We start from the raw sequence: 72,089 nt of genomic DNA, 5'->3' as shown, positions 1-72,089 counted from the left end.
CTCCAGGAAGACCACTAGGCCAGACAGCAACTGTTGCTGCGAGCGGGGTGTTTCTACCGGGAGTGCTGACAGCCTGTTTTCATCAGCTCCAAATGGAAAAAATTGTTTGGAAAAAGGCCTGAAATGTTTATCAAAGAACCATGGCATTTAGTGTAAATGATGAAATGACGGCAAATTAATCTAAAACCCACCATCGCTGCTATCAGGAATCATGGATTGTAATAGCTGTGTGATGGTCAGTAGGAATTTCACCCTTGAGGGCTGATATTTTACCTTTCAATTGAAATTCAACAGCTTCTGGGGTGGATCACAGTCTGTGCAGTGCACCGGCGCCCCTGGAGAGTGGGGAGTTAAAAGGTGATCATTGCATTGTAGTTTTCATGGCTGCTTCATGCTGCTGCATCTGCCCATGATCTTTAGGACCGTTTTGTCTTACACTGTGAAGTTTTTCACTACAGAGACCAGCTTGTTGTTCTGTGCTGTGATGAGAATTAATAATCCCCATCATGGTTGATGATACAAACATAAGACTATCTGGGATGGAAGGATTAAAGACCACAAGGAGAACAACTGCTTGAATGTCTTGTGGTAACCCCAGAGAGATCTTTCCTTTCCTTCAGCAATCAGGAGTTAAGGCTGTTCAAGCTGTTTCTCTAACAAATAATACCCTTCAGGCCTTCCTGACTCATTTGCAGAGCAATAATTAGGACAGAAGAGTTTCCTCTACTCAATCAGCATTACCATCTCTTGTGGTGCCCTGCTGGTGATGTGTGTAACTTTTATGCCTAGAGAAAAGGTTTTAAACATACATGAGCTGCAACAATCACATGTAAATCATGTAAATAATAATAAAAAAAAACTTGCATTTTTTAAAGTTGTACTTCTAGCTGTCATGGGCCAAGGCCTAACTTCTAAACTAGGAACTGAGTGTAAAGTTGTGGTGGGATTTTTACAGCAGTTTGCAGACACCCCTCAGGTATCATTGCATTCATCTTTGGATGTCAGTCTGGTGGCAGGTCTACACAGCCTGTAGGCAACACCATTTTCAAGGACAGAGAGGATGGAGATGAAAACCTCCTCTGCTCAGCCCACTACCCTACACACATCTCTTCAGACCTATCTACCCTGGTGCTCAGTAGGCTTCCCCTCTGCTTTTCTCTTGCTGTAAAGCACTTGGCCAGCAAGAATATCCTGCGAGGTGCTGGGCCTGAGGTCGAAGGGAGGGTGGAGAGAAAGCTATTTTTGCTCTTATCGCACTGTGAGATTTGTTGCATTCCGAGGAAATCATTTGGTACTTGGCTTTCCCTGCTGCCCTGGCCACCGTGAGGATTTAGGACAATCCCTAATCTGTTCCCTTGTGAACACTGGGGGCCTTTCTTGTGGGAAACAAGTTCGCAAATTCAGTTGTTTCTATCAAAGATGAGGGAACATCCAAGCAGCGCCAGACAGTACAAGCTTCCCCCACAGGCACTCCGTCTCTGGCATCCCACACTGCTCTATCACCACCGAGCCCCACAGCACAAGCCAGCATCCCTGTCCCGGGCAGCCACCTCCTCCGCCTCCCCCTGTGCTCATAGCCTGCGTTCCTGGCTGCCTACCTCTCCTCCTCCCCGCACAGCTCCCGGCGGGGAGAGGCACAGTGCAAAGCCTGGGAAAAGCTGGCACCAACCTTCCCCTCCCCTTGCTGCTGCTCTGCACAAAGGAGCGCGTGCAGGCGCTCAGCCCCGTGGGCCTGAACCTGTGACTCAGGCCCGTGTCCCAGCCCACGCGGAGGGCTAGAGAGCAGCGGTGGCAAGCACCGAGCCCTGAGGGACTATGGTGGGAGCAGGAGCCAGAAGGGGAAGGAAGCCGGCCCTTGGCGAGCCGCACGAAACGAGGGGGTGGTGGGGATAGGATCCTGATCTCCTCCTGCGGCCCTCCTCGCCCTTTTCTCCTGTCCCCCACCTGACCCTTGCTCTCCCGCCCGATTGCGCAGCACTTCGCACTCCCTTTCTGCCCCGGGGGAAATGGCCACCCAAGAAGCGAGGCAGTGGGGAAGCAGGAGGAGCATCTCACTCGCTCTCGCTGCCAAAATCGCACCCACGTTGCTTCAGAAGCCTTGGCATTGGGTGCTGGCGAGCAGTGATTGCTGGCATTGCCTCCTCAGGGACCACTTCTGCCACCATCTGGACCCTCACTTCTTCTTGCAGGAGCTGCTGATGACAAAGCAGAAATCCAAGGATTTGGGACAATTCCCATGGCCTTCCTATCTCCCCCCTCACACCTCAGTTGCTGCCTCGCTTTTAAGCCCACTGCCAGAGGGCATGGGGGGAGTCTGCTCCCACCGGCCTTCAGGATATGTCCTGTCCTTTCCTCCTTCACCTCCCACTTGCTGAGCAAACCTGGCCATCTCATTCAGCCTGCCTTGAAGGCAAAGATCAAAGGGTCCCCATTAACTCTCTCCCCAAGGTCCCGCTGCAACACCACAAGCACATCTGGTTGTGGTTTCCCTTGGGAAGGCTCCAGAGAGTTGCTGCATTATCACTCCACCTTCCTCGCCCAGCCTTGGGCTGCTCCCCTCCTCCCTACCTGTGGCCACAGCACCATTAACTCTGCTCCTCTGTAACCTCCACATGCTGCAGTGGTAGCTTGTGGCCAAGGAGCGGGCAGGGGAGGTGGTATGACTGCACACGAAGGGGGAAAACCTCCCCATAAACTGTGCAGCAAACAACCCAAAAGTCACCTCACTCCTACATAAAAATGTTGGGGCAAAAGGATCCAGTAAATGCCTGGATCCCCAAGGTGGGTTGTATTTATCCTAAAGGTAAATGTGTTGCCTGCAGTGAATTTGGCAGGTGAAGGAGACTTGGGTGGGTTGAAATACCATGGGGTCAAGAGGTAAGGGGAACAGTTTGTGTTTTACCTCCCACCTGAGGCTCTTGTTGGAGGGGCTGAAGTCTTGGGGCACAGCCCCAAGCTGAATCAATCCTTAAAGATCCCTGTCAGACCATAGGATAGAAATGGCTGGGTAGAGGGAAGTGCTCCTTCTCACATCCCCCACTTCTTCTCTTCAGTCTGGATAAATGGAAGCTTTTCTCCATAAGCATCAACAAGACTTTGTTAAGCTGTGCGGGAGAGAGAAAGTGCATGCAGAATCCCAAGCTGTGCAGTGCTGGAAAGGGGAAGGAAAGCAAACTATCAGGAGTGCACGAGGATCAGGAGAGTGGGTAGGAGCTGAATGTTTGCTGGTAAATCACAACAGGTTGGATTTCGTGATGAAGCACCTAGGGCAGCCTTAAAACCCACCCATTAGTTCAGCAGGATTTAATGTTTTCCATTGGGTAAATACCACCTCATTTTGTTAGCACAAAGTGGTCCTCATCAAAGTATTGGCACAATTGCTACGTTTTTCATAAATCTAGCAAATTGCAGTCTGCCTACAGCCATCCATTGGAGTCTTCCTTGTCTCACTTTAATTGAACTTCGTTGTAGGGGAGGGTTAGGGCATTACACTTTTTACTGCTGGGTGTGTTTTACGGGATATCTGTCAGCTGGAATTGACAATGCCAATTAAGGCTGCATGTTTTCATGTGAGTTGCAGAGTCTTAGAAAGCATACAAAAGAAGAGGAGGAGGAAGCAAGCCAAGTTATTTACAGTGATGGATCTGGGGAAGAGCGAGACGGGAAATATCTCCCTATCTTCGTTGCTACCTGCAGCTGCGAGACTTGCCCTTCATCCTCCTTCACCCCTGCCAAAACACATACACACACACATGCACGTTCTCTGAGATGTGCTTGCAGAAGATCAGAGGCTTATTTCCCATTGCCCTAATCACACCTTTCCTCATCTGCCTGTGCGTGGCCCATGACTGCAGACAAGTTATTGTGTGGTCTTCTCCTGCATGCTCTCACAGGCATGTAGCAAATGTCTCCTGAAGGGAGCTCCTTAGGACTGGTCTGCCTCGGGTTGCTGTCTGTAGTGGAAGCAATTTGAAAATACAGTGTTTTTGGAAAGAAAGACACTAAAGCCAGAAGCAGTCCAGGCTCCCTGATGGTGTCTCATAATGAAATTCACCTGGCAAAGGACAAAGAGTGTGATGGGAGTTTGGTTTGGGACATCTTTATTTTAATCAGCAAAGGGGCAGGGAAGAGGTCTGTATTCCCAGGCAATCTTACTCCCAAGGACTTATTCTCAGGAGCGTGGTGTCTGATGGCAAAAGCAGCAGCAACTTCTTACAATTCAGAGGTAAGGTTTTACTTTTTGAGCTGTGAGCCTTCTGGGTGCTCATCAAGACCACCAACAGACCCTTTCCTCTTCCCTGCCATGTCTCTTTAGTTAGCACCTCTGCCTCTCTCCACAGGCACCCTCCAGACCCCTTGCACGAGGGTCCTCAGCCAGCCTTGTGGGCTGGACAGCAAATCCAGCCAGCTCCAGCACAGGGGCAGGTGGGATGGAGAGGGATGGTGTGCTTTGAGAGCCAGGCTGCTCCCTTTTGGGGGAGGGATGAGTGTTTGGGATTTATGCTGCTGTATGTGAAAAATAAACACTTGGTCTCCATGTGCTTTGCTAGTCGGCGTGTGCTACCCAGCTAATTCAAACATCCATCCATCAAAGTTGCCTTGACTCATCACAACATCGATGTGCACGGGGGAGTGAGCACTCCCACATGGGGATAAGAGAAGGTCCAGTCTGCCATGAGATGTCGAAATACCTCTCTGAGCCAGCTGCTAATGAAAAGCGGTTAGGTACAGCACAGCCCTGCTGTTGTGAACCATCACTTCCAGCTTTGAGTTATATGTTGATTTTTTATGGATTTCTCTGTGACACAGCCTATCTCCCTTGGCAGGCTTAGCTTGCCATGGGCCAGTGCAGGGGTTTGCCTTTACCAGGCAGATGGGACATTCCCCTCGTCTCCTTGTCCACTGGCCATCTCAAGTCGTGGAGGGGGAGTCCCTGTTGGCAAAAAGGGGGTGATGCCAGATCACCCATCACCTCTGGCTTGGCTGCCTCTCTGCATTTCCACTGGAGCACTCTATTAATAGCCGTGTTTCTAAACAACACTGGCATTAATAATGATTTATTGGGACTTAAATGACACATCTGACAATGACACTGACTTCTGGTATTTGAGCACCGGTGAGGAATTTTAAAAAGGAAAGGAACAGAATGAATAACGTGTTAAAAGGGAGATGGGTTTCACTAGCCTTGTGTTTAAACAAGATGATGAAGAGTCTGACGAAAGCTTATCTACATGGTAAAACAAATGAATTAGCTGAACCTCTTGAAAGCCAGGTGGCCCAGGGTATTCACTCTTGCTTCTTGGGACGGGACTGCTCTGAGCCTCTGCCTGTGGGAAAGTACTGGAATATGAAATGGGAAGGTGGTCTCCATCCAACAGCCCATATCTTTAGGTGGTTGTAGGTCCTCTGATCCAGTGGCTGTATTTTTACTCAGATGTCCGTAAGCCCAACCCTGCCTTAATCCTGTCTCCTCAAGGCTGCTGTGTGAACAGATGTGTGGGGAGCCAGCTTGCCAATGGACTTGGGATGCAGCAGATTTGAGGTCTAGAGGATGGTTCTGGGACCACAGAGATTGCACACAACACAGACACTCTCAGTGGCACTGCTTGGTGACAGAAGATGTTCACAGACTCTTCTAGATACAGAAGGTCGATGGGCAAATGGCAAAACACCTGAAAGGCCAGGGAATGATGGGGACATCAGCCTGGGAGGACTTTTGTTTTTCATGAAGCTGTGTTTCTGGTAGAGAAAACACTACATTTATGATGTGCGTGGGACTAAGATTAGTGTGGGATTTTCAGAACTGGTGGAGTGCCCCACCTGACCTCTGTTGGACATGCAGAATGAGGTGGGTGGAGATTGTTTCTCATAGGTCCTGACCCATATCTGAAAGGTCCCTGAGGATGCTAACGATACCCTAGGAAGTCTAAACTGGGTTATGCTTAAGCATTTGGCTCCTGCCTGTGTTTTAAGACAGTGTCTCCGTGACTATCTTGTTTCAGGTCCTGCTGGATAATAGAGACAGATCAATAGCTAGAGAAGAAATCTTTGGCCAGAAACCTAAAATACTCTTGTGACAGGAGTATTAAAGAGGGCAGACAAGAACATGCCAGGGCTCAGCTCAATCAGTATCTTGTCTCTGATGATAACAGATGATTCAGAAAAGCGTGACCCTTCCCTTGCCCTTAATCTTCTGCTTGGATTTTTTTTTTCCAAAACTTTTTTCCACTCCACAAAGGCTGTTCTATGTAAATACATTGAAACAGATTCCCCAGAAAATGAGCTTATTTTTTCCCTACCTTCTGTTATTCCCCACCCTCCATATCTATTCCCATCCAAATAAACATAACCTTAAAAAATAAAGATTACCCAGATTTAGCAAATAAGTGAACCCAAGCAAATGACTCTGGAACTGATCTTACACCAACTTCTTTGCGTTTCATGGTGCAGCTTCACAAATGAATTTCTTTTGCCCTCAGAATAACGGCATGTGCACACAGATTCCAAAACAAACATGGAACATCTCCTTCAAAACTGCCTCTGGTAAGATTTTTCTGGAAACATTCCAGGGGCAAAATGCTTGCCTTGTGTTTCATGTCCCATGCAACATGCACGATGGAATTATTTATTTGTTGCTGCTTTGCCTTTGTTTGTGCAAACTGACGCCGCAGGGACTTCTTTTGAGGGCATTTTTCAGCCAAGAAGATTATCCCATATAAATACAGTGAAATAAATAGATTTATCACTAAAATGACTTCAGGCTGTTCTATCTATCTATCTGTCTATCTATCTAATATCTGCCTGCCTTTGTAGATAGCAGAATAACAGAGTTAAGTTCCTATCACTGACTATTGGGTTTATCTTATTTTGGGTCTACACTGAAACTGTGAGCAAGCTCTGAGCTAATTAAGCCAAGCATATTTACCAGCCTCATTTACACCTTGGAGTTACTGCCTGTAGCCCATTAGCCTGCTCCTTTGCCAAAGGTCATTACTACTTTAGCTGAGGAACAGAGGCAGATGGAACCCATACACCTTTCTGGAACAACCTCAGTCTGAAGAGGAACATGATTTGGAGACAGAATCAAAGCTAGCTCAAAGGAGAATATCCTATCAGCTCTGAGACTCTGTGAATTTTTGTCACAATTCCTAACCTGTTCACAAAAGTTAGGTGGGTTCCCTTTATTTTTATGTTTTTAGTTGTTATCACAAATAATTTCCAAGGTGCGCCACAGTTTCAGCTGTGGGAATAACCAGCATAAATGTCATGAGAGCAATGTTGGGAAAGATGTTTCAGTCCTGAAGATGTTAGTATAGCCCCTATCCAAAACTGATGAAGGAGTAGGTACTGCTGGCATGTGACCCCAGATAAGTCATTTAGAAGAATGTTTGAAAATGGATCCATCAGAAAGTAACCTCAAAATGACTGAGAATTAAAACCAAGATGAATACACTGTTCCCCAGCTGAAATGTGCATTCCCATACATGCAAAAGAGGAAGAAAAACCTGAGAAAATAAAGGTGATAAACAAACATGAAGTCTTGTCTTATTTCTAATGGGCTGGGATGAAAACAAGCAGTAAAACTACATGAACAGGCCTATGGATATATATATATATATTATTCCTGAACAATTACATGTTCCTTACACTTAAAAAGTTCATAAACTTTAACATGAGAATGCAGCTACATGTGCTGAGGGAGTGATTTCATTGCTCATCAGTTGGTGCACTTGTGAATATTTGACCAGGACCTGACCATGAAGTTAAAGGGGTTGCCTTAAACCTCAGAGGAAGAGGTGGTAACTTGCTAAGCTGCCATAATTAAGTGGCTGTATCTGTGGCCTCCCAGTGTACTTGACAGCTTTACTTTCATTTGAAATGAGTGGGAGTTTTCCACTTGAACAAGTGTCAGGTACCTAAGAAAAATCTGGGCTTAGGGAGAGCCTTAATCTGTCTGATTCCTAACAGAGTTTTCCCAGAAATGCTGGGAAAATAAATACAGGGAAGACTATGAGACACTCAGACAATTTGGCAATAAGTCTATAGGAGTATCACAGACGAAAGACAATCCTTAGTTCTGTCTGGAAACATGGACTATAGGAAGTTTCATGAGCATTTTGGGACCAATCATGGTTGAGACTGCAGTATCCTAGCTTAAGAGAGCTAGGAAATAAAGGACAATCCAGGTCTCTGGCTCCAAAAACAATAAAATCATCTCCATGCCTCTTTGCTACAGTAACTGCAAGTGTAGAAAGAAGCTAATCAGGGACTTACATTAGAGAATGAGCAGCTGGATTCCACCTCATAAGAGATGAAAGGTATAAGGGATATAAATGGTGGTGGCTGGTAAAAGTGCATGAATAAAATTAAAGATTAAGTTATTACAGGTATCAATCATGCCCTTTTAAAGAAAAATAAATTGCCTGAAAATGAGACAGAGACAAAATGAATGACTTAGAAGTTACAGTGTTACTGTAGTCTATTTTTCCATTACTGTCACTGCACTTATGAGGTAAAGTCAAAACAGTTCGTTTGCCTTTGATAGACAAGTACAGGTTGATGACAGAAACTTTTCCTTTATGTTTGTTTTGTTTTGTTTTGTTTTGTTTTGTTTTTAGATCTTTGAACATTTTTTTCATTTTTCTTCTCTTGGATTGTTGAGAAAGATGTGAAACATGAACAATCTCTTTAGATTGACAAACTGTAACAAATCACATTTTTGAAATGCTTTGCTTAGATTTTAATATTTAAATAAAATTGTTCTACAGTTTACAGTTTAAAATGGAATTTTAATTTTGAATTAAAAAAATAGAACATATGCTTCTCCAATTATGGCTTTTAAAGCAAAATTAAATAGCTCTAACTCTTTCTTTTTAACTGTTTAAGTTGTGATGAACTTCATTTTTCTACATTAAAAAAAAATCCAACCTGCTTTGCTATACTGTTCTTGTACCAGAATCTTCAGTGATCTGTATGCAAACCTCCATGAAAATTGTGATGTGAAAAGAAAGAAGGATCAGAAGGTCCTTAGTTTCTTGAGCTGACTACCAGGCTGGTTGTCTAGACCATTCCCACAAAGGTCACCTTAATCCTGTTTTTCTTTGACAAGGCTGTGCTACCCCCTTCCCATGGATTCCAGGAGGATATCTGGACATGAAGAGATGATGGCTCTTGTTACAATATCCGCCCCCATGGATCCCCTGCAGGTAGAGTTTGGTTGGTGATCCCAGAGATTAGCTGTTGCTGATGACGCTGAAGTACAGGAGATGCACATGGCTTATCTCGGTCATTCAGTTTGTGTCTGAGATGAGGCACCAGATAAGGATGCAGAATTTTTGCAGGCAGAGCCAAGCAACTGTATCATTAATAACCAGAGAGGAGGAGCTGACATTTATTTGCTCAAATATCCATAAACAAAGACTCTCAGAAAATGGTTGTTTTCAAATGAGTCATTGAATGGGCATGGTGGCTAGGTCTGCAGCAAATCCTCTGTGAGACGCCAGGGTTCTCAGTTAAGAACCTCTTTTTCTAGGGGGAAAGAGAGACTCCAGATTCAACACAGTGCTCTCCCATGCTGTCAGGGATTTTATTTCTCCTAGCCATAACCAGTAGAGCACTATGGGTCAGGGCTAGGGTGACTTCTCTGCTCCTAGATTCATGGTCTCTATAAATTTTTTCAACTTAAGAAATGAAACATTTAATAATGGAAATGTTGGGCAGTGTTATCTCCCGACACATTTCCTGTGGTGTTTACATAGCTGCATCAGTGGACGTTTGTCATTTAGTCTATCCCAGGATTCTATGTAGACTCTGTCATCCCACTGGCAAGATGGACACAATCTATAAAACAATCCCCTCCATTCATTCTTGATACGATTTCATTGCAGTTTGGCAGCAGTCTCCAAAGAAGGATAGCAAGTTTTGGGGCTCAGTTTCATGACAGGTATGTTAGGAGGGATTAGCTCTTGCTGTCTGTGTGATCTTTCCTCACATTGTCACTGTGTTAGGAACCCAACCACCAAATCAATTGAACCACCACAAACTCTGCAAGCATAACCCTATGGCTTTGCATGGCTGTCCAGAGAACAGGGAAACAGCTACTCAAGAGTCTGGGTTGGACCAAAGAGGGCTGGCAAGCTTAAAAAAATAAAAAAAATATAAATAAATGACTTTGATTTACTCATACTTTCTGTGTTCTGTTTCCCTCTGAAAACAAAGACAGGTATATACAGGCTCTTGGCTTCATGCAAAATAGAAAAGCATTTTCAATTCTGCAGAGAATTGAAATGTATCTTGCAGAGACATGCAAGATATAAGTGACCAGAGAATTCCAACCTAAACAAATGTTTATTGCTACCAATTTCAGGGAACCAGTGTTCAAATAGTACATAAACAGACAAAATAGTAAAGTAAAGGTAGTTTGGAAATCTCCCAAGGAAAACATCTTTTCTGTCATAAAATAACAATGCACGGACAGAAAAAAACTCCACAAACACACATGGATTTTGATGATTGTCTATTTCAAGATAAGTTTTTAAAAAGGTTAACTTTTTCTGGTTAGAAAGTAAATTTTTAGGTGTTGCATTTATGAAAAATGTGACATTTTTATAAGAGATTTTATGATAGGAATATCAAAAGTACAAAGAATAAGACCAATTTTATTTCCCAGAGCTGAAGTACTTCAACTGCTCTGAAAAGATAAAAAACTGCCCTAAAGATAAAAATGCCCTTTCTTAACAGCCTGGGTACCCTGTTATTTTGTACTCAAAGAGCAACTGCTGATTTCCCTATTGCAGCAGAAGGATGACACTTCCATTGGCCTAGAAGCTTATGGTTGGATGGAGCAGGAACTGGCTTGTGAAATATTTGACTCACATAATTTAAGAAAAACCTGAAATACAGGAAAAGGTGTTGGTGATGCCAAGCAGGGCTTCTATTTACATCTCAAATACTAGCAGTGCATACAGTTTTTCTTTAAGGAAATATGGAGAGGAAGGATATGGATGCAAACACTGCGAGAGAGGAAAGAGTTACACGGTGACACGGAATTGGACTGGGTCCAATAGGATTACCAGCAAGAAAAAGGGACTCTGGTTTAGTACTGCTATCTTTGTTCCAACTTTTCTTCTCAAAACAAAAAGAGAAAATATACAGGCTCATGGCTGTGTGCAACATATAAAAGCATTTTCACATCTGCAAAGCCCTCACTGCAGACTTAAATAATGAAGGCTTTGTGAGCAATCGGTTGGTACATGTTCTTAAAAATAGCTGCATCCCAGACAAATCAGCTTTTGTTCAGAAATTGGTCAGGCCACATGAGCAAGGCAGCCGGGGCAGGTGATGATAAGGACAGTGAGTCGTTATTGTGTTGTGAAACTTCTTGCAGTTTTACCATTCTGTGTTTTGGGACCTGAGCAAGTCTTCAGCTAAAGAAAATCAGGTACATTGGGTCAGGTCAGGTACATTACGTACATTTTTTCCCAGCACAGGAAAAGGGAGGACCAAGTCATGGCCGAATGCAGCACAGGTCCTTCCATAATAAGAATGTTTAGAGACTAAAGCACTCTTCACTCCCTATACTTCAGCATTGCACCATCCCTCCTGGTTGTATGACAATCCATTGAAACAGTCTCATTAATAAAAGATAGTAAAATGAATCTCAAATGCCATGTCCTGCTCAGGTAGCTAATGTGCTAGCAATGATCTTAAAATCCACAGAACTACAGCTTAGATCAGAGAGGAGGGATACTGCTAGCCCACATGCTCTTAGGAAGCAGAATTTCAAAGAGTATTTAGCCACCATAATACTACACAAGTGGGGGTGATTGAATGAACATTTGTCTTCTGACCATAGGAGTCTGTTCCCCATTTGATTTTCTGATGGGTAAGGTATGTTCTGGCATCGATTTGATATTTACTGAGCAGAAGAGATGATGCCTAGCCAAATATCTGTTTTATAGAAATGCCCAGAAAGGGTTAAATAAGAGTGAGCACAAGTAGCAAGGTTGACACAAGGAGCCTCCCTTTGATATTTTTTATTTTTATTATTATTTTTATTTATTTATTTATTTATTTATTTATTATGATGAGAGTGTAGCTTCTGCTGTTAGTCAGTTCTTACTGTTTGGCTTCAGTGAAGCCCATGGCCACTAACCTGTTTGTTACACAAACAAGGATTTATGATTTCCACTGTTGTCTCTTCCTCTTAGGAGTATGATTTATTCTGAGGAAATAATTGGATCCTGACAGGGGATTTGTGCAGTAGTCCTAGGTTAAGATTCAGCTTCTCATTCAGAGTAGGCTACATTCTATAAATACCTTACTCTCCTTTTCCACTGCTACTCCTTTGCTGCAGGCTCTAACAGAGCTAAAACTGATAGCACGGATGGGTGTATTATATATGTGTGTATTAATGTTGGTCATTGTGGCTGTTATCAAGGTTGCAAATAGTAATTTAAGAATGGTTGACCTAATATTTTTTGGGGGGTTTTGCTTCTTTCTGCGAGAGTGTTAGCAATTTTATATTGAATTTATTATAATTTAATTTATTAAAATTAGAAAATTCACCTTTTGCCTGACAGTAGCAATGATCTGGTCGAACATGACCCCAAAGCAATTCCTGGATAAACTATGAATGTAGATGATGTGAAATGGGGTTTCTTTGCCCAGTAACTTCTGGCTGAGGTTCTTCATTGTTTTGTCTTGTAATGGGCGTTGTGAGAAGGTCAGGCTGTTTCATCAGTTTTGGTTTCCTGGATCCTGGCTCCTGTTCCACAACATGCTCTTGAGAAACTGCGCAGGATGACGCTCCAGCTTATACGTCATCTGCGTACTGGGCTATGTAGGGTGGCAGGTCAGCTTGTCTGAAGAACTCCTTACCCAAAAGGCAGCTGGGCCTTTGCTCTGGGTGCCCGCTTTGCTTGACAGGAAGATGAATGAGAACATTTGTAAATTTTTGTCTCGTACAATGTATTCCCGGCTTCCTTCCAGCCCTGATTTTGAAACTGGCATATGACTGGTTCAGTTGAGTCTTCCCATGTCTTTCTAACATTCCTTTTCAATTTGGGCATATTGTTCTGCTTGGTGATAGAGGCTCTGATAATTGCATAAGTCAGCCATTTTGCGTAGTTTGGCAATATACTGGTCTATTGTTTTTTTCAGCTCCTTGGACAACGTTCCTGTTTCTGTGGGTTGAAAAGCACTTCTAGGATTTTAGAGTGTCTTTCTTCTCCTCTCTTGTCCCTACCAAACACTATAAATGCATATGGTGGACTAATCTTGGAGAGCTAAAAATGTCTGCTTGCATTTTATTTTCTTCCTATCAGCTGTTTTCAGTTCTATCTTGCAGCAAAAAGGGCACTCAACTACATACCAACCCCTTTCACATTTATCTGTCAGACCTGGGACAGTTATGCCCTTGCCTTTGCCATTTTTTTTCCCCCTTCCACTTTTTTTTAATTTATTTTAAATTTAATTTTATTTCTTCCTATGACATTATTAGCTTCTTCTTCTTGCAAGTCCCATTTTCTCATTCCACTACTCTCTATGTTCTGGCACAAAAGAAGATTGCCTACAGAGGATTGAAAGAGTTCCTCATGATTCTTTAAGAGTGTCCATCATTACTACAGAAGTGTTCCTTTGAACTAAGCAATTTGCAGTTATTAATTAATCCTATCAATCTAGCCATGAAGAGGGGATGGATGGTTCACGGTTATTTTGCATTCATTTGACTGGCACCTTATTTGAATGTATGTTTTATCAAGTTTTATCTCAAGCTGAGTGACACAGATAATTATATCTGTTTTCCCAGGCTTCAAGTTCCAGTTTGAAGGAGAATGAGCATAAAAGCATGAGTGCCTTCATTCCTAGAGATAAACGTTTGGTTTTACAAAATGTTTGAGCACATGGGCTTGAAATGTGACTTCTGCTAGTAAAACTGAAATTACTGGAAGATTCTGTGGGCAGTCAACAGGGGAAACATTTATAGGTATGGCAGGATAACTGTGGAAAGGAATTCAGTCTCAGTGGGGAGTATACCAGCTGCATGGAGCCTTTGTCTTTTGTCATGCTCAGCCCCTCCAGGTGCAAAGGGAAGGACCAGGCTAAGAGTGGTGGCATCCCAGCTTGCCTAGTGAACCTCTATAAAATATATCCTGCTTAAATAAAAGTTTTATTATTCATTTATTTATTTGGTGCCCATTATGCTTAGTAATCCAGAGACAAGTGAACAGATCTACATCTACAGAGGGAACTCCTGATTGATCGTGGATGTTTTGCAGGAGACACTCAGTTCTTTCTCTTCCTCCATGGAGCTTGGAGATCCCAGGCATTGCTGTTGGAGATCTGAGGGGTGCAGGTGAAAAGTATCCACAGATAATAAAATAACAGTAGTGATGAACCTAACTTCTTATACAGCTCGGTCAGGAGTTACCAAGGAATCTGGGGTAGGGAGTTGCTTCTTACAGGATGACCGAAGCAAATATGTCATCCCTCTGAGACTAGTCCTAAAATAATATGTAAATCTCCAAACAGAGCAAAAAAGACAGGTGGTGGAAGTGTTGTTTTTTTTTTTTTTTTTTTTTTTTTCCTGTGCCTGCATGCCTGGTTGTCTAAGACAGGTGTTAGGTAATAAGAAGCAATCCTTTTCAGTCAGTGAATAGATGACTCATCAGCACAGCAGGTCAGAGAGCTAAAGGCTGTAGATGGGCTTTTAGAAGAGTTGAAATAATTTTATGACCAATGAAAGTACTTGCCTTGTTGTTCCTGTATAATCAGTAAGAGAAGGATAATCAAAGCCAGTTCCCTGGGGCACCAGCTAATGATACTAATTAGCAAACAGACAGGGATTTGCTGAAAGCATTACACCCAGGCATGTGCTAATTAATTAGCTGATTGTAGGGAGGTGATCCTCCTGCTTTCTCTCTCACCTGCAGGATTGTGCAATGGGGAAGGAAGGAGGGTGTTATGCTTTCTCATAAAGTAGATGACATTGTGGGGTAGCCCAGTAGGGTGAGTTTGGGCAGCTTCTGCAGGAATGTGGCTTGTCTAAGGTTTAAAGAGGTCCCTCAAACTACTGCTCCAATCTGCATCCAAGTGCATTGGGGACAAAGATAGTGTTATTCGGATTTTGGCCCGTTTGTCCTTCAGAAAAAAGTTGGTTCCAAATCCAGCTTTGTCCTGCGCCCTCTGTCTATTCAGGCTATAGCAACAATACTCAAGTGAAGTCACAGTCCTGAGTTTCTGGCAAAAGAAGTTTAAATGGAAAACAATTCCTGTGAGTTTCTACGTTGTTAGAGCATTGCCGCTCATAGCCAAAATCATGCAGTGGCACAGGCTCTCAATACCACTGCAGGCTCTCAGGAAGCTTTGAAGATCAAAGATCACCCCCTCTGATCGTCTGTGGGGCTGGCTGCCTTTCCCAAGCAGGGCTCCTTGCAACGAACACAGCTTTGATGAGAGCCAATGTCCTGACATTACAGTGACCGCTCTGGCTCCAAGGAGCTCAGCTCAGACAGAGGCACTGGAGTCTGGCAGTGACCAAGTGTTTTTTCTTGTTGGCTTTCTATTTCTAGGAGACTGTTGGATAAGATCCCAAGTGATATATCTGGCTTCTTTTCCAGGCTGGTTTGTATGAGTGTGTGTGTGCGAATGTGACTAGGCAGAAAATATTTCTTCCATTGTTATATAGGAAAGAAGCAAAGAAAGACCAGTTTAAGAGAGAAATGTAAGGCGGAGTACATTTTTCTTTTAACTCCACACAAATCCCTGCCTGGCCAGACCTCTATAGTGCACAACATTCTGCCCAACAAAGTCAAAGCCAAGTTTTGCAGCTGCATTCAGGGATTCTCAGTCCTTTCCTCTTCCCTACACTTGCAGAGAAATAAGAACCTCTGTTGTGTCTGGAAACATGTGACACATGGGTTAGCTGGACCTAAAGCAGCAGAGGGAAGACTGCAAGATATTCCTTGTAATTTCATAGGTCCTGTGTAAAGGCTGCTATGTGGGAAGGAAAGAAAGAGATCTTTCTATGCACCATGTTCTCCGTCATCTGAATGACCTCCTGGTCAGGTCTTGAGGAGCTATTAGGTTGCCACCTTTTCTGAACAGGGTAGGTGTTGGGTAAAGGGAGGCTCCTACAAAGCAACACTGGTAATTTGCAACTCTGGCCTAGGTCCTTTCAAGCCAGCTAAAACCAGTGTTTTGTCAGCAGATTCAGAAGAAAGAGGGATGCAATTTTGTGCTATCAGTTCCTCAAAAAGGATGATTTTCCTGTTTTATGGGATATGAAGCAGCCCTTCCTTTCTTTGCATAAGGTCTCTATGTGCTGCACTTTCAATGTTGTTTTGCTGCTTTTGGATTTGACTTGGTACCTGAACTTACCATCCCCGTGTCTTGGTTTAGCCCATACAGCACGTAGAAGGACTGCTGCGAGCACATCCAACATTCTCCCCAGGTGGCCCACCAAGACAAAGCCTAGCAGCCAGATGCCCAGGGTTTGCACCACAAATGGAAGCTGTTCTTCCCCTCACGTGAGTGTGTGTAACCATACCCACCAAAAACAGTCATAAACACTGTCCACTCTGGTTTTGTGATTCAGTAAGTGCCCGTGGGGCTGATTTTTATAGACCTTAAATTACCACACGAGGGGATAGTTGTTCTCAAGGCCTGAGTCACTTGTTTAATGGGACCTATTTTTAAATTAAGGAGGAAGAAGTGGCAGCACTACTAGGAAGGGTGGTAACTACCATCTTCATTGTGCACTGTGGCGTGAAGTCCTGTCTCCCTAAGGTGGTACTCCATCCTCAAATAAAAGCAGAGTCCACATGGCTTCTGCAAGTTGGAGGATAGAGAAAGGCACGTGCAATGTGGAAAAGTCAAACAAAGCATTACATTTTTAGTTTTGCAGGACCTGTTCAGAAGTTGGGATTGTGCTGAAAGCTGGAACACAAACCTTCTTGGATGTCTAGCAGCCGTGACTTCCCAAAGTGCTGAGTAACATATTTCAGAGTTGTGTATTTGGGCATGTGCAAGTTACTGTGTGTGGCAGAAATAAAGTGTCTTCCCTTTTCTTATTCGTGTTGCATACAGATACAACCGCGTCATTCACATAAATCAGGCACAATTAGCCAGAGGGCTCAAATTTACAGCATTTCTGATAAACCAGACGCCTAAGAAATTCTGTGATGGGAAAAGGCTGCACTCTGCAAGAACACAGCAGGTAACAGTAGCCTTGTGAATGATAGCTCAAAGCCTCAGCTTTCGCCCCAGTACCTGAACATCTCACTGTCCTGAGGGAAACATCTGCGGAGCAATTATTATCTTGGAAAGAGCCATGGGAAAATAAAGCAGTCGGTAACACTTGAAAAGCGTCCCAGATTCCCACTGAAAGGCTTTGTCAGAACTGTGAACCTTCACTTTATTTAGCTGTATGCATTTTTTTTTTTTTTTTTTTGGGTGGGTAGTAAACCAAAAAAGTATCCTGTATGTTGCTGTGGTGGGAAATCTCAGCCGTGATAACATTCAGCTCAAGGTTGTTATCTAGTGGGTTGTAACCTGGGAAATATGGGAATATTTCTCAAAGGAAAAGACGGGCTTGTCACTTTGTGCTCTTTAGGAGCTTAACTGTTTGTGTCTCAGTAGGTTGCAGCTAGATGAGCTATATACCACACAGAGGGACAAACACTACTTTGTGCTGACCATCTCCAAGGGACACAATTTTTTATGTCATAATGACTGTTTGTTTTTCTTTTATTTTCTTTTATTTTTTAAATTTAATTTTATTTATTTATTTTTTTTTCTCCCAGAGATTTTATGTAAGAAGGGAGACTGGGAGGTTCAATTTGTGCAGAACTCTCTGCCAACACAAAGAGGCAAACTGGTATGTCAGGCCATGAAATACGTCTGTCACAGCTGGTGAAGTGACAGGGCTGCCACTGAACATGGTGCTTCCTAGGAGGATACACTAGATGGCACAGTCCCCAGATCCTGCTCCATGATCTGCCTTCCCTTCTGGTTTTGGGTCTCATACAGCAGGCATAGGATCACAGCTCTGGCTATGTTGGGCACGGCCAGTTGTGGAGGCAGAGGAAAAATGTGCAGGAGCCTCACAGAGCCCGCAGAGGTGCACCTACATGTGAGGAACCTGTGTGTGCATGGGGAGAAAAGGCGTGGAGCGCACTGCCTGCTGTCATGCAAGCCCAAGTGAAGATGGTATGTGAAGCTGAGCACAGCACTTGGCACTTGTCTTCAGAAGATGTCGAGGGCCTTTGGGCATGAGGTAGCATCACTGCCCTTCATGTTCACAGATGGCAAAGTGGAAAGATGGAACAGTGAAAAAAACTTAGTTAAGGTCACCCAAGGAGGCAGTGGAGGAGCTGGGAATAAAATCCAGGTTTCATGAATCACTAAACCACACTGCTTCCCCTTGGGGCTATGGATGTATTATAATAGAGCAAGATCCAGATGTGGTTTTTAACTGTCATTCAATACTCTGTGTGATATTACTCTGCCTATGAAAATATACAAATTTGGACTCCCCAGAGATCTGACTGTTTCAGGGGAGCTTGATTAAGCCAGTTTGGCATGACGTTGTTAGGCAGAACAGCACCCAAGGGGATGGGGAGCAATTCTCAATTGCACTGACAAGGAGTTGCTGAGCCATTTCTGTACCCAGGAGGATGTGTAAGGGTTGGAGAAACGCAATCGCCAAAATGAGAGGGAGCAGAGTCAGAGCAAAGAAGCTGGACCACATCAGGAGGCAGGAGGAAAACAGATGCTTGGCAGTAAAGCTGCGATCAGATGTGCTGTTCCAGTGGCAGCTGATCCCCTTAGAAAGTTATTACTCTCCAGCTGTTCATCTCTATTCCCTTCCCAACCCACCAGCTCAACTGCTGGTGAAGTGCTCCAAAAAGCGACCCAGGCCAATCTGAGGAGGCTGTGTTTGAAGGTGATTGCAGAGCTACCAGCCCTGGTGATTCAGGGGAGGTGGTCAGTGATGGTGGTGAAGAAGAGCCACGGATGTCCATCTCTCCACCCAGCTCTGCCACATCTCTGTAGCTCTCTAGCTACAGTCAGAGAAAGGAGTGTTAGCTTGGTAAAAAAAAAATAAATATTGCTCCACAGGTAGAACTCTTCATGCTTTGATATTAACAGTAAGCACTGAGAGGGCCAAAACCCCATAGCCTGAAGCTATGATTTAAATTGATCTGCATTCGCATTTTCACCTCCAGGTTTGGGCTGGGGGGAGGAGGAGAATGGAAGAATTGAATCCTTTCATCAAATTTCTTCATTAAAATTGCCCCCCAGCCCACCCTGACAAATTACAGGTGTTTTTCCTCAGAGCACTGCTCTTGGAGTCAGATGGCTGCATATCATCTCAGAGTTTGCTGAGAATAAGAAAGGGCTCTTTAACTTCTGGAATTGGCCTATACAGTTAGAAACTTACATTTAAAGGTCTGAAAGACTTGAAATCAAAATGTATCCCTTTCATACTTCTTCATGTTAAATAAGCCTTTATGATGTAAAGTTTAGTTCCTGATTTCTGCAGAAGAACTCGTGCTTTTGAATACTTGGTCTCAGAAATGTGGATTTAATACTGGCCTAAACTGGAAGCAATATTCTTCCTTTCCCTCCCTTTAGAGTTATGTGTTCCTGAAAGCTGTTAAAAAGACATGATTCCACCAGCACGCAAAGAGGGCAATGAAGACGCAGTGGTGCCTGGCTGAACAGAACCATCCTTCACTGATCCTTCGGCCACACAGTAAATCTCTGCCAGCAACAAGAGTCTCATCCTGTTGTGGAGTATTTGTAATCAAGTCCTAGGTGAAGTGATTCCCATGGATTCTATGCTTTAAAAGCATTCAAGAGGTGTTGGCAATGAGAATTGCCAGTCTAACCCACTGGTGAGACCTTGCACAAGGCTCCTGGTTGTATTGAGGGTCCCAGGTGGTAGAGAGAAGATGATGTGGGGAAGAAGCACTGAAAATTCATGGTTTTCACTATGAAAGCTTCCCGTCCAGCTCCTGTAGACTAAGAAAGACAGCAGCTGTCACAACTGGAGGTGGCAGCTCACCCCCATGTTGTATGTATGAACTGTTTTAGGGATGAACCAAACAACAGTTTGATGTGAACTAAAAGTGGAAAGAACTACTTCGTATCAACATTAATCCTTCCTAATAGTCTAGTCGTATCAACCTCTTTGTTCTTCAAAAGGAAAAACCCCTAAAGCGTTCCATATGTTTATGTTTATTTAAAAAGGCCACCAGGAAGCTACAAGAGAAAGTTTCCCTTTTATTTCTCTGAAAATAGAGGCAGGAGTCATCTCACTATATTCTGGCTACCTAAAAAGCGGGTGACATATAAATAAGACTTGCTCTACATCTGCTAGAGAGATACTGGAAACTCCCGGAAAGGATTTCTGCCAGCCCAACCAAAAACAAATCAAAAAGAGCAGGGAAGATTTGTTTTACGGAGTGTCTCCTTCTTCATCAGCCAAGGGAGTTTAGATTTAGGACAATTTAGGGCAGACACCTAAAATTTGGGTTCAGTGATGTGAAACCACAACTATGTCACAGAGAGGGAAAATGTTGACCAGGAGAAGAAAAATAAGGGCTGAAAAGGGAAGCAGAGAGCAGCTCCAGCGAAGGTAAAAAGAGACAGAAAGTTGAAGAGTTACAGACAAAAGACAGCATTTTTAAAACAAAGCTGTTCCAGAGGCTATAATGCAATGTGTCCTTCAATATCAGGTTAGCTGCTCAGCGGCTGGCACTCTGCACCGTGTGAAAAGATCTCAGCTGAAGATCTTTGATAATCCAGCCAGCCGCGGACTACTCTGGGGCACTATTCCCCAAAGCTCATCGGGCAAGTGCAGGAAGAGGGAGGCAAGGCTTTCCCACTGCTGACAGACACCCTGGCTGTCCCCTGCTCCCACCCACTGTGAGTCACGACTCAGGAGACACCGCCCCAGGCACTGGAGAAATCCCCAAGCCACTGAAACATGAAATTATTGACAGGACGGATGTGATGCTCTCCTTCTCGAGCCTGCTGAAGCCAAATCCTGCCAGGTCTACAGCATGGGGAGATGTCAGGATGTGTGGTCAGGACAGAGCCCTGAGGATGGGACACAAAGGGATGTGTCCACAAATCAGTGACGGGGTCAGCATGCTCTGGGAGCCAGGTCTTCATAGAGATACTGAAACTGGAAACTTTCTGTATTTTACCTGCCACAGCCAGCATCTGGTTGCACATCTCTTTCTGAATAAAATGTTATATAGCAATAAATGCACCACAGCTGGCCAGGTGTTCACTTGCTCCTCAGCTGCTGATATCTGGGGCCGTTACTGCAATATCGTAGTGCTGAATGCTTCTGCTCAACATCCATGCTTCGCTGCAGTGCCCTGCAAAATCAGTCTGGGCTCTGTTCCTCTGCTGGTGGCGGTTAGACCAAGTGCCCAGGGGACAGGTGGGGGGATGCCGCATATTTACAGAGGGACGGAAATATTAAACCTTCCCCCTGCTTGTAAATTAAATGCTCTGTTAAAGCTCCAGGTCAGATGCTCGCCCGACCACCCTGCCATCTCCTCTGATTTATCTCAGCAGCAGATGCAGGCCCACACTTGGTTGGTGAGTGCTGCCAGTAACAAAGCAAATCCTTTACTCACCCCATCCCCCCCTTTGCCCAGGAAAATAAAAACTCAAGTCTGTGGACTCCTTTGGAGGGAGAAAAGGGAACAGTGAGGTTTCATGGAGTGGTGGAAGGGTGCTTTACCTTTGCTGAGCTCACATTTGACTTATGGACATGATGTTGCAGGGGCTGTGAGGGCCAGCCAGCGAGCCCCATGGCGATGCTGGCTTGTCGGGTACCATGGGGTGAGACATCTGCTCCTTCAGCTACCCTGCTCCCTCTCCTGCCGGCTGAATGACCGCCTGCCACCCTATCCTCACCTGCAGGTTCTGTCCTCACCATGCATGCTGAGCACACATCTCTATGGGAGCTTTGTGAAGGTCTACATCCTCTGAGGACTGGAAATGGGGTCTAACTTCTAACTCTGTAAAGGAGCTTCAATCCTATCTGTTGCTCAAGCCCTGGAGATGCTACAAGATGGTATTATATTGCCAAAACTCCTTGGTTGACTCTGCTTTTCTCTTCTGCTTTCCTTTTTTTTTTCTTCTTTTTTTTTTTTTTTTCTTCTTTTTTTTTTTTTCTTCTTTTTTTTTTTTTCTTTTTCTCTGCATTCCCCATTCTTCTTTCTCCTGCTTTCATGTTGCATAAATGAGTAAAGAAACAGATTTACATGGTGTGAGATGTTAAGAGGAACCTTATGCCATGCTGGCGTGAATACTGTGTCAGAGAGAAATGTGTATGTCTGCGTGTTTGAGACCACTTGAACAGGACAGCAACCGCAGGATCATGGGGATAGGAAAGCCTGATGTCTTGAATTCTGCAGGAAAAACAGCCAGCCTTGATCCTCATTCTGGGAAACAACAGCTGCTGCCAGGATAATTTTATCCTCTTGCTTACACAAGAGAGAAGATCTATTTTACAAACATCCCGTGATCTCCTGGACCCGTCCATGCGGTCATTCCAGGTCAGAGTTGCATCACCCGAGTGGCAGGTCCATATTCTGACCTGCTTTTTTGCTGTCTCCCAGCAGACTCTTCCTCCTTTTAGTGCTCTCAACCTAGGGACCATATTCTTTCCTCTCCCAATTAAACTAGTTATGAATGCATGCTCTTCGCAGTTTCTCCATCCTCTGCTCAGAGTTTCTCCGTGACTTTCAGGACACCAGAAAAATTTTGCTCCATCACACTCTATGCAGTGACTCACTTACATTCAACAACAATCAATTATGGAAGAAAATAACTTGTTTCGCTCCTTACAGGATGCAAGGCACTATAGATAAAGAATTCATGCCCTTATCAATTCTTATGCTGAAGTATTTATCTTTTGCTGGTCTTAAACTTCTTACTGGCTGCCTGAGTGCAAAGGAAGAGACACAAATTAATTAAAATGAGATAGAGACGAGATGATGAGATAGAGAGACATTTCCCAGCTCCCTGTCTTTCCACAGAAATAGGCTACCCTGCTACGCTGGTAATCCAGAGAGTGCCTCTGGTTAGCTCCCAGCAACACTTCCCAAATGAAAATCTCTCTAACATTAAAAAAAAAATAAAAAATAGAGAGAGAGAGAGAGAAAGAGAAATCTTAAAATCTGTCATAAATTTTTGAGGGGTTGCAACAGAATAAAACCTGAAATGCTTCATTTTGTAATCAGGCATTTTGTTATTTTCTCATTTGCTTCTTTGCAATGACTTTCTGGCTCTGCATTTTCTTCTGGAAACATCCAGAAGATTAAAAAAAAATAAATCCCAAGTCTTCCAGAGGAGCTAAAAATGATAGCTTTGGCATTTCTGGAGAAGCAAATTAGCTTCAAAAGGGACAGAAAGTGGCTTAAATTTGAACACAAATTTGTATTTCAAGAAACTAAATTCCCCCCAAAATGTCATTTCCTTCAGATTTTTCCAGTGCCAAAATTTTTAAAGTATTTCTTTCCTTGAAATTACCGATGAGTCCAGTCACCCATTTGGCTCTGAACTGCCATTATTGTGTTGGAAGTGCTGTGTAAGCCATCCAAAAGAAAGAGCTCTCCTGATTGTTTCGTGCCTTCCTGGAGCACTGGAGGGTGGCTTTCAAGACACGTTTTTATTTGGTTAGCAACGGTCACTTGGCATCTGTGAAATCAAAGTATTCCCATATTTAACACCGGACTACGGATGCTTACAACCAGTGGGTTAATCATTATGGAAATACTGACTGATTCTTGAGTCAAGTGTCAGGTGGTGCCAAAACCCAGAGCCCCAGGACAAAGGACAGAGAAAAGTCAGCTCTGACTAATGCTGCAGATAAAACGGCTGTTACACAAAACGTGTCTTCCAACACAGCGCTCAGGTCACAGCAGTATCTCAGCCACAAAGCCCACTTTCCTTCCCTGTGAAACACAGCGGATGCCATTAGCTGTGATCTGATTTGTGCCAAAGGCTGGGGTTCTCAAAGCAGGGAGCAACTTGTGCCCGACTAATAAGCTATCCAGACTAGGGGGGTTCTATATAGAGAGCTTAGGAGTAAAAGAAAAAAAAAAAAAAAGGTTTCAGAATGATACATAAATAAACTTAGAAACTCTAAATTAGAAGAGGGTTTCCAAGCAGCAGAGGGGAAGAGGTTTGTAGTACATCCACCATGGGTACAGCACCTGTGAAAAAATGATACCATGTTTTAAGATAAACTGCATCAATCAGTGAATGGGGCTGTATGATACAAATATCTGTGAAGGCAGGGCCAGGTGTCCTGGTTTAGCTCTGGCTTTCTATAGTCATCTTTATTGAGGGCTGAAGAACTGAAAACAGACAATAGTCATAGCAGCCAATGCTTGCAGTCCCTCCTCAAATTGTCTTAAATACAGTGACATCTTCAGCGATGACTCAGGATTTTGGTGGTTGCCAAGTTTGGCTGCCCCATGTAGCAGGGAGTGAAATGAGCATGATTTCACATGGGATGGTCCACTTAGCACCAGCGAGCTGGTTACACCACCAGGCCCTTTGGGAAGTCTTGGTTCACACATCAACAAGTGCCCACAGACATTTGCCCTTAATCAGCCCTTTCGGTCTGGCCCAGGTCAACAGTGCGTGGACTTGTTCAGTAGCATTTCTTTTGGAGGGAGGGAAGGAAGGCAATCTACAGAGCAAGGAAGTCCCATATGTTATTTTTCTAAGCTTAATGGCGGTTGCAAATATGTGAATCTTAACGGGTAAGGAGAATAATGACATGCAGTCAGGGGGTGCTTCTGATCCTGTGGGACTATGTGTGTCCATTGTTTGCCAGAGTAAACAATGGGATTCCCATCATCGAATTTTGACTTGGCTTCTACCTCTGAGGCAATTCAACTTAGGTTTTTCAAATCCTTGGCCATGGCAGGGGCGGGTGGCTGTTGTTGAAGGGACAATTGTGAGGCACAGCTGGGTTGGAGCTTGGATGTGCTGCTACAGCCCACAGAAAGAGGCTGACAGCTCTGGATGTCAGTGCATCCCTCAGTTGTAGGGAGTATTCTTGGAGAGAGACAGATCTCCTGCCCTTCAGGAGAGAGGGATCCTAAATGGCCAACTAATATGAGATGCTAAATTTTTAAATAGAAAAAGGGCAGGGTGATGAATCTCATCTGAATAGAATATGGTCATTAACACATCATTAAAAATGCCTGGTGTCTTACAAATGCAAACAATAAAATCCTTCCAGGAGTGTAAGGGATCCTCTTTCTCTTTAAATACAGCTACAATTTTTTTTTATTTTTTTTTTAGTACATGATGATTTTTCAGTTTTCAGTCTGTTTCTCTTCTCTTCACAGCTACTGTTGTTCCTCAGTTAGATAGGAGCAGGATATTTTCTCTCTGTGTTCGACAAGCAGTGGCCCATTCTTACCTTGACCTCAGAGCAAAGCAAATCCTTTTTTCATACCCTGACTCTTGTTTGGTGGCTCAGAGAGGACCAAAGTTTATGGCCTCACAGGGGATAATGCCATCTAGGATAAAGGCGGGTGTCTCAGCAGTTTGTGCCACTAGCCAGAAGGCAACTAGAAAGGAAGGTGGGAAACTAGGATTTGACTTCAAAAAAAGGTCACTGGGGAGAATGCAGAGCCCAAACGCAGCAGGTTCATACTGGCTGCAATGTTTGCAGGACAGTTGATCTGTCTTGGTAGAGTGGGGTGCTGTGATCCAGTTTGAAGTCAGGGGTCTGGGCAAATTGTGGCGAGAAGTACCAACCATGAATAGATAAACAAATTAATTGGTTAGCAGTCTTGATTATCTATCTGAACTATTGAGCTACAGTGCAAAGCACACAAAAATTGTGCTGGCAATAGCACTCATTTTGCAGCCAGTTCTGCTACCAGAAAATGGTGTTATAGTGGTGTTCCTCTTTCCATTAATTCCCAGTTTATTCTGTATCCAACTACAACTAATAGCTTTCCCCTAGACAGTATTTTCTGGGCAGCAAATCTTGGTGGGACAACCATAATCCTACCAATGTTAAAGCAATAGGAAGTGTGGAGGAGGGGTCCTGGAACAGCCAGGAGAAGAGTGTGCTTGTGTTGGGGGACAGTGATGGGAAGGGCTTGGATGGCTGATTTTAGTGAAATGAAGGCTGAAAAGGGTAGGATTCGCTGCCACAGATACATCAGGGGACTAAATTCTGGGGAGGAAAGAGAGCTATTTAACTGTCCTACAATGTTGGCACAGGAATAGCTGGATACAGGCTGCCCATGAATGCATCTAGACAATGTGAATAGATGGAAAACAGTAATACAGAAGTTAAAAACAAAAAACAAGCAACAACAACAACAAAACCCACAGACAAAATCATTTTCAGATTATAAAGTCATGGAAATGGAACTGAGAAAAGCCTCCAGAGATCTGCTCATTTTGAGCTTTTTAACCTTTGGCAATATGACAACTGCCAATGTGGCCACAACATTTTTTCATTTACAGCTTACTAAAAAGAAGATGATTACCTGCATGTTCCTCTTATTTTTTTTTTGCCCATTTGGCTGCATGTTTGCATGCGAGAACATAAATTAGTATAATTAATAATTTGCAATCATTTCATAGCCCTTCATCTAATGGTGCTTCATGGACAACTGGATGAGAAATACTGCTCTGCTGCAATTCCCTGCTCCAAGGCCCTGTCACAGGCATCTAAAGCATCTTTCTTTCTTGATACACTCACGAGAGGGGTTGTGGGAATGTGGCTGCTGCTAACAGCAGGACTCAGACTTTATGATTTCTTCTAACCATTGGGGCTGAAAGAATGTGAGATCTCTGAGTGTGATGGTGGTAGTGATCAAGAGCTTTAAGTCAGCCCTGCCACCAAGAAAAGAAGATGCAAGATGATCAACAGGGAAGCCAGAGAAATTTCCCTGGAGCAATCTCAACTGACTTTTGAGGGGTGCATGGGAGACTCGTGCTAGGAAGGCAGCAGGAGGGAGCTGAAAACTAAAGGGAGATCAGGGGCCGTGGTTAAGGCTGGTGGACATATAGCCCCCACCTCCTCTAATCCCCAGGCAAAAGAAGGAGCAGCAAAGCCCTGCTTTCCCATGCTGCTGAGAAACCCTGAGCCTGTGCTGGGCTGCTCTGTCTCTCTACAACGTTCCCTGTGCCTCTTTCCTCCTTTCACTCACTTGTCTTTTCTGTTTAGCAGTCGCCTTCTTCCAGTGCTGGGACTGGTTTGGGCAGTGGGTACAAATAGTGCCCAACACAACCAAGCCTAGAGGTGCTCTTTCCTACAAACAAATAACAGAAGAAGTTTTATTTTGGCTTCACTTCTCTGCCTCTGCATAGGAACCTGTGTCATCAGTGGGTCTGCAGACAGGAAAGATAAAGAGCTGAGCCCTCATATTCCAAATATCTATGTATACATTCTTTCCACAGGCTGTGAAAGTACCCCAGAAAAGCTCTTTTAGGGCTTAAAGCATTACTGTTTCAGTCTACACTGTCATTTAGTTCCCTGGGTAGTAGAGAAACTGGGAGTGGAGAATGCCAGATCTGGCTTTACTTTGGCCCTACAAACATATTAGTGAGTAGTGAAAAGTCAGGGAAAAGCATAAATCTCACTGCTGCACTCCAGTGCTCTGGGAGTTTTTCAAGTCCCTCTGGAATCAAGAGGCAGTTTGCAGTTTGGAAATCCAAATGTGCTTTGCTGATGGGGCCAAATTCAGTCTTAACACAAGGCCATGGAAGTCAGGGGAGTTTCATTAGGAATGCATTAGGAATTGCATCTCTGCTTTAGGGGCTATATATTAGGGGAGCTGCTGAGCCAGCCTGACTTTATAAAATGTCATAAGTAATAAAGAGCAAGCCTCGTACCAGTGTGTTTTCACTCCTCACCCTGAGATTATCAGATCACCACTGACACCAAATCATTCCTGGTAGACAACAGTAAAAATGTTTTGCTCTGCTCTGCAGTCTGCTATGGAGCATCTCAAAACCCCTGCAGATTGTTCCCGTAACTTTATCACTTTCACCTCCTAATTAGCAAATGGTATTTTAGCCCTTTCACTGAGCCATAGGCATTCTCACCAGTGCACCCCTGGAGCATACTCACTTCTGCACAATCCCAATATCCCACAGAAATCTCACTGGCAAGTCAAGGTGGTAGGTGAAGAAATGCACCAGGGATTTACACAGCTGCACCCCATCAGCTTCTGTGTGAGCAGTGTGGGTGTGCATGCTTTAAGAATGCGTGCACACAATTTTCTCCTTCAAGCCCATACTGACAGCTCTTGCAAAGCCTGACATGAGGACAATGCAAGAGTCCCCATGTATCATCCTACACCAAGAAAACACCAGGCTGAGCAGCATCTGGGATTTGGGAGTGTTTTCCCATTCAGGTGGGGCTGTGCCCCACCTTGGCAGGTAGCAGCTGTCTGCAGTGTGCTCCCTTTCGTTGCACCGGCCATGACAAACTGCTGGCCCTGTGGAGGTCGGGACCCTGGTGAACCGCAGCAGAGACATCAAATGCTATTCATGGCTCCTGCAAAGCTGCTGCATCTCAGACATCCCAACTATTTTAAATTTAAAACACAGCTTTGGAAGGCACGTCTCTCCTGCAGCATTCTTCCCATTGCACCCATGTGCACGGGCTTGGCTTTCCAAACAACAGCCCTACTGAGGGGCTAGTTTTGTTATTAATAAGATGGCTGTGTTTATGTAGTTTTAAGTGATGTTAAAATTAAAGTGAAGCTATGATTCAGCTGACTTCGAGTTTTCTCAGCTCCCTTCCTTTGCACACACAGTTTGCCCTGCACTTGTTTGCCTTGGCAGGGCCCAGGCTTAGTAGTAACAATTTCATCTTCCATTTATAGGCATCTCACACCACGCTATTCTTTTAGAGCCGAGCACTTCTCGGAGCCGAGCAAGGGGGACATGTAAAGCCAGGCATGCAAAAGCTCAGATCCTTTCAGGAGCACAGCTTCTTCACATGAGGAATAGCTTTGTCTCTGCCCTTTGGGAAAAATAACTAGAAAAGGGAAAAAAAAAAAAAAAATCCCATCTCTGACTTTGGAACTTGAAAAAGCAAAGGGAAGCAGTCACAAGCCTGCAATGTTTTACATTCACTGTACACTGCCTGGCAAGTTTCCAGGGCAAATGTAGGAAAGCTGTAAACTGGTAGGGTTGGACAAACCAGTGGAATTCTTTTTTTTTTTTTTTTTTTAATTTACTTTTTTTTTTTTTTTTTTTCTTTGCTTTTTCTTTTTAGATACTTAGACTTCAGGTAACCACTGTACCAGCAGCTATCTCTTCTGAGAGTCTGAGAGTCCATGCTTGATTTCCCACCCAGACTTTCCAGCACCTAAGTGTAGTGCAACCCATAGAAAGTTGTCTCTTTCCTGTTAATCACTTGCCAGCCCCTCCTGCACTTAAGCAGTGCTCAAGAGTGGAGTTTTGGGATGAGTTGTTTCTTTCTTGTTGTTGTTTTGTTTGTTTTGTTGTGCTGTGTTTTGTTGTGTTTTGTTTGTCTGTTTGTTTTGTTTTTAAACTTTTTAAAATTTATCATTTAGGGGGAGTGTTGTAGCAGTGATTTGACACTCTGAGAACCAAGACTTCGGGGTACCTTTCAACTTTGCCTTGAAGTTCCACAGAAAAGGAAAAAAAACATGAATGAGATCCTGACTGCAGCAGGGCTAAGGGGCACTGCAGCTACAGCATCACCTGGTGACAGCAGCCTGCCACTTACAAAAATGAGACTTGCCCTCCGAGAGTACCGAGTCTCCTCTGCTTTGTCTCAGCACAAATGGAAACTTAAGCCAAACATCTTCTTGCTTTGATAAGTGAATTGCAGCAGAGGGCAGGGATGCACCTGGAAGAGGGAGCAACATCCCATGCATGGAGCACGTCATGCAAGTGATAAAATGAGGTGGATGAGGAACGAAGGAGTCCTGAGTGTGGGGAGGAGATAGTTTTGCATCAGCAAAAGACTAATTGCCTTTTCACTGCAAACATCCCCTAAAGCATCATCTCTAAATCCTTCGTGAAGGGAACATGGGCTCGTCCCCTCCTGTTTTATTCAACAACACGGGCTGTTCCTGCTCCCCTCAGCCCCTGGGATGGACAGCAAAAACCACAACAGTAAGCTGGGAGATGATAGAGAAATGACCAGATTTTGCATCTATCAGGAGGACAGAGAAAAAGTGCAATGTTCTGGATAGCAGCACATGACTGGATGGGGTCCAGACGTACAGGCAGAGCTCGTGGCAGAAAGCTCCTTCCCCCACTGTTTGCTCCCGGTGACATGTCCAGCCTTAGCGTGTCTTTCTCACTAGGTGACGTTCGACTCCTATGTCTGCAAGCCTTGTTGTGTGACTCCCCATTCATGTCACCTCCCTGTCCCAAATCTGCTTCCCATTTGCCAGGAACCAGATTCCCTGCTGTTTCTGGTGGACTTTCTCTGAGCTGCTCAGCCATGACCCAGGCCTGAGGCATGTTGGATGGCAGCTCGTGAATCTCACACTGCAACAACTGACCACAAACTGAAAACCTCCCAGTGGAAGACTGCTCTTTAGGAGTGTGTTATGCTCCCTTCCCAAAATTGCTAGTTACTCAGTCACTTCTGCATAAACAGGAACTTTGTCCCCAGCTTCTTTCCAAGTGCTGCAAAGCCAGCAGCTGGCGTGCTATCCTATCATCTTTAGGACAGCATCATCCCCTGAAACATTAGAAATGTGCATTGCGTCCTGGCTTTCCAGTAACCAGATTCACTTGCACTTTCGCTGATGTTTCGGTCCCCGGAGTAAAACCGCCTACATTTTGCACACAATTGGCAGGCCAGGCCTGCAGCTCTCCTCTGCTCACCCCCAGCAGATGATCTGCTAGAAGCTCTGTGGGGCAGAGGCAGTAGGAATTGTGCAGTGATGAAGTCACATAGGGCCTGTTTTAATTAAACATGCTGCTTTTCCTTTCAGAGTGTGCCTTCTCTTGGTGCTGCATGCTGAGGGGCAGGGTGGGGGACAGTCTCTGTCCCTGCTTCAGAGACCTGCAGCAGACGGTGCCCAGCTGCTCACCAGAGCTGTGATGGTCCCTAACCTAGTGCCCTGGAGCTGCTGCTTTCTATGAATCCTGAATGCTCTTTTGCTTCTGTAAAAGGTGGGCCTGAAGGCTGAGGACTGCTCTCTACATGCAGGATGGGTCCTGGGGCCCCTCGCCATGCCCTGTCAGCAGCCCTGCCTCTCCCAAACACATCTTGCAAAGCATACACTGCCACCTCAGACAGCTGCCCTCTTGTTTTTTGCCTAGGATGCTGTTACTCTTTAGGAACTTGGGGGCAGAAAAATGCCTGATGCAGTTCAGAAGTTATTTCCCAAGGATATTTCTTAGCAGCTCTGAAGTTATGTGCAGTGGTTCAATGAATTCTATTTCTATGTGTCTGGAATAGGTATGTTCTCTGTGTCTGGGTCATTTTGTCTGAGACAAGGGCACGGGGCCCTCAGGTGGGTTAATTTATAATTCCTTATCTAGGTGCTGCTAGTAGCCTGGATCTTTCCCTTAGGAGAACAGGATAATGAAAGTTTCCTTCTGCAGCAAGTTTTAGAGGGTGGTCTGGGTTGCTCACCTGGAGCTGTTGTCATCCTCTTCACATCAGGGAGAAATGGCACAAAATATTCTTGAAGGCTGTGTATTTTCAGAGGTCAGAGAACAGACTGGGGCCCTCCTTCCCCCCCATCCCTCTTGCAAGCATTAGGAAGATGTCCAAGAAATGTTCCCCTTCTGCAAAGCCTCATTTCTCCAGTCCTCTTAGTTTCCAGTGGCCCCTTCACCTGCTTTCCTCCTCTTACATCAGTTCTTCCCACCTCAACATTTCCCCTCCTTCCATCATTTCTGACCTCATCTGCCCTTGCCCTCTCCTTTAAATCTGTTCCTCTCTTCTCCCACCCCCCAGTGCCTTTCTGCCTTCTAGCCTCACCTCTGGTGCATTGAATGGGTGTGCCAAGCCACCGTCTCCTTGTTCAGCAGCAGCCTCTGCAGCTGCTCTGGCTTTCTTGGCTCTCTTCATTTTCCTTTTTTCATCCTTCCCCTGAACATCTAGAGGTTGCAAACCTCAGAAAGACCCCCCAGCAGAAAGGTTTCTGACCCACTCTTCTGTCAAAGGGAGGAGGAGAGGTTCTCTTAGGGAATTTTTGGAGATGCTGTGTCAGCAGAGACGGTGCAGAAGCCCACGGCACTGCCCTGGGAAATCATTAGCTCCCTGTCTGAACCGAGCAAGGTGCTTTGAAGAAAGCATGTGAGTGCTGTGCTCTTCATTAAATGCCTTGCATGGGATGATGGGAACTGCAGGGGGAAAAGGAATGGACTAGAAAGGAGAGACAAACTTAGGTTTTCAGTCAAATGAGGGAGAGGCCTGAAGAGACCTGCCAGGGAAGGGTTTGAGGGTCCAAATGAGAAACAAAGAGCTCTGTAGAGCAGGCTGCAATGTGTGTGCATGAGGTGGCAGTGGAGAGTTCCAGTGAAGAGCACTGCAAATGGGTGGCACCCTGAATTGTGACACACTACTCTATTTAGGAAGGATTGATAGAAAACAAACAAGCAAACAAAAAATCATGTTCTTGTTTTGGTAAGGAGTTCATCTGGCTTTTCATTATCCACTCTAACAGTACTGTAAGTTAGAAAAAAGGATTGCAATTGTCCTTTGACAGTTGGACCTGAGGCACCAGGGGTGGATTTTAATTGTCCTAGGCCTGACATTGAGTCTGTGGGAGAGCAGGGAGCTCAGAAATCCTAAACAGCAGCCTCTGTCCTTGGAAGAGAAGACCTCTTTCTAGTTAATTTGTTGTTTTGAAAGAGTGGTGAGAAGACAGCTTGATTTTGCCTGTCATTGCCAGGAAGAGAGAGACAAAGTGGAGGCAGTTCAGAGGAAGGATGACCAAAATGACCAGAGGTGGCTGAGCTAGCTTGGTTTCTGAGCTGCAATTGAGAAAACAAAATCTGCCCAGCTTGGCCAAGTGACAGTGAGGGGCTCAGACTCACAGTCAAGTTGCCATGGCTTCATGAATAACTGTAAATTGGTTGAGAGAAGCAGTGGCAGAGTCTTGATAAACCTCCAGACTGCTGATGGGTGTAAATACCACGGCCAAAGAGGAAATGGTCTTGGCCCTGGACCAGGTACTGGCTCAGACTGAACATGGTTCTCTTTTGACTTTACCATTGTGGATGGCCATGCTATAAATGAGTCTCCTGCATGACTGTAGCTCTAGCACAGACTGGCTTTTACCCCATGCAGCCCCATGAGACATGAAAGTTCAGTGCTGCTTCTTCTTTTTTGGGGGTCTGAACTGAATGGTAATTAACGTTCATTGATATTGCCTGTGAACAAGAAGATTGAATGCAAATCATTGAAGGGAACAGGGAATAAATAGCCTTGGTATCCTATAAGACAGAGGAAGAACCTTATCCTTATCCATGTCAAGTAGGTTTTTCCTTCTGGCTTACCCTAGTGGGTCATCTGAGGGGATAAACGAGGTACTACTCAGTTTGAATAAAAGCATCTAGGCCTATGCAATCTCTGCATAGGGGATGCTGCCAGAGCCTCATCAGTGAGCCTTGGAGTTAACACTGTCCTGATAAACTTGGAACAGATAAAACTACATGAAACTTTTGTTTTCCAGATGAGGCTCAGGCACATGCAGCATTCATTACACTTAAAACACATTTTTCAATATCTGCTTCCAAACCACAAGGTCTAGAAATGTCAAAAGCAACCAAACAAAGCTTCCAACATAATCACCTGACTCCAGGAGATGAGGTTCTAGTACTCAGCTGATAACAAAAGGACTTGCAAACAACAAATGGTTCAGCCTAGCATCTGACCTAAATAATAGGCAAGATAATTGTTTCTATTCTACAGAACAATCCGTCAACCTGAAATGAAACTACCTATTTTAATTTGGGATTATTATTATTATTTTTAATGTTACCTTCAAAAAAGACTGTTGAATTTCAAAATGAAGGGAATTATTTGGGAACACAAAGTTGAAGTCATTTGGGAACACATTTTGTTTCGAAAATTCTGAAGTAGAATCTTGGAGGTAATGGGGAAGGGGCAGGAGGGACAATTTCTTTTTTCCTTCTTGTCAGTTTGAAATTCAAATTGCATCTCCAGCAAATTCCTCCCTGTGGGCTCATCTGCATGATGTTCCCAAAGGGAAGCCTGGATCCAGCCCTTTTTGCTGAACTGACCCTGAATAGAGAAAGATGATGTATGTTCTCTGCTACTACCTCCTCTCCCAGTCAGAAACTTGCAGGGCAGCCTTTTCTCTTCCAGGAAGGTCTCTCTTTCTTCCTGGAATCTGGCATTGCTTTTTCAGCCCAGCTGCCTTCCATCAGCTCAGGAGCATGGGGCAGAGCAGGCCTTGTAAACAAGGTGGTGATGCACTACAGAAGGACAAGGCTGACCTCAGAAACATTTGGATTTCCAAAGTGTCATGTCTGATGATCTGAGCTAGTTGAAGCTTTAAGACATGCAGCAATATTGCAGTATTCAGCTATCTTACAACCATTCTACACCCTGCCTTCTGAGGTCAGAAAGAAATCAGAAAACAGCCACCATCACCAAAAAAAAAAGGGGGGGGGGGGGAGGGGGGAAAGAGTCCTGTTTTGCATCAATGAAATTTATGAGAATAAATAGAATGATGCTGCTCAGCAGATGGTAGGTCAATAAAGCAGGCCTTACCTGGCCTCAAATCTTTGGTATTTTAATGTATTTCCTGATTCTGTAAATTACAGCAGCCCCATTGCATACATATGCACATAGCATTTAATGATGCATAAGAGAGACAGAGCAGTATTTTTCCCCTCATTGCCAATGCCTCCTTTATCTTTGTTTTAAAGGCTTGATTCAGCCCTGAGAAATCTCCTGCCTCTGATCCTGCTACAAGTCAAACTAAAAGCATCCCCCAAGAGGAAGCCATTCATATTTATTTTAGTTAATTGCTTGTTTGCATAATTACTCATTCCTAAATCCAACTTACAATAAAATCTTCCCTCCCATCAATACAGCTATTGTTACAGCTTCCAGCATGTCTGTCCCAACAGTCATTTGCTGGAGCTGGGAACGCTGCTTTGTAAAGGTGAGCCCTACAGTCTAGCTTTGAAGGTCAGTATGTCTGATCTACAGAAACAAGGTCAGATAGCTTCCAAGTCGGCTCCAAGACCCACTTTCTCTTCCAAGTCCTTCACTGTAATTCAGTGTAATAAAGAAAGGGGCAAGTGGATGAGGGGGAAGGAGTATTTGAGATGGTGAATGTAAAACAAGGACGGCTTTTAGAGGTAAGCATCTGGTTTTTGGCTTTGCCATCTCTAGCATAGGTGTATGGCAACGTGTGTCCCTGCATATTAAAAACAAACCAAAGCAGAACAGTGTTTGAGTGTGGGAGAATGGTCACATGAAAGATGTTCTGTATAGTACAGTAGAAAGTGCTCAGATGAGACTGGGACAGGGGCAGGTGACGTGTTTTTATAAACCAGAGTTTTCCTCAAAAGGTAAAAGTATCCCTTGCATGGCCTCCTTAAACAAGTAAGTTTATTTTCCCAAGCCAATTTCCCATCAGATCTTTTTAAAATTGTTATTATTTTATTAATTTATTTATTTTGATACGTGCAAACAGGAGAAGAATATTGTAAAAACCTGCCTGAACCAGTAGGATTTAGGAAGTCCTTGGCAAGGCTTACAGTGTACCTTAATGCCTCAGGACCAAGAGATTTTGAACCAGCACTGAAGAAACACACATGTCTCTGTGCTGAATGTCCACTCCATGTCAATGATGAAGTAGTGCATCCTGTAAGGCTAAGATGACAGCAGAGGGCAGGGCGTACAACCTAGGAGAGTTGCAAAGAAAGCAAACAAAAGCTTTGCTAAGCAGCCTTCAGCACTGTGTTAGGCTTTTGGCTTATTGTTTGTGTCCTGTGACTCAGATTCACCCATTCCCACCTATTTGGCGTGACCCTGCCTGAGTTGGTGGGGTCTGCTGAAGAATCAGGTTCCAACCACGTTTATTTTGACTTCTGCTGGCATAAATCCAGGGGCAGAGCTGGAAGCCCACTCTCACCCCTAGCACCCTTGGGGATACACTCTCGCTGGGCCAAGCTGAACCAGAGTGGCAGAAGTGTGCATGTATGTGTATCTACGAGTCTGCTCAGGGGTGGCCCAGAGCTGCTTGTTTTCTAAACACACCAGAGAGTCTCTTAGAAAGCCAGTGAGGTGCCCCACTTTGATGAGAAGAGCAAGCAAGACACAGGCAAGTCACTGACCTGCCAGAAGTGGCCTTCAGGCACAGAGGTGGACCTTATTGATGGAAATTTTTTACTGGTGATAGCTGTTACTGCTCTGGTTTTGTGGTCTGCTCTGTTTTGACCTGGGGTCTGTGCCTTTCCTTGCTGGCAATATGCAACACCCAGGTGGCCTCCGTCTTCTCTTCTGTCAAAGACAGCTGTCTCTGAGAAGAAACCTAGATGACAGGACAGTGTGTTTCAGGATCAACCTCAGTGTTGTCTAGGCTGTGAATCAGACATGGCAAATGCATTTGGAGTCACGAGTTGGGCTCGATGATCCTTGTGGGTCCTTTCCAACTCAGGATATCCCATGATTGTCCAAAGAGATGGAAGAGACACCATCCAGGTCACTGGCTGGACATCTTTTAGCACGCCCCTGGAGTTTTACAGGATAAGTCTGGTGGTTGTGTCATACTGTCAGAAATGGCTGGTATCTCCTAGGTAGTTTCTGTCCCCACTCTCATTTCCCGACATCTCTTCACAATGTGGGTATCCAAAGGAGGAGCCAGCGCCTGCAGTAGTGTGGGAGAGGGAGGAGGGAGAGGAGAGCAAGCCTCGTGTCCTTGTAAGCGTAACAGTTTAGTCTTTGCTCTCAGGGACACAAGCTGGCAGTTGGCTTTGTAGTAACCCACATGACAACAGGAATAACATCAGGCATAATTAGACGAAATGATGGTAGTTCAGCTCTTTCCCCCCAAAGCACCCAGCCCCCTCAACCCATTTTGAAACAATGCACCTTTTGTGGGCTCCAAGTAGCTTTTAAAAACACAATCAATTTCTTTCTTCACCGTCACAGAAAAGAGCTTGCTGCTTGGATAACTAATGTTGAAATGTCTCGGGTAGGATGGGGGTTGGGACAGGGAGGGGACGAGACACCTCACCCACCCCTCGAGCTTCATCTGATGTCCTCTGCCAGACAGCCCTTACTCCCCCTCAAGATAATAATTTCTCCTTGTTACTACAACTTTAAATGCTCTTCCTTTCCACCCCTGCAGCCCACAACAGTGTCCCCTATTGTCTTCGCATCAGAGGTATACGTGATGTAGGCATGATTCTGCTTTTTCCAAGGCCTTGTCAGGTTATGGATGATTGGTCATGCTTCATCTACCCGATGAAGGCCATCAAAGAATAGCACAACATTTTCCCCTGCAGTCTCCTTCCTCTAAGTGCAACTTGGCTGAGAGGACCACTGTGCTGGATTTGAATGGAAATTATCTAAGTGTGTGGTTCAAGCTCCCCCTGCTAGCTCCCCTCTCTTTAAAAAATGAGTCTGAAATGTAATCAGATTTACTTTAATGAGGGGGGACTGAGAAAATGCATCCCATGAAAAAGAACTTTGTGGGCAATCCAGGTCCCACACCATAAACAAAATCAAGTCACTCTGTATTAGTGTATGGAAAGCTCCAACACAGGAGAAATTGTGTTTCTACCCCCTCCATATCACAGCTTTCCAGCCAGCCCATTAAACTGCTTTTTACCTACTCCTGTGCCACCCCGCCAGGTAGATGTATGTGTGCCTTTACTGGGTAAGAGACTTGCATGTGGAAAGGCAGCACTAGGTCAGAAGAGGACCAGATTCTGAGAGCTGTGATTTCACTTTGAGATGGTTTTGAGTCCTTTGCTGAAATATGAGTCGTTTTAAAACTACTGAGCTAAGAACTGTGGGGGTTTTATTGGTTTGGCTGTTTGGTTTTTTGCATCTTTAAGGCATTTGGACATGAAGTGTGATGCCAACCGTGGCAACATTAACATTTTAAGTGTTTGAAGACTGCAAGTGAATGCTTAATGCTGTGATACATATATCTGTGTATGTATTGTTGATAACTCTGAAGTTGGTTTATAACTCCACCAAGTTTATTCAAACCTAGTTTCTTTTTAAGGTCCCAGTGAGATTCCCAAGCAATCAAGTTTGAAGACTTGCAGTACAGTCATGTAAATAAAACTTGTGAACAGTGGAGTTTGACAAAGCCATCTTGAGAACTGTTCATCTCGTTAATGGGCATAGGAAAATTTCTTCCAGAAATGTCCCGATAGCAATACATGTAAGAAAAAGAGAATAAGAAAATAAAATCTCAGCATGATTTTTTTTTTCCCCAGCGCTTCTAACTTTGGGATAGCCATACATGTTCTTTCCTCAAAAAGCAACAGTAATTATTTCTGGAAAAAAAAAAAAAAAAGCCTACCCTGGCAAACTTCATTCCCAAACTGTTGCATATTTCTTTTAGCTCTGGCTCAAAAATATTAAAGCTGATTTTTGGGGAAGCTGTATTATTTTCCCTGCACATGTATGATTTGATTTTGTCCCCTAAAATTATTTGGATGTTTCAGGCCAAAAATTGAATGTTCCAGAACATGTAAGGTTGTGGCAACAGGGGATTGATCATAAACTCTTTTCCAAACTTAACTACTAGTTTAACTGTTGACCGGTTATTACCCAGAGAGTATATTTTATTGACTGTGAATTCATTAATAGTTAACTGGAGTGTAGACATTGAAACAATGTGTCAATTCTTCATATTGAATCCTATCTCAGACAAATACAATAAGATGCCATGGTCTGTCGCTTTTTCAACTCCACATTGCTGAGTGTTGATGTCAGGGAAAAGTCTTGCTCAGTTAACAGCATTCCTAGAGCACTTTGTGGGACCAAAACAGCACAAGACAAAAAAAAAAAAAAAAAAAAAGAGCTCCAGAGCTAAAAAAAAAACATCAGCAAGGTTCCCAAGTCAGTAACTTGCACCTTGAGGAAAAAAATAAGCAGACAAAGGATCAAATCCAATGCTGTGCTCCAGCATGAAGCCAGGGTTTCCTGCTATGAAATGTTACCTCTGCTAGAAAGCTTCCTTGGATGCCTTTGCTGGGTTACCTGTATATATGATGAGTTTTTTCCTGCAACCTGGAGCTTTTCATTTCTCATCCCTCTTTTTTTTTTTTTTTTCCCCTGGAAGTGTGGAGAGTCATTTGTAAACTTTATTACCTTGCAAGGCAGAGAGAGCAAAAATTCATGTGTCTCTAGAGGTTTGAAAATGCAAAGTGCTAGATGTGACTGCTACTCATAAAGGAGTTCCCTTTATGAATGCTGATGTACCTAGAAACACATGAAAAAAGCATTTATGTTTTAGAAGTCTATTGAATAGAAGGAGGACAAACACTCTGTATCTGTTGAAGGCCAGGATCATTGCTGTAAGATTAACTAGAAAGGAAAAACACATGGCAGCTATCCAGGAAACACAGCTATCAGAAGATAAACAGGGATAAACAACCAGGGACTCCAAAAAGTTGCCCTACCATCAAAATAAAAGATATGGCCCCCTCAGAAGGCTTTATATTCTAGAAGCATGTGTCTAAATACAAAAAAAAATAGAAGTATTTTCAGCTGAGGAATGGTTTTAAGGCCATAGCTGAAGCCAAGAAAGAGGGCCAGCCCTGGCTGAAGTTGGAGAGTAGAGGTACACAGTATGTGGTGATTTTTGAAAGACCACAGAGTGAATTTCTGCTCATGACAATCCCTAAGGAGAGAGACATTGGCTCTCCTTGCCCTTTTCAGCAAGTAATCACTTTTCATATAGTGTGTGTGTGGGGACAGTAGAACTTTTCCACCCCAGCTTCTGAGAATGTCATTATTGGCTTTGCTAAGAGGCATCAAAACAAAAGGAATGGAATACAGTTCTCTCCAGAACAAAGGCTTAACAATTCAGCCAGTCCTTGGCATTCCCAAGAGCAGAGTGCAGTAGCACCAGGTTCCCTCTAGGCCCAGGGAGAAAAAGAAGTGGCTCAGCAGCTCTGAAATTCTGAACTGGGTGTGCCCCTCTCCTCACCCAGACATCTCTGGTACCTATGGTGACCATACTCCTAACTTAGAGTCATGGCTAGGTCATGTGGAGGGAGTCCTATGCTGTACAAAGAGGAGCAATTTTCAATGAAGAGAGGGTGACCATAGGCAGATACATGCAAAGATAACAGAGAAGAGGGGAAGAAGTGGGGAACAGAAATAGTTGACAATGTCCAAGGTCATCACAGAGTCTGTGGCAGGTGTGAGGTGGGTGTCTTCAGTGCCTAAGTCATAAGATCTTCACAATAAGGCAAGTTCCAAGGAGTTCTTTGGGTTTGTCCCTTAAAGACCTGTCTACAAATATCCACCTCTGCATTTGCTTGATAGTCATCAAGTCATCTGCTTCATGGCTACTAACACACAAAACAAAACACATGGCTAATCATACTCCCCCTGGCTGGATTACCCAAGCCAGAAATGGTATCAAAGCCTTTTTGATAGATTTTGGTCCTTGAATTCGTTAAAGTGCTTTATGCATGTACCTGTTAGCAGTCTCAGTCACTACAGCTGCAAGTACCTGACTTCATTTTCTTGCACAGTGGATACTTACCTCCTATCCATTTGGAGACTTTTTATCAGCAAACAGTGAGGAAGTATTTCCAGTTTATGGATTTCTACTGTTTTACATCCTCAGTCATGGTCAGCAAGGTGCACTTAACCATGCGTATTTTTTGAGTAGCCTTGAAAACGAAACAGGAGTGTGAAATTCAATGAGAAAATGCTTTCTGACTGCAAAAAAAAGTAAATTTCTGTCCTTGTTTTAATATAGTTGCTCTTCTTAGAAAAGATCTATCAATCTATCTATTTTTTATTTTACTGAACAAGCGCACTTTTTATTCAAGAGGAACCCTCTTTAGCAGTAAAATAAACACACTAAAGAAAAACCACAAGTGATGATTTTAAAAGAATGACTCTATACTGTTGTCAAGAGAGTTATTTGCATAGAGTTACACTGGACAAAATGCCTAAGAAGTGCATTGCTATCTTTCACTGAAGCGTAAAAACCTTTAGACATTATTAAACTTCTCTTATGATGGCCCTCAAGATTATAAACAAAGGGGAAAAAAAAGTGTGGTGGTTAGGAACAAACTTATCCCTCATGTATTTCTTTTCCTCAACTGGGAAAAGGCAATAGAATTCCTTGGTCCATTGGGTCAATTGTACAAGAGAAGTAGCTTAGTGGCACAAATCACAATGCTAAGGAAAACCAGAGAGCCCAGATGCTAGAGGGTTGCCTGTGATCTCATGTCTGTTTTGTAGCTGTGTGTACTGCATATCTGTTGACAGCAAGGAACTGGCTCCTGATTTACAAGCAAGTTATCAGAGAACTGACTTGCTTTATGTTGACAGAGACCTGAAGTTTCACTACACTTCTAATAACTGTGGGACACCTCAGCAATGCAGTTTTAAGGACAAAATACAACCAGGTCTGGTGCATTGTCTGCTCTGATCATTCATTTGTCCCCTCTTCTGTGGCGGTCTCTCAAATTTGCGCTAATGAACAAAGGGAGGATTTGGGAAGAACTGGCATCTGTCTCCAGTTGCTTTGCTATTCCAAATAAGTCTGCCTCTGTACATTTTGTGGAAACAGTCAAAATCTCATTCTCAAATAATCTTCCTTCTTATTTTGAAAAGGTGTTAGAGTGCTTTGATGTGTCAGTAGATGTTCTTCAGCATATTGGGGTTCTTATGTTAAACTGAGACATTGGGATCTAATTCCACAAATGTTCATATGCTGTGGGACTAGATATTAGTTTGGGCACAATGCAATATCGTAGACTTTTTTTTTTTTTTTTTCCAAAAAGTTGCACCTCAGGCTGGCTGAATCACATGAGCTCACTGCTTGCTTATCTATCTATCTATCTATCTATCTATCCATCTATCTATCTATCTGTCTGTCTATTTTAGTAGTAGCCTTTATGTAAGGAAACAAACAAACAAAACCAAACAACAACAAGAAAACCAGAACTCATTAGACATGAAAAAATGATGCCTGATTATACACATTCAGTTTTAATATTAGTTGTAGAATAATTTTGTGACTGCAATCAATGCATTCCCGCTATGTGATGTTGCACTTGCATTCAGCTTTTTTGTTTGAAGCTTTATGGTTATCTAAGGTACTGCTTTCATTCTGCTTCTACTTAACAGATCTAGAAATGCCTTTGCTCCTTGTCTCACTCTGATCCTACTTCCTGGGAGAAACTCCCCCCAGACTTCTACAAATTTTCATCATGATGTCTCAGCTGCCTTAAAGCCCTCTTGCTCTGTGTTCTACACAAAATACCTTTATTTGGTTACTGGTATATTGTAACTGAACTTCCATGAGGACTATTACTGCTCTATGTTCTTCTTTCCAGCTATTTTTGGGAACTCTTTCTTGTGCTAGTAAAGGATCTATCTGTTCACAATATCACAATATCTGTTGTGGCAAGAGCAACGTAAATGTAGTTATTAAATTAGTTATAGTTAGTATTAAGAACTCAATGGCATTAACTGTTATATATATTAAACTTGTTACAATCAGTAGACAGTTGTTAGTTGTGAATCTTTGTCATGGTGTCATTGAAAAAGATATTGAAATTAATAACTAGTAATAACCATAACATGTATTTGACCTGCAATTAATAAAAAGATGTATTCATTAAGTGACTGTGCTCTTCTGATTTTCTGGATATGACAGGAAAACAAGGTCTATTATTTCTTTATCTACTGTTATGAACTCATCACTATGGTGTCCACATCCTGGTGTAGGCTTTTGGGTTGTAACAGATTATGCTTGCTACATCTTTTATTTTAAATGCCAGAATCTTTCTGCTGTCTGAAATGTTGGGTTCGGTTTCAGTACTTACTTCAATATTTCCTGGCCAGATTCTGAGTCCTCTGTTTAAGATGTTTTACTGCGCAGAACAATATGACTGCATTAAATATGTATTTAATGTATAAAGGCCAACCAAAGTGTCTAAGTTAATCGAAGCTGTTTCTGGGGCTCAGGGTTTTTGAACAGCAAGTTCTGGAAATCAGAGCAGGGGAGCAGGCCTGGGAACAGCTCCAGCTCTAGATTGCATCCTCCTGCCTACCTAGTAGTCTGTTTTTTTGCCATGGACTCTGCCCAAACTTCCTTTTGGAAGTGACACATCCTGATGCTGGAAGACCTTCCTAGGGAAGTTTCAGCAGGGAGGAAATGGGAAAATATAACATCTCATAAACTCCCTATGACTCCAGAACAAGGCCCAAAGGCTATCATTACTGAGATGCATATTGCAAACGTCATTTCCAAGAGAGGATCTCAATTTATTGTGTGTTGGGAGTTTCTAGGGTCAGCTCCATCCTGCTATGTGGTATAACAATGCATCAGTTGCACAATGGAAGTAACTTCACAGTATTCATATGTCACTTCAACAAGAGAGCAGAAGAAAATACTCATGTAGCAACAGGGTGGTTTGGTTTTCCTGACATTTAATTCTTACATGGCAGGCATCAGTGCTTTAATGGGAGAGAATTTTGGAATGAAAGCAAACTCATTAGTAGAAACCAATTACAAATCTGTGTTTCCTGCCCTTGACAAGATTCCCTGTTTCTCTGCCTTGTTGTTTTGTTGTTGTTGTTTTTGCTTGTTTGGTTGGTTGGTTTGTTTTTCCCTTTCACTGTCGTCATGTCAAAGCTGATTATAAGAGATGGGCCTTGCAGAAGACAACAGTGCATGGGTGGGCTTTGGATGCTAAGCTTCACCACTTTTCTGAAGATCACAAAACTCAATTTCAGTGTCTTTGTTCACTCCCTAGGCCAGTGAAAACCCTAAAGTAAAAGCCCAGTGGTAATTTTTTTTAGCCTCGAGTCTAAGTTCGTGTATTCTGAGATGGAAGGAAAAATTCTTATTTCACAGTCAAATGCTGATTGTGAAGCAGTTTGTACTGTGTTGGAAAGCCAAGTGGCCAAATATGGTTATTTCCCTATATGGCAAAATCATTCCATATTCCTTTGCATCACAAACACTCCATGACCCTTAGATGTCATAATTGCTGACCTCTCAGGACAGACCAGATATGTGCCATCTCACCGTCTGACACGGAGCAACATCAGAGAAACAGGCTGCCCTGCCTGGAGGCTGCCACCGCCTTACAGAAACCTTGAAAACAGCAATGGCACGATCCAGGCGATATCGGGCGCGACGCAGCAGGGGACGCTCCCGGCGGAGGCAGGGAGTCAGAGGCAGGAGACAAAAAAGGAGGCAAGGGAGAATGAGGAGAAGGGCAGGAGGTACGGTTCTTTCAGGCTAAGTGGTGGAAAGGCTGTCACAGGATGAGACTTTGAGAAATCCTGGTGGAACCATAGTGCTTCAGGGACTATCTTGTGACCAGTCAAGGAAAACTCTTTTTGGCTCAAGGACAATGCATCTTTAGGGGGAAAATATGAGTTTAAGATTCTCATTGTGGAGCCAAAACGAAAGTTGCAATCATCATATTGGCCACAGCCATAAGAGTGTCCAGGACATTTTAGGTAGCTGAAGGCTGTCAAACTGTCATCTTTGAATCTTTTATGATAACACCTCCTAGCTGGGTAGGGAATGTGGGGGAATGAGGAAGAGTTCCATAAAAACACAGCCCTTAACTATTATTTTGTACCAGCTGGTCAGCACAAAACTACTTCTGATGACACAGGAGCAACCTGGAGACATTCATGTGTACTCCTACAATATTGTATAGAATATCTGGTGGGGAAGCAGATGTTTATAGGGTTTGTTAAACACTCAGCTGAACTTGTAGACAGGTTCTCTAAGATATAGCAATATAGGTCAAATATATTCTGAAAATACCTGTCTCTCTGTTGCCTAAAGAGGTAACTTTGACTACCCAGTTAAACTAATAAATTATCACATTTAGGCAAACAGAAACCCTTACTGACATCCTCTCTTATGTACCAAGAAACCTTCAGTTCTAGAGCATGGCTTTTGAAAGCATTATGCCTGGACAAGTAACTATTGCCATCAATGCCCTTTTTCAGCTTTCTAAGGAGAATGTGTCTCATCCTTGCTTTCCTACCTTTTCTTCCACAGGGAGCAAGAAGTACCATTACAGGAGGCGAGTGATGTATTGAGACCCAGCCTTCTCTGCCATGTGGAAGCAGTGTAGAAACACGCTGCCACATCAGTTGCATGACAAATAATTCTGCTTTCTGGGAAGAGCTTGGCATAGGAGCAGCCTGACATAATCAGCTTGCAATAAACAGGCCTGGATGCATTTTTTTTCTTTTAAAATTTTATTTATATATATAAATATATATTTTATGGGGGGGTATCCCTAGAATGTAATCTCAGGGAATGTTGGCTGTACACAAAGATGTTCTGTGTCATCCAGCACTGAGAGGAATTACTGAAAATGGAGAAGAAAATGGTTGAGGCTTGTCTTACAGTAGCCATTCAACCAAGTCTGAAAACAAAAATATCTCCCTAGTTGCTGGAATTTTTTTAGCTGTTAATCTGTTATTCAGCTGATTATTGTGCACTATACAAACACTTGAAACTCACTGCTGCATTAATTGCCCTTGTTCAGGAAAGGCCATCATTAGCTGCCTAGGGAATGGCTCTCAAGTTCATGTAACAACGTACAGTTAGAGCAGGATACTGACAGTTCATGGCCTGCTAGGCAAAACGCCAGCTCACGGAAGCAGCTGATCATGCAAAGTTAAGTCAGAATCTAAATTTCTTCCTCTACTAAGGCCTTTCCCATGTGAAACAGGGGACACCTGAGCAGCCACTGTCCTCCCTGCTTTGAAGGAACTGCCACTGGAAATTCCTTAGCTCTCTGAGGAATAAGGTTTGTGGCCTTGCAGATCATGACGTCAGTGCAATAGGACAATCAAAGCAGACCTGTTTCCAAATCCTCCTGATCACAAGCAGTGAGGCTAATAAAGAAGACCATCAGCTGAGTAGGCAGAAGCAAATAAGTTTCTCATCATTTCCTGTCATCGCCTGTGATTTCTGAACCTCAGGAGCTTCAGAAATTTGTTATTAATCTGAAGGAGAACAGGAAAATAGACCCAGATGCTTGGGACAACACACCAGCTCTATGTCCTTCCCCTGTATCCTTGGCCAGTGAGGGTCCATACATGGACAAATGTCTCCAAGGAGTGGCAAGGCAAAGACGTGGCCCAAGTTAGTGACCATGCCTGGACATATATCTACCAGCTGGTGGTCTCAGTTGGCTCTGGAGTTCTCTGATGAGGTAGGAGATGGGAGGGCTGAGTGTATGACGGAAGGTGCTCTGCCCTTAGCTGCACGTCTGAGGTACATTTTGTTGAGAGGTGACATTATGGCTCATGCCCTTCCAAACAATTGTGACAGGAAGGCCCTGCCCAGCATCTCTTACTCTATTTCCTCTTCCTTCCCTCTCCCCAGGTTGGGCACCACTGCCCTGGAGCAGTGGGGACTTGCAGGTGTGGATTTCCTGCTGGGAGGGTCTGTGTTACACCCCACTGAGGTCACAGGGAGATCTCTGTCACTCCACAAACCTTTGACATCACTGGTTTAGCCCCTAAAGGTCAGGTGGGGTCAGAGCACAGATGGGACTTGTATCCAATTCCTGTTCAAACACTCAGTGGGGAACTTTTTTAGATTTCAGCATCAGGCTTTTGGCTACTTTCTCCTTGTGTGTGTATATGTATGTGTGTGTATGTAGGGATGGAGTCATACTGGAGTTTTTTGTAACTGTTTAGTTACTTGCCTTTTTTTTTTTTTTTTTTTTTTTTTTTTTTCCTTTTCATAGCATTATTAGTCCATTAATATTCCTGAAAGCCAAGCCTTACTCCGATGGGCTCTCATGATTAAAGATTAAATGTTGCAGAGGAGATGACAGTCCTCACATGTGCCAATGAGTCAGTGAATTCCTTTGTGAAGCCTAAGTCCATCCAGATGTTGACCTCAGCTCTGATGCTATGTTCTTTGCCTATTTTCCTCTAGTATTTCTGGGGCTATTTAAGATGGGTATGACGTGACCATCAATGAAGAAAGACAGGCTCTCTAAGAGGGTAAAATGTTTTGCTTTCTACAATGGGATCGTGAAGCTCTTTCCACTGCCGTAATTCTTGGCCATTGCCTTATAAATGCTTGTCTTACAAATATTATTGCTCATTTGGTACTATTTGCATTGCACAGGCGTAAATGTCTAAACGCAATCTACGTATGAGACCGTTATTTTGTGGGGGTCTAATTTGGAATTTCAAGCTTTCTCTACAGAGCCAAAGAGCTGCATAGGGTTATAACTGGTAGGCAGACAGGACAGAAAAGGACCTATCAAGGACCTATCTGCATGTGGCTGCTAGAAATGTTCTGTTTGCAGAGTCTAACCACAGTATTTTCACTAAAAGTGAGTGGAAGAAATAGTATTCTGTGTAGCTAGATTCTCCCAGCATTTTTGCTGTTTCTTTACTTTTCTTTGCAAGCCATTTCTTAGAAACTGGACTCTGAATTACACTTTCTAGCAGCTGCCAGGCTTAGTCTTTCCTTTCTGTGAATCAGTGCAGCTCCATCATTCTCCACCGTAGGATGCACTGCAGCAGGCCAGGCACGTATTGCTCCTGAAGTGCATGCATGACAGAAGGCCAGAGGTAGGAATACAACCCTGCCTGCTGCTCAGGTTTTAGTGACAGTCCACCAGAGGAAATGAGAATAGTGCCAAGTGAATCATGTTCTGGGCTCTTCCTCTGCCTTCCCCACCCTTCTGGGTGACACAAGCCACCTTTTCATGATGCAGATCAGCAGACCTGGATATTTTTTCCAGGGCTTCACTTTAACCAGATTTCTGGAATCAAACCTTAGGAAACATTTACTCTGCCAAGTCCCCTCCCAGATGTGGGACATTTTCTTAAGTGGTCCTTTGCTTTCCTGTTGTGGCATTCAGCCTGAGGATGCAGAGGCTATAAAAGAGGATTCCCTCAGCTCAGCTTGTCCAGCTACATTCAACCAAAAGGAGAAACTTTCTCAGGAAGTTCCTTTCCAGCTGTAATAACATACCCGGACTGTGCTAACCTGTTGCAGCGCTCCTGCTAAGAAGTAACCAGATGGCTGATGAGGGGGCTTTAGAGATGGGAGCAGAGTGGCTGGAGCAGAGCAGAGCTGCACTGCTGGCTTTGTTCAGTTCAGATCCCCATGTTCTTGTGGTATTGGGATTTGTCCATTGCTAGTTAGGGCACTCATTCCTGGGCCAGTTAGTTACAGATGCTTAACCCCTGTTAGCCTGTGCATATGAATCCTTTCTCAAGTCTGGATTGCTTTCAGTCACTGCTCTAAGCCTTTGCACCTTTGTGGTTGCACCAGAAATTGCCTCCCTGATCTTCAGCAGAAGAGACAACCTAGACAAGCTCGACATCTAGCTTTCTGGTCATGGAGATAGCTTTGGCTGCTTCCCTGCCCTTGCCCCAGATATTGCCCTTTAGGCAGATGAAAGGTAGGAGAAGTGCCAAGGGCAAGGACAGCTGGAAGGACAGTGACAAGTCTGAGCCAGAGGCAGAGAAAGGATTTAAGTCTCTAGAGTCCCTTCCACCTGGTTGTACTGACTACATCAGGAGGCAGCTGTCAATAGGCTGGAGCACTAATGATTTGAAATGTTTGATGCATGCACTGGCATCTCTCTGTTTAGTTTACTCCATAAAACCCTATTGCTTCTCTCTCTCTCTCTCTCTCTCTCTCTCTGTTTCATGTTCTTTGCCAAAAATACATAGATTTACTTGTAATGAATTGTGCCAGGATCAAAACAGCTATATCTAAATTTATGGTCTAATTTTCAAACAGAGTCATTTCCTGCTATTTTGCCAGTCTCCTGAGTCAGTTGTGTACATTTCTACATACTGCCAGACATGGGCAATTCTTACTTAGAGATGAAGCCATTCCAGACCTGAGCCAGTATGCCTTTCAAAGGCCAAATCTTTTAGTTCTTACTCAGGCTTTTAACTGATGAGCCAGACACGTGTTTTCTCATGGCCTGTACGTTACAGCTCTCATGATGCTCTTGATTGCATTTCAGAGATGCAGAAAGAGTGACAGAGGTTACTTTGTGGTGCTTTTCAGAGGCGTTGTTGGGATGAGCTTGAATAATTTGTTTATGAGATTAGCTTATACTGAGCTGCTCCAGAGCCGGTAACAGTTTTCATTACGTGCTAGCTAGCTGTAGAGCATCCTGTAAAGAGGATCTGCTCTGTCTCATGGCAGAAAGCAACACAGGTATGAAAGGAACTCTAAATACTTAAAAAGATGGTGCATGAATAGGCTTTATCCCTCCTCCTCAACACTCCACCTTGACAGTACTGCTTTGAGAATCAGCAGCTTCTGTGCATCAAGCCAGCTCTGTCTTGCTTAGCCACTCATGGAAGGAAGGCAGGAAGGAGGGCTTCTCCTTCCAGCCAAATTTCTGGCTGTTTATTTTCAATCTCAGAGGCCCATATCACGTGTGGATCTTGCCCAGTCCTGGGTTTTGGTTTTGGATTCACAGTGCCTGAGTACAGGGTGTTTTCAGTGGCAGACTGTGGCATTCAAAATGAAAACAAACAAACAAACAGAACTGTCATTCCTCCTGCAAAGGGTCATCTCCTTGTAGGGTTACAATAAATAAATAAATAAATCAACAACAAACAAACAAGCTAAAAACAAACAAAAACTTCAGAACTGGTGTAGAACAAATTCCACAGGGACAGACAGTAAAGCAGCCTCTAGCATAACTTTCTAGAAGAGTATAAAGTAAATATAGCCTTTTAGTTTCAGATGGTATGACACCAATTTTGTCATCCAGTGAGGGTCCTGGAAATCCTCTGGGAGACCAACCCCCGTTTCCTTTTGGAATAAAACATGTTAAAGGACATTCATAATTTACTGCACACAGTGCAGATGCCAGATCAACCTGTGCCATCCTTGCTGTAATCCCCGCTGAAATCCCAACCTGTGTAATCCCTGCTGAAAGACAAAGCAATGAGCTACCTGGAAGATCTCCAAGGCACTGGATAAGAAGTATCCTTTCAAACAAAGAAGAGTCAAAATTGAGGGATGTCTCCAGATCCATGCCAGGTGAAAATAAGAAGATAGGAAGGAAGGTGGAAACTTCTCCAGCACTCCCTCTGAAACAAGACTGAATGTGATATGTCCAGGAGAAACCCATCCTGGCTATACTCTTTCTTCAGCTGGAGTAAAGGATAGCCCTCTCACCATCTTTTACTTTGGGGTTTTTCTGCAGGCTTCCAAGTGTTTCTGCATGTCCTTCCTCAAAGTTTCCTCTCCAGGAGGGGTAATCCTCTGCTCTCAGGGCAAGGTTTACCTTGGGTGGCATCACTACTGACAACAGGCTGGCTGTGCATCTTTGCATCTTCCCACTGCTCTCATTTTTCACAGCCGCACTTTCCACCTCTGAAGGATTCAGGCTTGAACTTAAAATAACTGCACCTTGCAGTGACCCACCCACAGCTCAGGGAAGGGTTTCATGGCCTTTCCTGAGTTAGTGTGTGTTTTGGTTGCTACTCACTGACCTCTGCACAGCTTACCCCAGGGAGTGCCTTTTGGCCATGCTCTGATCAGGTTTTTCTCTCATAGTTGTAATGAAATGTCTTTTACACTCAATATCTGTCATCAGGGGGAGAGAACTAAGCTTATCATGGCAGGCTTTGACTTGGAAAAGTTTAGTTGTAGGCGCTTATATATTTTCCAAAACAGGTACAGCTCTGCATTACCATGGTGATAGAGCCCTTCCTCATTCTCCTCAGCAACAGCAAATAGGCAGGATAGAGAAGGCCTCTGGAGGTGACACATTCTTTTTCATGACCCTGGAGGCCCATGTTGTCCAGGGAGAGAAAACATGATTCAAGAACTGGTAGTCACACACACAGCACACACATGTGTAATCAATAGAACAAGTAGAAATTTTCCTTTTTTTTTTTTTTTTTCTTCTTTTTCTTTTCTTTCCTCATTTTTTTTTTCCTTGTACTCATTTTCTCACCAGTGTCCTGTTTTTTAAGTAAGAGAACAAACTGTGTGTATAGAACAAGGCTAAAACTCAATACTCAGTGAATTTTAACCCCTCCCCACCAAAAAAAAAAAAAAAGAAAAAAAAAATCCACCTTCTTAGCAGGCAAGAAACTGAAGCTATTTTATTTTATTTTTCCTTACACCTTGCTATTGTCTGGCTTCAAACATTATGTCCAGCATTGTGCAGCTACAGAATGCAATGTTACTGGTTATCCTGAATTTATGTTTCAGTGGAAAACAAAGGCTCCACATCTTTATTTTGGGGAATTCACCAAAGTTCTCGCCAGCTCATCATTTCCCTAATATTACCAAGTAATAAGTGATTAATAGTTATGAGGCAGACGAGCAAGACTTACAAGATTTGATAGAAAAAAATAAATCACCTTTGAAATAAGGCTATTCAAGGTATATTTTTCTGCACTTTGATATTTGAATTACTTCTGTTCACATCACCAGTATTTTCTTAAAAATTCTGGTATCTGTGTGAATACATGATTTATAAAGAAAGGAAAACAGAGGTTATCTGGTAGCAGTAAGGATCCCAGGAGCTGAGGTCTAATGGGAAACACCAGCTATCACAAAAATTGGCAATCCGCCTGTCCTTTAAAGCAGAAGTGCCTAAACTGCAGTTCACAGCTAATGTCAAAGGCCATATCACCTTGTTCAGCTTCCCAGTTTTCAGCTGGGAGTGAGATAAGAAGTTGTGATGGCCTATATCACGTGTTAAGAGCTAACAAGTGGCTAGTGGTCTCCAACCTCTTGTTGCTGCCTAGTTAGAAGCAGGATGTGGGACCAGATGGATACTTATCACAGCAGTAGCTTTGGTTTGATACAGCCACAGTTCATTGTCAGACTAAAGCAGGGAGTAGAAGCTGGAGAAATGGATGTGCAGGAGGGTTTGGTTTGTCCTGTGTAATGATATCTAAGATTCTTTTTAAAAAATATTGGTCAGAAGAGAATTTACTTGCCTACTTGCCCAGTTTCATCCTAGAACAACATACATACAGCCACATAACCCTCTGCCCTATCCCCCAAAATGTAAAAGTACAAGGAAAAGGCTGAATCAAGTTTATCTATCATATCACAGAGGTCCTGAATGTTGGCCAGGGGTAGTCTACAAGGGACATAAAGGAATGACAATGCTCATGGCTTTACCATAAGGTTGTAGCTGGAAAGATCCCTCTTGTACTAAGACCTGGGAACTGAATAGGTTGGAAGAGAGAAAAAAGGAGGACAGTTAAAGGGACATCAAAGAAGATGAAAGTGTTGGGGAAGGAGAGCACTGTAGCAGGATGGGAGATGTGAAGCCTTTCAGTCCGTCACCAACAGTGGCACCTGTCCCAATCTTGGACTCGCTTGTGTTTCAGTGGCTTGTCTTACTGCCACGGCTTTGGGAACAGCAGCCTGTTTACAGGAAACAAGCTGGCTGTGCTTCCCATAGCCTCGCTGGGCCAGGGCGGAGGCGAAAGCTGGCTCTTTCTGCTGCTGAGAAAGCTCCGGCTTGCTCGGGGTGTGTGAGCATTGCAAATCCCTTCTTCCCACCCCTACCTCCTTCCCCTGGTGCTGGCTCTTCCCCACCCCAGCCTTGGCCACATGGGTGTTTGGAGGGGAAGTTATGGTTCCCAGAAGGGCTGCAAGATCCCTGGAAGCTGCCGGGGACACGCTGTGGCTAAGTCCCTGGGGGCCAACCCAAACCCAATGTTACCTCTCTCACATCCTTAAGCTGGGCAGATGATGTTTAACAAGCGTAAGCGGACTTGTTGTGATGGATGGTAGCAATGACAATAAAAATAAGATGTTGCACCATGTCTTGGCAGAAGTAGCTCAGAAGGACAATTCAGGCAGCTGCTCTTTTCCCCCCAAGTCATGTCCCTCTGTGTTCCCACGCACACTTGCCTCTGGGTCGTGCTGAGGGCTGAACAAAAGCCTGTGTGATATCTTCTTAATAGCAGGCACCACAGGGGTTATCACTCTGGCCTTGAAAACCAGGTCTGCAAACAGGAGAAGGGGGAGGGGACATATTTTGGGAGAAATAAGTATTTAAAATACATCATAGTTGCTCTATTAGCCTCTTCCTTACCTCCCTTGCAGCTTGTAAAACTCCCGCTGCCTCCCTTCCTTTTCAGCCAAATGTTTGGCTCGTTATTTATCCCAGCACACAGCATTCCCGTCACCCTGTCCCTGCGGCTACTAACCCACCTCCCAAAGCTTAAAAAGGAGATTGTGGGCCAGCTTCTGGCCCAGTCCTTGCTGCGGCTGTTGCTTGACTTGTATGCAGCAATATGTGTTGGATGGAGCTCCTGCTCCTGATGAACAGAGGGTGCCAAACCGCATGAATCTGGGGTTTGGCAAAGCCCAGCTGCTTCGAGCTGGAGAGGCAGGGAATGCCGGGGGCAGCAGCCCCAGCACAGCGGGTTCATCACTGGTGAGGAGGAGCTGGCCCTGGAAAAAGGGAGATGTCCCAGTTAGTCATCACCCACCCACTGGTAGCTGGGAGGCACTCTTGCAGCATCCGCTGCTAGACAAAGCACAGCCTAGGTTAAGAGCGACAAGGGCTGTTCCCCAAAGAGTGAAGGGCCACTGCTCAGACCCAGATACACATTCTCCACTACCCACAGGACTGTGGGGCTGCTGCCAAGAGTCAGTAATGAATAAACTTGATGGCATAATGATGTTTATTCATTGTAGGTCTAAAGTCATTGGGGATGGAGATAGCATGGGTAATATGTGGACCCAGATATGCATTTCAATACATGACTGTGCAGAAGATGTGGCACACTGACCAAAGGAAAAGGGAGTCTGGAATGACCACCGTTCTTTTGCATGACTTTCTGCATATCCACATTTCAGTTATTTCCAAGAGTTTCATATTTAATAATTAACAAAACATGGAAAGCACATTGGTTTTACTTAATAATACACAAAATGGTGAGTTTTCCCCTTCCCAAAAGTGCAGGACAACAAAAAGGGGTTAAAAATGTCTCAGGTGTTACAGAAGTATATCCTGCAGTCAGGAGATAGATGAAAAAGAGGTTGTTTTTGGACAGGCTGCTGCCATGTTCTTTACTTCTGTCTCTCAGCCCTGTACAAATACATTTTGGAAACATCTGTCTGAGGAAACATCATATCAGGAAAGATCTGAGGTGAGAAATAATGAAGAAAATGCATTCTGTGGGAATTTAGCTTCAGTATGGACTGATCAGAACCAACTTAGGAATCGATTGACCTGTCTTTGGTTCTGGGACACTTCTAATTCAGCTGTCATTGATGTGGTCTCTAGAGCAGAGATTTCTCTGTGATAACTGCAATGATACTAATACTAATCAACAATTGGATAATTGGAAATTCATATTGCAGTCAAGAGAACAGCAAGACAAGTTTTGGTCTCATGTCACATACTTACTCTTTATGGGGAAAAAAAAAAAAAAGGAGAAACAAAAGTCATGAGATAAAAGGAGTGGGGACCACATCATCAGAGCCAGGCGCATGCAACTTGCTTTGTGATTGCATTTGTGCATTGAACCGTACAGGTTGCAGATGCCTGCCAATGTCTGTCTCTGCCTCCCCTCCACCTCCACTTCAACTAAAATGTCCACTGTGCCCTCTTTTATTCAAAGGCCTTTAAAAATCACCCAGGATACTCCATGGCTGCAGACCTAACCCATCCTTCCCTTGGGAAAGTTCTAGACAGACCCTGGCAAGGTATGTTGTACTAGTCGCCTAACTTTGACCCCTTCGTATATCCTTTTATTGCTCCCAAAAAAAACAGACTCATAAAATGCAACTCATTAAATGCCCAAGCCTTGATAGACACTACAACTAAGCCTCTGCTGTTAAGACTTTCAAATTTCACATGGTATTAAAAAGTTTACTGGACACTTGATCCTCTTTAATTTTGCAAAACAACCTTTTTGGTCCCAATGTTATAAACCAGTGGTGAAAGTGAACTAAAGGAACTCAGATTTTATTGTAATCCATGTTACTAGGAGTTGTGCTTTAACACTTCAAGACTTGGCCTTAAGGTAAAGAAGCAGTAGCTTTTACAGACTTTTTTTCCAGCTGAGAGAGAGGCTGACAAGGTACAGAACTAAATAATCCAAAGAACGCCATGCCAAAACATACTGTGTCCCATGGAAAACATGGGGCAAATTGCTCAGAAATTAACATTTCTTTACCAAAGTGCATATCAGGAAAAGTGAGAGAAATGTCTTTCTAATTCAGTCCTAAGGATCTCAATTTGAGGCAGTTTAGCAATATCAAAAGGGGCAGCATTTTTCTTCACTGTGCTGAAAAGTGAAGACACAGGCAATGTAACTCTCCTTTTCACAGAGCAGAAGCCATCTTGGGCATCACAGATTTCTCTGTATCTCACACAGTCCACGACTGTTTTGCCAGGTCTTCTCAAAAAACATATTTTTTAAGGACAAAAATATGCAATGTCATGACAGCTGAAAGAACTGCAGAAAAGACACACTTTAGCAATGGGATCAGAAAACATATGGTCAATTTGTTTCCCTCAGCTTGTTTCAATGCCTCCCCCTACTCTTAATCTATGTAGACAAGAAATGGAAACAATGGTTTTAAGATGTTTGTGAGCAACGTGGCCCAAGTGAGAGTCAGACTTGAAGAACGTCCTGAAAGCTACCATTAGAATCCTTCAAAGAAGGAGATCCTACCCATCCACAGACTCTTAAACACAAAGTTTTGTAATCATTGGCAGGGTTAGTCCAGAAAACTAACCAGAAGAGTTGATGGGACATTAGGCAAAAAGGGGGCTTTGCAAGAACAGTAGTTTTTGAAATAGTTCCATGTGCAACCATTGCAAGGTGACCATGTTTGTATTCTTTTCTATTGGTTCATCCTACTTATTCAAAACATGGGGCTAAACTTGTTGACATGTTGAAATAGATGTTAAGCAGCTTGATGCATCAAATACCATGAGATCCTCAAGAAGTAGATGCTAAGAAGAGCTGAAGACTGCTGAGAAATATGTGCTGAAAACTTTAGAAGTGATTCAGCTCACCAGCTGTTAGCTCCTGTTTATGACAGAGGCTTTATAGCAGAAGTTATACATAATATCATGGTTCCTGGATGTGGTCCTGGGATGGTTGGGGACCAGCCTGGGAATGCTGCTACTATACATCTGAGCATTGGATGAGCTGTAGTGTAACTGACAGCATGCAAGCCTCCAAATGTCGAAGCTTGTGGTGTAAGACCAGTAAGGCAGTACAATACCACGAAGATGCTATTTATAAGCTTGGGAAACTTGGAGATACATGTCAGCAATCTGACTGGGCAAATGTACAAGCCATTCATGTTCTATCCTGTACATACCTAATGAAACTTTATAATTCTGAAACAAACAAACCCTTACAGCACCTTATTTCACACTAAATATATATATATTGTAAGAGTTTTACAATATTTAACAATATTGGTTGAATTGCATTGCTGAACAAACTAGAAAGTACAATTTTGTAGTGCCTTTGTGTCCAAAGAGTTTGAGGCTGCTCAATTAACTAGATTGGTGATTTTTATTAGCATTTGTTAAATGTGTAATATGATTGATAAGGCCTAATATTTGAGGCAGCCCCTGACCTCAGTTTTCAGTTCAAAAATTGGACAGCAAAAGGTCAAGGAGCTCAGAGAATTTCAGAAGTTAAGCTTTTTCTAGGGGTGGAGGGATTTATGGCCTGGCATTGTCTTCATTGTCTGTGTTGGGCTGGGCTGGCTTGTGTTGGTGCAAGGAAGTTCGTGCTGTTGCCTCAAAGTTCGTGTTGGAGCCAGAAAGATTTTGATTATGGAAAAGTCTGGGAACTTGCCAGTATAGGACGGGGTGCTTGATCCTTGGCTGTAGAGCAGAGTAGGGTAGAGGAACTGTAGAAAAAAAAGAAAATGGCAAATGGGAAATCTTTGCAGGTTGCCAGGCACATATGGCTTGCTTAGGGTTGCTGTGATCTTCAAATGCAGAGCAAATAAGGGTAGCTTTTCCCTAAGTGACGGAGACTTCGAAGGGTTTTGTCTTTTGGTGTGAGGTATAGGTCTCAAACAGAGTAATGTGTCAATGATTAATCAGTGTACCTGTTGGCATCATCACAAAGTCAGATGCAAAGCAAAAATTACCTCAAAATCTTTACTCCCAGTCCTGTTTTTTTTTTTTTTTTTTTTTTTTTTTTTTTTTTTTTTTTTTTAAGACAAAGAAGACCTTCAGAAAAGGTCCTTAAGAAAAGCTTTTTGGACCTTAAGAAAAGGTCCAAAAGTTTTAATCATTCTGGGGAAGTACCTGCACATTAGCACCCTTCCTTTGTGCTTCAAATATGTTGAACACCTCTGTGTTCTGTCACTGTCTGAGCCTTTTGCTCATCCACATCCCACAAGAAGCCATGGTTCACACATACACTTTTTTGTGCTTTTCTGTTCATATGGTTAGAACAGAGTTATCATGCTCTGAACAAAAGCATTAAAAATCAGAGTCATAGGTCAATGGAGTAATTCAGAAACAGCAAAGAGAAAAGATGATTTCAGGTGACATCCACGCAGCAGGGGTTACTGATCTTAAGAGTAAAGGCTCACTTGGGACTGAGCTCCGAACAGCCACTGGAATGGGGGGTCATGGTGTAGAGGCAGCTTTTCTGCTGGAAACTGTGAGAACCTTTCCCTGAGCAACCCCTATCCCAGACCCACATGAAGACAAAGGAGAAAAGTCAGGCCTGGAGGTGCTGCCAGAAGGGTAACATACCTCGTGTGAAAGCACATTACAAAGGCTAATGCTGAGCTAGCAACAACCTCTCTCTAGTAGCAGTGGGAACCCCCTTCTGCTTTATTTTGTAAAGCATCTTTCATATCTTCTGCCAAAGACTTTAGGCGACAGCAAGTTTTGCAAGGAGGCGAGTAATAGTAGAGCCAAATCCTGGTTCACAGACTGCCAATAAAGAGTCACTGTAGCCTGTAACAGTGAAAGGTCATCTGCAAAGATATTACCACCACTCATTTTCAGCCCCAAATTCTCGACCAAATGTTCTGATGAAGGAACAGATCATTGGGTTACGTCCAAAGCCTAGGGTGAGCTTGCAATTAATCTTTTAGTAATTCTTTTCCCACCCCAAATCTTCCACATTTCCTGCCTCACTTAACTCTTTCCAAAGTATTGTTCTGCAATGTCACAGTTGCTGAGGCTTGATTCAGACTAGAGACTACTGGCAGGAGCACTCTGTGCAAGCCAGATGGCCTTCTGAACGCCACCCTTAGGCACCTCTTACGGGTGATCAGTTTTGGTGTCACAACTGCCACTTTTCAACAGTGCTCTAGGGGTTGTTCTGAAATATTCATCCTGCCCTTGAGCTTCAGTGGAACGATTGCCTCACAGTTACTTTAGTTACCTTTATCTGCAGTTAGTGTGCAATCTTCTTACTTACAGAGATGCACATTTTTAGAAACAGGTTCAACAAGATGGTGCAATAAAGTTCATTGGTGCACAGCCGTGCACTGATGTCTTCAGGAGTATCTAGCAGGCATAAGAATCACAGAGTCTTTAAAAAAAAAAAGTGTAAACATATTTCCAAGTTTAAACTTTTCTCACCATCTGCTTTCATTTGCAGCAGTGGAATATGAGTTTTGATTCATTTTCTCACTTTTGGTGTGGCTCTTTTCTCATTTTCTGTGTCTAGCTAGGGACTTAAGAAGAGAAGACACAATACAGCATCTCACACTCTGATCCTTTGCTATAGCATTGATTGTCCCTTGCTCCTCAGGTTATGGGTTCAGGTAGAGCTTTAAAGGGACCAGAAAAAAAGGAAAGGGAAAAAGAGTCATCCTAGTTTGAACTGTAACCACACCCCTGGCTCCCCTGATGCAGCAAGCCAAACAACCAGGGGTGCAGCAAGCTCATCTCTTAATTTGTCCCTTTCTGTGGTCTCAAGGCATTTTAAACTGATCTGTTCACAAAGGAAAGTGGGTTATGATGCTACTGTGGAAGCTTGAAATGAGACCTTATGGCCTGTCCTGGCCTATATATATGACTTGTGATAAATGTGACTGCAGCTGTGAATCCGAAGGGATAAAAATAACAGTGGGAGGGCACCCAACAAAAAGTAAGTCACCCTATGAGCAGAGCACATCCCATACACTGGCTGTTCCCACGGGCTGAGCCTGCTGCATACTGCACTTGTGTCCTGCTAATAATGACTGGTCAGTAATAATGTCAGAGGTGTTGCTGTGAGGCTGCTATGATGAAGCTCAGAAGGTGAAGTCGCCCACCTCCCCCCTTCTTCCTGCATTTTTCTGTTTCAGGAAACTATTTTTAAGGTCACAGTTCTGTAGTTGTAGATGGGCCCAGGATGTGCATCTACTGTTCTTAATAAGAGCACCTGTCCAAGCCTTTCTCAAAACCACATGCACCAGCTGCTCAAAACCCAAAACATGGAGTGGGACTGGAAAACCCACTTCATGGAGTGAAGCACACTATGGCTGTGTTCACTAAGCTCGTGACCAAGCTGCCCGTATAGTTCCTTGAGTCTGGGTCTTTTCCTGATAACCAGGAATGGGGAGAAGTCACCACTTTTAGGAGTGTCTATCATGTGATTGTGCCCCCTCACAAGCAGTGCGAAGAGAGAAATAGACTGCCTGCTCTCTAGGCCAAAGGCATTTTTTGGTCAAGTAATCCCTTTACTGTGCGAGATGGTGCTGTTCATTGGGAGCAGGTGCTGGCTCCACTCTAAAAGAGATAAAGTGGACTTTGATGTGGTTTGGTGTTTCCTGGGGTGTACTTCAGGCTGATGTACTTCGGCAAGGTAGATGAATGCCTTAAACATGCTGCAGAAAGAACCAAGGCCCTCCAGGCTACTGCAGGAGTGCATTCCACTGGAACAGAAAAGGAAGGGATGAGCAAAAAGGAGTCTATATTTTCAGGTCTCTGAAAAGAAGCTTTTTTCTCTGTAGCAAAAGGAAATGGCAAAAATAAATATTTATCCTGGTAAATAAAACAGGAAAAGAGGGAACCAGTGGGATGAGATCACTGAAGGCACCTTGTAAAGCTGTCTGCAGTGTCCAGTCTTTTCAGGGAACTTCAAAGGCCTCATCTCTCTTTTGCTACCAATATTTCTACTTGCCAAAGCACAGCTCAGTGACAGCTTCTTTAAGGTGAGAGAAGGATTTGAAATGATGGATAATACTTCTACCACATTCCAAAAACCAGGGAAACGTTCCAGAAAGAAAAGTATGGCAGCTTCTTTAAGAAGAGTGAAAAGAATTTATATCAGCTCCTTCTGGGCAATTTTTTCCTTTTCTGTCCTCCCACCCCTCATTTCCCCTCCCCAATCCAGTGAAATATTTTGGGTGAACTTGATGCAATCAAAGTTGTGTAGTCAAATGCTGGGCAAATTCCCAACGACCCCACTCCAAAAGTACCTTTGCTCTGGTTCTCAGCTGTTCTGAGCCAGCTTTGTAACAGATACATGCTTTCCTTGTGGGTTTACTATCCTGCTCCACACACCTACAATCAGAACCTGCTCTTCTGGGTCTCATACAACCAAGCTGAGCACAGAAGAAGATCAGATCACATTTCAGACAGTTCATGCTCTGAAAACACCTTATGCTGACCTGAATCTTCCCAGCCATGAGATATCTCCCCCACCTGCATGCCACTCGGTGGACAGCTTTCAGTGCTGTCACACCCTCTGCATATCCAGCCTGGAGTTACGACATCGCCTTCTTCTCTTCTAAAACAAACAAGGTGCTGTCAAGGGAAAGGAGAACATTGCCTTTTACTGTAAAGCTGGGAACCAAAGCATATTTTCAAGAGACGAATGCTGTGCAAAGAGGTGGGTATGGAGCAGGAATGCAGTGCAATTTGCAAAAATTGAGGATAATGAGAGAAACTTCTATTCCTCTCTAATCATCTATGGCCCATGCCTCTGTGGCAAGGTCAGTGTTAGACTAAGATCCAAACATGAGCTCTGGTCTTGTTTAAACATGTGAAGGTCAGAAAGAGGTTGGATTTAGGACTAAGGTGTCATATGCTGGGCCTCCTTTTGTAACAACACAAAACAAATCCAGAGCCTGCTGATCTTTTCAGAAATTCAGGTTCAAGTCAAAGACTGATTCAAAGTCTGCAGAGAGGACCTGCCATTGCTGTGGGAGACAAAACCAGGTAGGTCAGAGATAAACAGGGAAGGAGAAAAGTGATTTTCTTTTTGAAGCTAAGGAAAGGTATAATCTCTCACTAGAGTCAGGAGGTTTGAGCTATACAGGTGATTTGGCCTTAGCATATTGAAATGATGAGTGCAATATCAGCTAGTGGGTAGAAAAAATTCTTTATTATTATTTTCTCTTTTAACCCTAAGCACTACTCTCATCCATCCTGAGTTATTACCCAGACCACAGAAAACTTCAGAACAGAATTGTCTGCCTCAAAATTTAGCAAATAGGCTTTTTAGAGAACTGAACATTTAGACTAGTCTGTTGCCAAGCCCAGAAAATTCCTTTCCTGTAAGGATGGCACATTCCATAATGAATAGCTAAGATGATCTGTTCAATGAGCCGTTTGTAAAGTACAGGCTCACTTTAAAGCAAAAGCTGCTACAGGAATTGTTTCAATCATAACTATTCTGAGCTATAAATACATGGTAAATTATTAGTCAGGTATTTTCTACATGACTGCATATTATTCCTAACTTTACACGTAGGGACATTATTTAACCCTTTCTGTTCTGCTCTCTGACAATATTTCACAGGATGCAACCATTCTAGTGAAACTGTTCAAGTGATGTTAACAGTGGTGGAAAACTACAGAGTGGCTGAGTAGGTGAATAGGAAAAAAACAACAATAAAAGAAACCTTTGTCTGTTGGTAAACATCAGGATCCATGCATGATACATATCACCATGATGTAGAAATGCATGATCCTAGGTTTTGGTGACTTCTCTCAGCCCTTTTGCATAACAGAAGATCCAAATGTAATATTTGATCTGATTCTGTTCTCTCTATGAGAAATCACAAATTAGAGCTTTTATCATTGGGTCTGTATCTGTGATAAGACTGAAGAAATTTGCACCAAGGAAAACAAAAGCAGAAATTCAGAGGAAAATTACCATTGACAAGAAAAAAGTAAAAGTCACTGAAACAGTGTGGTGTTTTCCAAGATTGAGGAAGCTACACGTGTCTGTACATGTGAATGTTGAAGATAATTTTTAACTGGGAAAAGGGAGATTAATTCTTTTTATGAGCAAAGAGTTAGCAAATGCACACCCTCACATAGAATTTTAAACATGAAGAAACAGGATGAAGATTACCTGGTACCTAGGAATCCAAAGAGAAGAAAATTCACAGTATAAGATGATACATCAGGGCCAGGTTACAATTTTTTGCTTTAGTTCCTTTAATATTGAATTTCTGAAGTCTTCAGGCATTCAGAAAAGAAGGCATTGCTAAAATTTTCATTTATTTATTTATTTATTTATTTATTTATTTATTTTTTCCTAGGACCAGTGATCAAAATCCAGAACAAAGTACTGAAATAAATATTGCTGGCTCTTTTTAGTAATATTTATTAGAAAGATTGTTATTTTCCCCTCTTGAGATGTTATACCTAATACAGAACAGTGTTTCTTTCAAAACACTTAAAATGTAGTGAAATTACACAGATGAAGAACAGGAGTGGAGCAGAACACAGGCACCTCTGGAGATCAATGACACTTAAAAAGCTAAGGATACTCAGGAAAGGTAAATCTTATCCTGGTACCAGTTTGGGCAAGAAAGATGTTCATCCCAGAATGATCCTTTGGATCCCAGAATTCAGAGCTCGAGATTCTGTCTCTGTATCTGGAGAAATGTTTTCTCATGTGCTCTGATCTTTACTGGCTGCTGTTTGCTACTGCAGAGGCTGATGCTCACAGGTGGGTGCAGAAGAGCGTGGTCACATTTTCCCAGTTTCATAGGTGATTGCCCTTCCTGAGGACCAGAAAGTAAGTATTTTGGGAGGTGCTGTTTCAGCCTTTCACGTTAAGAAAACTCTTCTGCCCAGGAGAACTCTTGTTGCTTTTCTAAGGTGATTTACTCTGGAGTTTTAAAAAGAAACATTCAAAGGGTCATGGATTTCACTCAAAGAGCCTAGACTACGGAACAGATATGATGTAAAGCTGCCAGAATGCATAGACATATATGAGTGCTGTGCTGAGCTGCAAAAATCCCAGTATGCTTAGTCACCCTCAATAAGTTTTTCACTTGCAGAACTTTGTATACCCCTCAGACATGGCACCTAAATCTCAGTGTGGCTATCAAATTCAACACATTGTGGTTGAGAGTCGGAAATTCTGAAGCCCCAGGATGTGTGTATGTGGCAAAGTACTTTCTGCCAAAAAATCTGGAAATCTGAAATTATTTATTTTGAACTATAAGTAGCCTGAGAGTTGAGATATTTAATAACAATCAGAAGAGCCTGTGCATTTCTGGTTTGGAAAAGAAAAAGAATAACTTTTCAAAACCATATTCAGGAGTGAAATTAACTCTAGAGGGTGGTTGCTTCAGGTTGATATTCCAAGTTTAGAGACAAATAATAACCATTTTACTGTCAGAATTGTTTAGGGCAAGGAGAATAGAACAACTAGGTCAGGAGGATTTTATTTCTCAACTTCAGATTAAATTAGAGCTGCTCCAAAACCACATTGCTTTAGAAGCGACAGATACATTTGCTCCTACGGAAAGCCCAGTGTGAGTCCTGGCAGAGAGAAAGGGCTTTTACTGTGTTCATGAAAACATCTGCACGGGTTTCCTGGACCCTGAATGTGCTAGCAATGGGGACTCAGCTGGTACTGAGGGGTTTGAGTGGAAATTAACGTCCCTTTGGGATGGAAGGTAAATCAGGTTGCGTGGCTCACTCCAGCTTTGCATCAACAAACAGCACAAGCTCTAGTCCCAAAGTCACTAGGGAGTTTGCTTTTCTCAAGGTCATGCAAGGTTCACTCACATCTTTCTTGCCTGTTGGTACTGAAACTGTGTTAACCCTGTGTTTCTGCTTGCTGTGGTTGTGCATGTTTTCAATTGTTTAACAACTGTCAATACTCAAGTGGAATTATTTTTGCAGTTAGAAATATATTTTCTGCTTGGATTGTTTTTCTCTAAAAGCTGGGTGCAACTAGTGTCGCTCATGATTTTTCAAGATGAAAGTTATCAACAACCGCTTCTTCAGACTCGGTTTTAAATTTTGTCTCAGAAGCATTCTCCACACCTGAAATAAAATTGACACTTTCCAAATGACAGTGCAAGTTGCCAGTATACTCTTATCCAAAAAGACTTACTCTTAAGTAAAGGTCTGTGTCCTGTCACTCCAATGGATCCACGAACTCTTTAATCATTTGGATTGCTTTGGTTGATGGACTGAGAGTGCTTGCCAAGTTTTTTTGGAGGACCTTAATGCCTACAGCCTAATTGGATGGTGCTAGAGACAGTAAATCAAAGTACTGTGATCTGACAGTGTTGATGACAATTTTAACTCCTGCATTTTTCTTGTCCATAACTGTGGGGTTAGTAAGAACAGGAAAAAATGCACTATGAAGCCAGAGAAAGGAGAATAGAAAACTTATGGACTAGACAAATTCTGGACAAAGTGCTGTTCAACATCCCTTTGGAACCAAGAAATAATGACTTGAACAATTACAAGACTGTATAAAACCTCTCACTCACTGAAGCTCAACTAAATACAGCACAGCTTTATCTTTAGTATTCCTTGGAATTGTGTCAAGGAGGCTTTTTGCTCCCTCTTCTTTTTCTTTCTTTCTTTCACTCCTTTTTTTAAAACCTCAAGGTCAAGCAAAACATACGCTTAAAAATAAAACTTTATCAAGAGAGATGGAGGACTAAAGGGCTTCCTATATTTAGTAAGGGCAATCTAATCTAAGCAGAAGTTGTTCAGGGCCACTCTCCATTTTCCATGAAAGGTAGGTGCTCCTGGGATGATTCCCAGGGCTTTCTGTGGCTTCTGTTTTCAGACACAACCCAAGCCACTGAGTTTTATTGAGCAAGTATCCTGGAAAGTCCTGAGCAAAATGAGAGACAGCTGATAGTCCTAGAACACCAGTACTTTTAGTAAGGTCCCGCAGCCGTATCTCTGGGTTGTTAATTCTCATAGGCTTTAAGCCAAACTCTTTTCCCCAATCCTCCCCCAGCTACTGATATGGTCCTTGACAGAGGAAAGCATCTGTCCAACTCAAAGCACAGAAAATGATTAAATGCTTTCTTAATCAGGACCTTGCAGCTCTTATATGTGACTTTTGGCTTAGTCAAAGGTAGCTTTTCAAGTAAATTTCATGTAGAATTGGATGAAAATGGTAATGAGACAAGGAACTTTTCACTTCTAGGTCATCACTGAACAATTTTTCAGGAAGGAAAACCCTATAAAAATTACTGTTGCTTGAAGGCAGACAAGAGTGTATTTGGAACACTGAAGCACAAATATCTTGGCTGTTCTGACTGCTTTGTATCACCAGTGTTGTGGGAATTAGCTTGTGAATTTACTGTGCTGAGACAAGACAATTACTTTTGAAACACCCTACAGACAGCTGATATAGAGCCCAAAGATGGAGAAAAAGAAAGCACAGTTATGCTTTTCAAGCCAGGAGGAGAAGAAATTCCTTTCTCATTAATCTGATACTCTAACCTGTATCCAACATATGGTAGCAGACAATGGCAGAAGATGTGACTTAGAAATCTAGCCAGTTAGTTTTGACCTGTGGTGCCTGGATCTGTGGATTCTATGTTCCGCTTCTTTTAGGAACTTATTCAACAAAAAGAAGGCAATCATTGCCAGGCAGATTAAAAGTACTGTACAGGAAAAACAAACAAACAAACGAGAAAAAACAAACAAACAAACAAACAAACAAAAAAACACACAATAAAACATAAGAGCCTACGTTTTGAAAAAGGTTTAAAACTTCTGCTTTGGATTGTAACAAAATGATCACTAGAATGTTCAGACTTACAAAGAAAAGAAAAGAGGTAAACTCAGATTTCTGGGCAACCTGATGGCTTGATGCTTTCAGAAAGGATTGATCATCGAGCAGTCTGAGATTCCTGGGAGCGGGGAGGTGACACTCAGCCACGGCTGCAAACCATCCTTTTTTGCATCCTAATAGAAGAGCCAATCTCATCTCTGTTTGCAGGAAGATTTGCCATGACTGGACCCTATGGAGATCTGAATAAGACTGCCCTCCACTCCACCTCTGCAGTTCTAAGCAATGATATGCATCCCTTGAAGTTTAGAAAGGAAAAATATATAAAACCAGTATGTATTTATGAAGGCTATAAAAAAGGAGCTTTGCAGTAGTTGACATGGGAAGCGATTAAGGTACCTTATAAGCAAAGATTGCAGAAAAGAGAGAGAGAAGTGATGCCAGAAAGGAATCTGGCAACAATCCCGAGGTAACGATAAGTGACTTCCAGAAGTAGGAGTTGTGGGAGGAAAAGTAAAAAAATAAAAATAAAATGAGGAAAATTGCAAGACTTTTGGCCGTGGGGACTAAGCCACAGAGACCGTTCATCACTGGACTCACAGACACAAGAGGAAGGTGATTTCTCACCCTGCTCATGACTCAGAGGTTACTGGTCAAATCCTGCAAAATGGGAGTTCATCAAGATTTGCTTGATTTTGAAAGGGCTCGATTTCCCAGGCATCTCAGCTTTCTCCATCTGTGTTTATACAAATGGGTCTTGGGTCTCTCCAGGGCTTAGGAAAAAGTTGCTCTGAACAAAAACACACATATGGGTCATGCTGCCAGTGAGGATCTCTCTGAGTCGCTGTGTCTTATTGTCCTGTTTAACAGGTGGAGCATGTGTCCGTGCCTGTCCCTAGACAGCAGCTTGCGACATGAGCATTCACAGATGAAATGCCAGCTAAAGAATACTCAGTTATCATGATCAATCACTCTACAAAAGCCTAGCCTGTGAAGTCTCCATTTGTGAGTCTTTAAAAATTGTTTCGGGGAACCACTCTCCATTTGCCAAATGGAGCACAAAAGGTTTCTGACCATATGCCCTGCAAAGGAGGCAGAGAATACTTTCCCATATACAGAAAAGTAGAATGGTATATAGAAAGGAAGCACAACTGAAAGATACAGACAAATTTCAAAACTCTTCAGTAAGCAGTTGTGAATAAAGAGTACATTTGTTGAAACTGAACCAACTACAAAAGCAGAAAGCAAGCAGGACATACTGAACAAGTGCCTTAGGCACTGGAAGTGGGCTTATATCCCTCTCAAAGGTTAATGATCTGTTACCTTTCTTTCATTAGTGTTTACTTATGAGATTTTAGCTTATGTATAGCACCTGTACCAGACTATGGTCTATTGTTATATGTATGTGTTACAAAGGTAAAATACAATGATGAAGAATAAATTCATTGATCTATGAATATAAAGCATGTATATCTCGATAGGCAATATTATAGATGGCTTGATCTTTGATGCTTTTGAGCTTTCCTCAGTTCATATGAAAGTCAGGAAGAACTTCAGGTCCAAAGCATTCTGAGAATCAGTGTGTAGCTGTAGGTTTATGTTGAAATTCAACTATTAATGAACTGGGTTCAGACCTTCATCATACTGCAGAAACACACCTGATAAAATTCTGCAGGGATCCTCTTTGAACTTGTTACTATCCAGGATTTTTTGTTAATCATTTAGATGAAATGAAAAGAGAATATGCTAACTAAATTAGCAGACAATATCAATTTGAGAAGAGTTGCAAGCACAGAAGAAGATAGGTTTGAACTTCAGAATTATCAAATATAAATGAAAGAATAATCTGGGGGTTTGGGAAGTGAAAGGATGAAATTCAATAAGGACGAATGCAAGATACACAGTTCTATACTTAGTCGGGAACAATCAGATGTACAAATATGGGATGTGAAAAAAAAAAAAACCTGCAGAGAAGGATCTGGGACAACTGTGAATCACAAGCAGAACAGAAGTCAGAGGAATTAAGACTGCCATGAGAAAAGCAAACACCATACTGGGATGTATAAACTGGAGTACCATCTGCATGACATGGGATGTGGTTTTTCTGCTGTACACTCTTGTCTCCAATTTTAGGCACCATGGTTCAAGAAGGATGGGACCAGTTGGACAATGTCCAGAGGAGACCAGCAAGGATGATCAGAAGTCTAGAGAACATAACTAATGAGGAGAGATTGAAAGAGGGGGTTGTTTAGTCTGAAGAAGATCAGACTGAGAAGGGATATGATAACAGTTTTTAAATACATAAAAGATAGATGAAGAGGAAAAGAGCAATTTGTTCTTTTGCCTCGGGTGCAGAGGACAAGGTTTAAAGTATAGCAAGGGACATGTAGGTTAGGTAACATGGAAGAAACCTTCCTAATAGGAAAGATAATGAGATGCTGGACTAGCCTGAGGTGTGGACTTCACTGGAGATTTTTAAGGGCAGGTTGGACACAGCATGTCTCAGGTATGAAGGGCACATTTTGTCTGTACGTAGGCAAACAGAGATGATGGCCCTGAAGCAAGTCACTTCCAGCCCTAATTTGTGTAACATTTACAATTACCTATTAAAAGTGAAGTGTAGAGGAGCTACTAGAATCTATGACTTAGGCTTACAGTTTAGGTGACTGCATGATTTCTTCTATGAAAATAATCTTTTTTGCTATATTGCAAGTAATGACATATGCTATATAAGAACCATTCAAATGCATGCTGTAGACTTTTGAGGACTGCTGTGGGGAAGTCCAGTCAGACCATTATGGGAACTAACTCCAACACACAAATGCTAGCTTAGAAGCTTGCAACTTTGGTCTCCTACCAGTCTGATTTTGGTCTTATTCTAGGCGGTAAGTGAGAAAAAGTCTACTGTTATAAAATCCTTGTAAACTAGATTGGAACTGCTCTTCAAAATCCACATGGAGACAAATGTTTGACCTCTCAAACAATCTCTGGGCTGTTGCCACTTGGAAGGTTTTGGCAAGGTGGGATCTTTCTTATCCTTTTTGCTCCAGCAGCATTGGAGTCCCCAGCCTCAGGAGTGAAGGGGAATTTTCCTTCCCAACCTTATGGAGAGCCCTGCTCAGTTCTGATCCCATCTGTGAAGGCAGTGCTGACATACTCCCAGTGGAAAGGGAAGACCACCTTGTAGCTAAAGGCTTTTGCTCATTTTCAGAGCACTTAGATTTCTGTAGAAACCTAAATTTGGACTTCATGACCGGACTTCCTGAGTTCTGTCCCCTTCTTCATTGAAAAGGTAAATTTCAGTCACTCAGTGTTACTTTACACATATTTCACAACTTGTTAAGTACTTCTTCATACTCAGAGCAAGCTGAAGATATGTAGGAAAAGGTGGAAAAGGCCACAGTGTGCAGTAGGATGGGCCCAGGCTACAAACCAGAGCCACGGGTCTTTGCCATAGCAGGGAATTTGTTAGGTAATAGACAAGGATTCTGAGACAGCCAAAACCTTAAGGCTGAGTTGTTTAAATCTTGTCCTTATAATAACTTCCCAAAGAAGCCAGGAAATCTTTTAAGCTGAAAAGACATCTCTTACTAGAAAGTAAAGTAGAATGCTTAGCTTTGTAACCAGGAAACAATTAAAGTCACTTTGTTTTACATGAGCAGAAATTAAAAGAGCCCATAAATGCACTTCTCATTCACTGTGTGATGTGGAGACAGGTTGTTGCTGTCAGGTGTGGTTTTATTCTCTGGGTTGTGGGAACCCCTAGATCCCTCTGAAGTTTTTTTTACCAACCTCTGTGAGTCTGGTGCTTACTGCTATTAATACACAAAACCTCTGGGCGGGCCCAGCTCTCCTGACCCTACACTCCATGATTTATGGAGTCCTTGTATTTCCCCAGCAGGCATAGTGGTCCCAGAGGAAGGAGCTAGAGATGTCCCACCTCAGTCCAAAGCAGTGCATCCCTCTGTACAGTGCACCACAGGCTGCAGTGACTGGCTTGCCATAGGCAGCAGAAGAGGGCAAACCTCCCACCACCCCAGTCTGATTTGGGGAGGAAATCCACATTATTCTCCAGGTGAAAAGAGGAGATAGGCATGCCAGGTCTCTGCTGGCAAGCAGGAGAAATGAACAATCCCATAGGATTAGTTCAATTTTCTTTTGTCTCTTCTCTGTGGGGAGGGGTGAATTATGAGACATCATTTTGTCAAAGGCGCCCAGGAAAGTGATTTTGTCAGTGCAAGTGAGGAACTTCAGCTCTGTTATAACAGAAGGAGATAAAGGCAGACTTGCTGTGCACAGAGGACCAAAAATTTCCATAATTTTTCCTTCCCCCCTCCCCTGTGCACCATCCTTCCCACTGGCTGCCAAAGAAAAGAGCCCCTCAGAGTTTACCCTCTGCCTTTCTTGAACTCGCATGACTTTGCCGCTTCAGGTCCTTCACCCCCTGCGTTTAACCGAGGTTATGAAAACCAAGCTGCTTGCTCTCTGTTTATTTTCAGTGATCTCCTCTGTGTGCTGCCAGCAGCCAGAGCCGTGGCCTTTCCCAATACAGGGCATCGCAGTGAGCTCAGAGTGCTCCCAGGTCTGATGAGAGAGGTGCACGAGTCAGCAGCCAAGCTGAGCTTATGTAAAAAAATTAAGGTCGAAGCCTCACCAAGATTTATGGTGCTTGTGTTCGAGGTACTGGTATTTTTCTTGCCGCTCCAAGGCAGGGATCAGCTGCAGGGTACAAGGCACTTCAGGACGCAGGGGATCTTGACGAGCATCACCAGCCAGCTCTGCAGCTCACTAGTCCGGGTGCAAGGACCACCAGCAGCTGGGCTTCACACTGCAACCATTTCTATAAACCTGTGGTGTGCTGAGGGTATGAAGTTGGTGGTTAAAGAGTTCCTGTGAGCCAGGTCTCAGGAATTAAATTGGACAGCTGTGTAAGATGGTGGCAAGTCTCCTGTGCATTGGGAATTAGTATTTTCAAAGTGTGTTTAGGTGGCTTGGAAATCTAAGTCCTGCTTTCAGCCATGGCAGGCTCATATTCTGTGAAACGTCTCTGTTGGGAAACGGGATCATAAAGCTTTTAACTCTCATCACAAAGTTAACTTAAATCCCACTGATTTTAGCATTAATGAAACATGTTTCCTTCTTCAGCAGCTTTAAAAGGAGTCCTAGTGAGAAGGAACAGCGGGTGAAAAAGTCAGAACAAAAATCAGAAGGGGGATAGTTTATAGATGCACTGCTGGGTGAGATCAGAAATGCATCTATTTATTCCTGCTGTTTTGCTGGCTTCTCTTTTGGTTTTGCCTTTCGTGGAATACGTTTAATCACTCTTGAATGCCAGAACATGATGCGGGCGATGCTGTCCCATATGGCTAGCACTGAGCACGGGCTTCTCACACAAAGCAGGGGATGTGAGCAAGAACCAGGAGGAGGTTACGCAAGTTCCAAGACATTTTTCTCTACTTATCTTGTTTCATGGCTTCCTTTGATACCTCGAGACTCTACAGAAGAGTCCTCCTGTGTACCTTCCTATTCAGCTGTGTCTCGAAAGGCTAGCACTCTTCCTAGGAAAGATGTCCTTTATTGGCTCTACACTGCAAGTTACATGACTTCTGCAGCAAGCAGGGCACTTTCACCAGGGAATCTCCAGGTCTGTGTAGGAGCAAGACCACAGGAAGGAATTCACATCAGCTAATCCTGAGCTGCAGCAGCTGCTCAGCCTTCCATGCTGAGCACTAGGCAAGAGATCAAGCTGTGCTTAGTATCTTCATATGCAGTTCACTGAGAGGAAGCTTATTTCCCAGGGATGGTTCTCTTGCAGTGCTTTGGGGGGGGGTCTAAAGATTTTCCTATGGATTTCTACAACACAGCTTTTCCTATGGTTAGGCAGTGCCTTTCTCCCTCACCTGGCCACAAAGCAGGTGGAAGGGTGTGAGTCTTTGCAAAAATGGTT

The sequence above is a fragment of the Aythya fuligula genome, chromosome 6 (assembly GCF_009819795.1).
Source record: "Aythya fuligula isolate bAytFul2 chromosome 6, bAytFul2.pri, whole genome shotgun sequence".
Taxonomy (NCBI): Eukaryota; Metazoa; Chordata; class Aves; order Anseriformes; family Anatidae; genus Aythya; species Aythya fuligula.
Note: the sequence above shows the minus strand (reverse complement) of the source record.